The following is a 72,089-nucleotide window of genomic DNA, read 5'->3' on the forward strand; positions in this document are numbered from 1 at the left end:
TATGTTAGCATTTCCATCATAACGTTAAAATATTTCCTTAAAAGTATTAGCACACTAACCTGCATGTGTAATGAGTGTGATATCATAAAACCTCAGCTTTTATCTTTGGTTTTTGTATTACCAATAAAGGAGAACTCTGAGTATTTATTTTTAGACACATGAAGAAAAAAGAAGTTCTTAGAAAACATTACATTTGTTAAAAGGGATCACTTACATTTATTTTCACTGTAGATCTTAGATATCCTAATACATATGATATCTGACTTCAATTTGTTTTCTATCCAGGATATGAGGGTAGAGAAAATGAGTGATTTCTTTTCACTTATTGCTATACTGAGTTGTACCCTTCGGAAATATGGAAAGTGACTCTTGGACTTACTCTCTATGATTAGAGAAGGAAATGGTAAAGGAAGTAATATAAGAAGGATTACCTTCCTGGAAACCTTGGTCACCCCTATTGGAGAAGCTCTCATTTTAATCTTCACGTTATGTTCACTTTTCTTTCACTTTGTTGCTGATGGCTTATGAAAGATTTTAATTGGAAAATGCTAGGTTCTCATTTTCTATCTGGATTTTATACTTTGAAATAGGTGAAATTTCGTTGTCAGATGTGTACAGATTATTTAGAGGTGTCTAAGGCAAAATCAATGTAATGGTTTCCCTTAAGGTATTCACAAAGCAATTAGAAAAATATTAATACTTAACTCCTATTATTATGCTTACAGAATCACAAGTGAGCATGGAAACAGTTCTGAGTTAAGAATGCCTAGGTGATCAGCGATGAATGCAAATCTTCTCAAATGAATAACTGCTTACAAAGAATTTGGTTTTGACAAAAGTTTAAACAAAAATTGACAGCTGCATGGGGCTGTGTTTAGATTTCTCTACTGTAGTATAGCAGATGCTTGGATATGACAACAAAGACTGAAAAGGTTTACAGTGAAAACTGAGAGTAACACTTGTCTTCTGCAGTAATGAATACTTCAAGCTTCATACTGTGAATTGCAAATGGTTTCTTTCATGAAAACCATAAATATATATGGAGACAATGCCATGTATTACTAAGTCTGTCACTCTTCTTATTCATTAACTAACAAAATGTACATCGTTGTTTTTGCATATTTGATTATGGGTGGATAATACACAGGTGGCTTCTGTTTTACTAAGATCATTTTTATTTTTATTATTCTAGAATTTTCAATATAATCCAAAGAAAATTTTCAGAACTAGATTTCTGTTTTGATATCACTGTGGTGACAGACTGTTTAAAATGAACTTAAGAAAACTTTAACTTATGAAGTTTTTATTGCAAAAAAAACTTCAAAATTGTATTTGTAAAATTTTTGAATAGGATGGAAAGAAAAGATGATCAGATCTAGGTAACTAAAGAGCAAAACATTACCAAGAGGATAAATACACAATAAATTTAATACATGAAAATGTGATCCATTTAAAATATTTATTGACTTCTATAAATATGAAGTCATTTTATTATTGAAAAAACATTTATTTTAACAAAAGTAGCCAGTATAGCTATTGCAAGTACATTTAATAGCAAGTTATAGTCTTAACATATAATTCAGATAGGTAGATTGAAAAATATAAACTTACATGATCACATAAGATTTTATAATATAATTGGCAGGAATGTATTAGTTATCAAGCTATCTTGTTAACTGTACAAAATTATTCCAGAAATATAGCTTTATAAAGAGGTTTACAAATCTGCTTTCTTTATGACCTCTTTACCTAGTTTGTGAAAGTAGTCTTTGTGTTTAGCATGATCGACATATTGAAATGAAAATAATGGTGACTTCCTTTCCCTATCTGAATTCCCATTGTTAATTTTCAGTGATTAATGTAAAACATGTAAGTATCAAAAATGTTTATCAATTTGGTATTTACCGACTGCTTCCTATATTCCAGGCACTGTGCTAGGCTCTGGAGATACAGAGATGAGTAAGATGAATTATCTGTCCTAAAGGACTTCACTGTCAAGTCAGCATAAATGGATAAATTTCCACACAAGGAATTAGGAAAGATTTAGTTGGTTTCAGTAACTCTTTGGGGTAACTGGGAAAGGTTTCACCTAAAAAGATGAAATTCAAGCCAATTATTAAAGGATGTGGAATGAGGACATGGTGGGGGAAATCATTCCAGACAGAGAAAATAACACCTGCAAAAGTACCCCACAATTATGGTGGGAATTTCAATATGGTGAGGCTTTGAGTATATGTACATGTGAAGGAAGAGAGGTAAATGACAAATCAGAAAGACGTGATGGGGTCAGATGGCAATGTGCCTTGAATGCAAAGGAAAGGAATCTGAATTTTTAATCTTGTAGAAAAGAGCCACCAAGGTATATGATTGCATTTTTGTTTCTTGAAAAGTCTTGTGATTTGAAATCCTTTGTTGCTATTATTATTTTTTTTAAGATGGCTAGCTCTGCCAACCATGGGAAAATATACATACTGGCTCTAAGAAGAAACAAGAAGGGAAAGATAAGGAAGATTTTGTAATTTTCTAGCCTCCCAAATAATAAGGAGCTGATTTTAGGCTTAACGAGGAGAATGAAGAAAAGAACCCGGATTCAATAAACATTTCTGAGATAGTGTGATAAATGTTAGTGACCAATTGAATAGGATAGGACAGAAAGAGGGAGGAGTCAAGGATGGCATTGAATGTTCTGGTTTAGAAGACTGTAATGGTTGATAATGCCATTATGATTACTTCTGGAAGTAGGATAACTTCCTGGGGATGAGGAGAGGGATAGATATTAAGTTTGAAACATGTGGGAGGAATGTTAGTACAGATCTCCAGAGATTAGTAATGTGGGCATGGAACTCAAAAGAATTGTGACTGTTTCATTCTTATTTGTACCTTTTGAGACAGGTGAGTGTTGAATAGAGGAGATAGTATTTATGTAGCTGTAGAGCACATTTCCCCTCAACCCCAAGTCTAGGAGAATGAATTAAAGCAGGGGAGAGTACCACAGATAGAAACCTGGCAAACTAGCACACAGTTCAAGGATGAGTAGAATTGCAGAGTCTGTCAGTGGGGACAGAATGAAGCAAGAGAAGCTTAAAGAAGAGCGACACACAGAAATCAAGGCAAATTGGATTTTGAGCAGAAGGAAGTCCTATTGGTGCCAAATTTCACTAAACTGCCAAAAAGCATAGAGACAAAGCATCAGCATTTGGTTGGAAATAAGGAAGTTATGGTTATCTCAGAAAGAGTGAATTAGTGGGAATATAAAACGTATTATAATAGATGGAATAATGAATATGACTTGAGGAAGTTAAGAGTCTGCAATAGCAGGCAGCCTACATATTCTACACATTTGATGTTGAAGGAATGGAGGATAGAATGGTGGCTACAAGCAGTGGTAGGATCAAGGGAAGGATGTTGAGAAAATGAGAGAGATGAGTTTGTAATAAAAGAGAGAAACACATTACCTCCTGGGGGAGGTGGAAGAGGGTACAATCCACCTGGAAGAGAAAGAAAAATGTACAATCCACCTTGGAAAGAAAAATGTATTCCTCTCTGCTCCAAGAGAGGAGGAAAGAAGCTAAAGACAATTGTCAATTGGCAAAATGAAGATTCTACCTCTTGGGCTCTTTATTCTTTAGGAAGTAGGAAGCAAGGTAGTCAGCTCTGAGTTGACAAGAGAATAGTAGTAAAGACTTGTAACAGCTGCCTTGAGGACTAGGACAGGGAGCTGAGTAGGTTGAAGTGCAGGAGTTTCAGAAGTCATCCCTTTGTAATGGCATCAATTTGTGCAGTGCTGTAAGTTTCTTTTTAGCATCATTGAATAGCTTTGGAGCAGGAATAGAGATCTATTAATTAAATTATCTAGAGTTAGAAATTGATCCAGGGGTATGACAGAAGGACAGTTGAGCAAAATATAAAAGTCTGACAGCAGTAATGTGGTGATGTAGGGTGGCAGAGACTAAGCAATCAAGACATGACATTGCTTTTATTTTTTCTACAGTCTTGGAGGTTGTAGCAGAAGGACAATTTATTCTAAGCCAGCTTTCAAAGAAGACAAATATTTAGACAGGAATCAGCTTCTCTTCTTTACTAGACTCATCATTGTGTAAGGCAGCGTAAGTGGAGGAAACCTAGACTCATTGTTTTAATTTTCTTGAGTTTTTGTAATAAAATGAGTTTTCAGAAAGTTTATCATTTGAATAGGGTTTTAACCAGGAGACTATCATTACTTTGTTTCAACAGCTGTCTTTGTAAATGCTTGAATTCTCACTTGCATTCTAGACACTAAGGGATATTAAAGATAGACCTTAGAGAGGGGATGATTATAAATTTATTTATAAAGATTCCACTGTAGCTGTATGCCTGATACTAGAGTTCCTTTATTCTGTTGGCATCTTAAGCCAAACCTTTAATTTACTGTCACAGAAATTGGTTGAAATCTGCCTTCAAATATAGAAAGCTTTTTCATTAATACGTTCTCTGGAGTGTGACATTGTGGACTATATACTGAACTTAGAGACCTGTTCTGCTCTCAACCACTTAAATCCAAATATGTCAGTTTAGATCTTAGGGCTTCAAGGTAATCAGCATAAAAATAACTGTGCTTTCCTTCAAGATTCAGGCTGAGAGCCTGCCATGTAAGAGAAATCACCTTATAATAAAATCCTCTTAGATGGACAATTAAAATTGTTCTACCTTTTCTCATTTCCCTTCCCTTCCCACCCTCAACCCCAAGGAGGTCAGAATATTCTGGAAATAAATATAGGTAAAGTCAAACATCTCCTCCTATCCTTGACTCCAGTCCCTAGCACAATTGCCCTAGTTTGATGTAGGTGCTTCTCCTCTTTTCTCCTAGTGCAGCTGTGATTCATTCACTTGTTCATCCAGTCAGCAAATATCTATTGAGTGCCTGCTGCGTGAAAGTCATCTTTCTAGGTCCCCATGACATCTTTGAGCTTAATTCTCTGTGATACTATTTTTATCCCACTGTGATGAAATTTAAGTGAATATTCATGTCTTACCCAATAGACTGTACCTATCTGAAGAAAGATTGTGCCTTATTTCTTCAGATCTCCTTGATTTAGCACAGTGTTTGACACATAGTGGGTAGTCAATGAGTAAGTTAATTGGTGAATAGATAATTAACATAAGCACATGTACACTCAGACTTATAATGGAGGAAACATGTTTACAGAAGACTTAGTATAACTCTCTCTTAAGATGTAGTCATCTGCTATGTTGATTACAAAGAAATACATTTAATTAACTTGATTTGTTTGGTGACCTCAGAAATGAAGCAATCTTGTAATATTGGTGAAAGTTACAGTTAAGCTTCTATGAAAAACATTTTCTGAGAGTGACAACAATAGATAGAGACATTAAAAAATCCTATTCATGAAAACCATAGAGGAGCAAGTTAAGCTCACAGAGAAAATAAGATCTTTAGTTTTTATTGTTGCCATCTAATAAGAGATTCCGATGAGTCACTTATTTACTTTGTAATTAAGTAAGTCATCAAATGAATTGAGCATCCACAGATTTGCTGCAAATGAAGATGAACCATCATGTATTTTTATTTAATAAGAAATTGAATTTTCAAGATAGTTAAAAAGGTTCGTACATTGTGTGGTCATAATGCCATTATTCAAACAAGTGATTATCCAGTTTGTCTCAGTAGAATATTAACTTATTTGAGAAAAATATTGTCACTAAATTGGCAGTTGCTTGAATTCATTGGTAATAAAAATTGCTTTGATCTTTTATCACATAGGGAGTTATTCTGGAAACCTGGTAGGTGATGCAAATATTTTTCACGCATATTCACTCTATGTGACCCCCACCCAAATTGTCAAAATTTTTTAAATTTCAATTTATCACTAGTCTATCTTGGCTTGTTCCCACCAAACAAGTAGGTGTGCAGATTTTTTTTTCTATGCACACTTTTTTTAAAGTTGAATTTCAGAGTTGGTTTGTCATTGCGCAAACACAGTATTCACATGGAGCCCACAATGGAGATCTCATTTCTGTTCTTTAGATCTTCTTTTGTTTTCTACCTGTGCCAGCTTCTTCAGTCATAAGGATGAAGATTCAAAATTTGACATAAATTTCACAGTTGAAATTTCTTTTAGTATTTTGATCTCTAATTGTTTGAGACTATAGAGCAGAGAAGAGAAGTATCTTAAGAAAATGGTTTGCTAGTGGGAACTTATAATAAACTCTTTGGGAAATCAGACTTCTCTTTATCAGGGAGATACAATTTATTCCAAAGTGTCTCTCTTAGAAATTCTTTGCCATTATTTTCACTTTCAAATTACCTTTCGCCTAAATTGGAGATCCTGGAATAGTGAAAAGCGTACGGTAGTCCCCCCTTATCCACAGGATATACATTCTAAGACCCCCAGTGAAAGCGTGAAACCTCGGATAGTACCAAATCCTTTATATACTATGTTTTTTCCTAAATAAGGGGCTAATGTGCAGGTAGTTATACAGCATAGATAAACAGGACAAAGGGATGATCATGTCCTGGGCGGGATGGGACAGAACCGTGCGAGATTTCATCACACTATTCAGAATGGCATACAATTTAAGACTTGTGAATTGTTTATTTCTGGAATTTTCCATTCAATATTTCCAGACCGAGGTTGACCTTGGGTAATTGAAAATGTGCAAAGCGAAACCGCAGACAAAGGGGACTACTATATGCGATTTGGTCCTGAGGTATCTGAATTTGAATCCTGACCCTGGAATTTACTTATGGCGTGACCTAGGGCAAGTTATTAATCTTACTGTGCCTCAGTAGTCTCACTTAGAAAACGATGTGTCACTCTGAAGAGCAAATGAAATAACTAGTTACAGCAGGATTAAAAGTGGAATGAATTAACCTATGGAGAGATGTTTACTTTGTAGTCGAAAACTATGGGATATGAGAATGACAAAATGAGTGTGAATCCGTTAAGTCTCATAGGCTAACCAGAGCCATGGCTTTACAGTCCTTTTGTCCACGTACAGTCATGCATCACTTAATGATGGCAATACGTTCTGAGAAATGCGTCGTTAGGCATTTTCGTGCTTGTGCGAACATCACAGAGTGTACTTACACAAACCTAGATGATATCGCCTACTACATACCTAGGCTGTTTGGTACTAATCTTATGGGACCGCTGTTGTGTATGTGGTCTGCCATTGACCAAAACATCCTTATGCGGTACATGACCTATATGCATTTCGATATAGTTTTAGCTATTGCAAACACTTAATATAAACCAAGACAATATTCAGCAGATACAAAGCCCTATATTTAGATTTTTAAAGATCAGTTATATAAGTACAGAATGGAAGGAACCTGGCTTGTTAGCAGTGTAAAAAAGCTAAGATCTAGCAGCTTTTAATAACTTCTTTATTCCTACTTTCATTCACCAAATATTTATTTTCTGTATGCTGTGTGTTCAGTGCTGAGGATACAGGAGTAAACGGAATAGACATGAATTCCTGCCTTCACAGAGCTTCCATTCTAATTGATCATAAACTCAACCCCAAACAAATCCAGTAAATCTGCTGCAAGAGAGAAAGAAAGAAGGAATTCGCTTTTTTTATTGCAGTTTCTAACTACAGTAAGTCAGGGCTCTAACGGATTTTATGCTTATTGAACATACTTGTTTTCTTATGGTTGTTTTTGATGATGCAAATTAAAATGATATTGATAAGTTGGAGTATCTTGGGAAGACAAAACCACAAATTTTCTGAAACCAGGTGTGTGGTAAATGGAGTGCTAGGAGAAATGGGTGAGCGAACAAGATCACTTATGTCCAGAAAAGAAAAGGGCTGCAGGAAGTGATAGCTGACCTCAAGCACTGAAGGGGCTGATTCAAAGGAAAACCAACAGACTGACTTTACGTCATTCCAAATATAGGACTAGAACCAAAGTGTGGCAGTTTTTTAAAAAGTAGATTTCAGCTCAAGACGGAGAATTTTCTACATAGAAGAGCTATTCTGCAGACAAGAGGTTGTCAAGGGGCAAGAGGTCTCCAGCTTCCTGATTGCTGAAGGTAACTCAGCAGGAGCTGGAAGAACAGGGCAGAGGTCCTCTCTGACAGGCAGACCAGCATGTGCACTGGGTTCTCCAACTCTCTAACACCATTTTCGCTCTGTAGTTAACCACTGCAATAATTTATAGCTCAAAAAAGCTCTCAGCCAACATATTTCCAATGACAATATCCCTACCTGTTTCTGACCTTTAAGATTTCTTACAATTTTGCAATTCTAAAAGTCTCTCTCTATCTGGTAAATTTTATAGGAAAAGAGAATGAAGCCTTTCCTATTTATCAGCCATGTTCAAGAAATGTTTTCTTGGTATATGGATTTCACTTTTGTGTTTTAAAATGGTGACCCCTTGGAGATTTGCCTGTCTAAATCCATTTTCTTGTCAGGATTGGAGATGACAGGTTATTCTAATGCCCAAATATTAATTTCCATGGCATATCTATATATTTCATCGGCCAACCTTCTGTGAATTTTCTAGATTTTGATTAGCTTGTCCTAAACTCCTGGCAAACTAAATTTCTCTAACAGTCTTCAATTCGTTGCATTAAATGCCTGTTCAGCCTTGGAAGATATATTGATTTTTTTTCTCAGCAAAGTGACAAATACCATTTTCGTGACTATAATAGAGATTGATTACATTTTGTGGAACACAGAGAGAGAGCAGATCTTAGTGAGACAAGCTTGGAGCTTACAAAAGTGAAAAAATCGTTTGAATTAATAATGAAGTTAATGAATTCATCTGTTTCTGATCAAGTAGAAATATTTTGAGAAAAAATGGAAAGTTCTGCAGCTGCACAAACACTGAAGAATTAAGACCAATTTCAATACTTTCGAGGTGCTGGTTTTGTGAAACCTTTTAAAAAGTTAATAGTAATTATGTTTAAATCTAAAGCTATGACATTAACCCCCAGCATACCTGGATATGCAGTGTGATAGTAATTGTATGGAAAGACATTTTTCAGTTAAGTCAGGACAAAAGTAAATCATGATCCATGTCAACTAAATTTGAAATATTAAGAAGTCTATGGGGAGCAGTCTTTTTTCCTGATATGATTAATGTAGCCTAAATTTAAAATTGAACTGAATTTCTTTTCCTTCTAAGCTTCTTACAATTAGGCCGAAATTGGAACAAATATTAATATGTTTTTATTATTCTGCCTTGCTGTCCAGTAGCTTTTACCTTATTTAAAAGGTATTTAAAAACATACAAACAAAAACCCATGCACACATGTCATAAGCTTAATGTATGTAAAGAGTACCTACTATATTATTTGAAAGCAAATAGAAATAAGAAACAAAGAGTATTTTCTGGTGTTGAAATAAACTATGGTGGTGTGGGGGAGGAAGACCTGGAAAACATTGCTAAGGGAGATTATAGAATTACTTTCTTTGAGAAACCTTTAAAACAAAGACACCAGTTCATGTCTGTTTAAGGACCTTATCGTCATCTTCTATCCCCATCACCTAGCATTGTACCCAACAAAGTATCTAGCGTGTAGGAGGAGCTGAATAGTATTTGTTGAATGCATAAACAAGTTTTCCTAAGAGCGGAAAGAAATAAAAAGCATCATGACAAACAATGTTTGTTGAGCCACTAATATGTGCCATGGAACTTTACTGTTTTTACCTCTAATGTTTGCAATTCTTACATGGCAAAATGAAATATGTATTTACATGTTTGTTATAGTTACAAGGAAAAATAATTATAGCTGAGGATTTGGGAAACACCAGAGAAATTATTCTGCATATTTTGTTGCCCACCCTTTGTTCTGAGATTGTACCGCACATAGTAACACTCTATTATTGAAAAATTATTTTCTAATTGTTTCACTGGTATATGCTTGATCTCTTCTATAAGCTCCTTGTTGGTAAATGATTTTTGGTTCTTCCTAGATGTTCTCTGTATTAACCTGACTGTAGCTTTGAATTCGAAGAGTTTCTAAAAGTCCTAAGTTATTGATCCATACAGTCGAGGGGTGAAATCTCCAATTTTGACTTATTTATGCCTAAGTGATGCAGAAACTATTCCAACAATAGTTGACTATTTCCTTTGATCATATATCTAGAGAAAGTCTTTTATATTATTTTTTATTTTATTGAACTTTCCCATTTTACGTCTGGAAAGAGTAGTTTTGCTCAAGAACTTAGTGTTTGCTTAAGTATTCTCGCAGTTTGTAAAACATGATTTTAAAAGTAATTTAAATAAAATAACAGCTGTAGGACTTGCTAGCTGCTAATTGCTCTATGAAACTCTGCAGTAAATAGTTTTCTCCTTGTTATTTCCTATCCGAATGGGCTTGGTAAAGCTGTTCCTTTCACTGTGACATATACAGCTAGCAAAGGATACGTGTGTTCTATTGGTGCTATTTAAATATGTGAAAATGGGACTTAATTTACACCCAGACTACTTTGTATTTTACTTTTCCTCTCACATTTCTTTCAATTGAAGTGAAGTAAGAATGCAGATTAAAACCAAATGCTGAAAAATTGAAAAGTGAAACATGGGAAATACATCAATCTACCTAATTATGGAGAATTTCATGATGAAGTTATATTTTTTCATACTGTTTTGAGTTAAAAGAAACTTCTGAACTTTAAAAAAATGCATGTTACTTTTATGTTAATTTTTTAAAACTGCTGTATTGGTATAGAAAAAAATCTCATCTTTTACATAGAATAAAGTTAGTGATTTAAATGGCATCTGTTAGATGTCATTTTGAGAACAAATTGCTATTAAACTTAACTGTAAAATATGTGTTCATATTCAGCATTCCCATATATGATAAGTTACAATATTTTATGAGAACCAATTACCAAAGGTATTAAATTCGAGAATAAGTGAAGGTGGTCTTATGGAAGTTATCTAATGAATAATCAAGCGCAAAATTACATAATTTAGCCTATAAACTCTAATATTACATGTATGTATTTATTTCAGGCTCTTTAAAAATCTAATTATAAACTTTCCTCCATCAGGTGGAAAGATTGATAGGTTAATTAAAATGGAAAGGTTTTAGTGAAGTGGAAGTCAGCGTGTACATCGGTAAATTTTCTGAATGAGTTTTAAAGCCTGCAATTCCATTAAATTTTGAGAATTAATTAATCAAAATGAAAGGAAGCCAGTTTCCCCTCCACACTATCTTCAAAAGTGGCACTATTTTCTGAAGTTATTTCAAGTCTTTAGTAAGCTTTTAAAAGATTTTGCAAACACTATGTAAGTTGTTTTAGCTACTTCAAAGTTAAAATTTTGTTTATTTTTTTTGCTCATTGATACAGACGTGTGTAAATTAAAAAGTGAAAGTGCTGCCCTTTACTTCTTGTCCCATGCTTCAGTCCTGTCGCTGTCAACTGAGCTTTTTCTATAAGCAAAGAAACATATACATAAATACACACACAAATACACATTGCTTTTTTCATTAGAAACTGGATTATTTTATGACTATTTTTCTACAATTTGTTTGTAAATTATTTATCTTGAACATTATTGCACAAGAACATGTAGATTTTCAGAATCTATAATTGCATAGTTTCCTGTAGTATGTATGTACCTTGATGTAACTGTTCCTTTCATGTGCTTATAAATTGTCCCCACTTTTTTCTGTAAATTAATAATTATATGGGCATCTGTGTGTGTGTGCATGTGTGTACATATGCATGAGCTTCATCTGTCGTGCACATGTGTGGTGACTTTCCTAAGCTAGACTACTAGAAACATTTTTCTTTCATTAAAGAATATGGGCATTTAAAATTTTGTCAGGTATTACCAATTGCCCCTTCGATCAATTTAAATTCTTACAAATAGATATTAATAGTCCTCTTTTCCCAGTACCTTTGCCAGCACTGAATACTATTTATTCTCTTAATTTTTGACCAGTATGATAGTATTTATGGATGATTTTCTAATTTCTCTAAGGATTAAACAAGCTAATGTTTATTTATTTGAAGGGTTAGAATTGAATGAGACCTTCTAAAAATGGACAGAGTTATCAGAAGTAGAGAACTTTAAAAAGTTGTTTTTAAGGTAATAGTAATGTCTTACTGAAATAAGTTGAACTTCGAAGTCATTCTTAAAAACATTGGAATATTGATATGTAGGAATTTCTGATGAGATCTTGGATTGAGGGCTTCTGCTTTTGAGAGAAATGAAAATATTAATGTTTATTTGGAGCAAAGCATAGTTTCTGCTTGTCTCCCAATCGTCCTCCTTCCCAAAGTCCTTCTGTTCACTTTTCCTTAAATACTTTAAAGGTTCTCTGTTGCCTAAGAGATTAAAAATAATACTATAACGTGAGTTGGTTCAGAAATCCAGTTTCTCAGTTCTCATCCCCCAAGATTCTGATTCACAATGTCTGGAGTGGGTTGGATCATCTGAGTTTTCAATAGGAATGCCAGGTGATTCTCCAGACTACATCTTGAGAAAGACTGGGGGAAAGCAGTTTATGTAGTAGTAAAGACTCCTAATAATTACCTTTCTTACCTTTTTAACCTCACGCATAAGTCTGTTCTCTAGCCAAATGGAATGACATGCTCTCTCTCAAATTGGATTCCAGCTTCTTCTATCTCTGTATTTTTCCCTGGAAAACCAATTCACTCCTCTCAACCTCTGTCTTCACCTTATGCCTTGTGTCTTAAATCAAATCCCGTATCTTAAATGAAGACTTCTATTTCTTCATCCCACGATGATCCACTTCTACAGCATTTATCTACATCATACATTTGGCACTTATGGTTTAGTCCTGTTGCTTGTGGTTCATGTGTAATTCTTCTCTGTATGCCTCACAGTGCCTTACACATAATCAACACTGTAAAAATGTATTGGTTGGTTAAGTGAGTGAGTGATACCGTAATTAGACTGCTAGGAGGGAGCAAGTCAAAAACTGCACGTCAACCCCATGAAGCCACTTGTTGAAATTGTGTAAGTTGTTCTACTCCTGAGAGACTCCGTTGCTCTCACTTCAAATTGGATTGCTTATTTTGATGAATAAAACAAAAGCTAATGCTTACCATTTATTTGGGTCTATTAATTGCATTTCAAATCACCCTACGTGCAGTGCTTGAGAAAGTTAATTCATACCAAAGATAGAGTTTTAAAATTTTATTTGAAATCTAATGTTATAACTCCATACAATTTTTTCCCAGGAGGTCTATGTTGCTAAAGGCCCAGCTTGCTTAGCTTTCTAAAAGTAGTTTAGCTTTCCTTAAAGAAAATTGTTTTTGTGTTCAGAATAATTTATCAGTAGCTACAACATAACATTCTGATGAGGTCTTTAGAATAAATGTAACATTTGTCACAGGCTCAGCACCTTAAATGCATTTAATTCCTCTGCTGTATTCTTGCTGTTTAGAACCAAATTATGTAATTTAGCATAGCTATGAGTATAACCTGGCACTGTTCGTAAAAATTGGGATATACTTCTTGCTACTAAAAATGATAATTTCTTGAGCATGGAACTAACATATATTTACCAATGTTATTCAAGATTGTCTCAAGAAAAGCACTGTTCATTTGAGAAAAATATTTGATCATGAGGGAGGTATCTTCCTAATGCTGTTTCATGACATAGGAAAATTTGCACTATCTATTTTTTCGCAATTTTGAAAAACAAGCACTTGCTAAGTCACCTTGGAAAAATGGAGATGATTTATTAATTTGTCATTTTCCTGAACTGGAAAACGTCTTAATGAATAAAAATGAATATATGTCCATCAGACATGTATCCCTTTCTCTTAACACTGGCAATTTAATGCCTTAGTGGAACGTCTTTGGCCAGGCTGGTCTCCTGTAGCTTTGACTGCGGAGGAGCAGGTGTGTGCTTCCAAAGTGTCTTTACAAGTGTCGCAGTGGGGCTTCCCTCCCACGCCTCCGCAGGAGACAGCTCATCTGTTTAATCCTTATGTTTTAGTCAACCTTTCTTATTATGCAGACAGGGCTCGGAGGCTCAGCTGGATTTTGACTCTCCGAATGAATTGATGGGGTTCTTTGATCTTAACACTGTATTGCGTCTGTTTCATCTCTCCCCTCCATGCACAGTGTTCCAAACTCCAGTTCTAACTGGTGATCTTAAAATAAATGGGTAATTATACAAACAAATAAACAAGTAAGAATTGCCATTTAAAACCCAGCTACAAATTTCACTTTTCATTTTGGACTTTTCAATTTTTTTGGCATAGGAAACTTTCTTGAAACAGATCCCCAAAACAATTTAATTATGTTGCTCTGTAAGGGACTTGATTTGAGATGCGTGTATGAGTGTGTATGGATGTTGTAGGATCAGATTTGCATAGGAAATAAGAACGATGGATTTTTGCAATTTAGTACATTGTATGATAGCATAATATCTTTTAACAGACCATGTTACAGCAGAAGGTGTACAACCTACTTAGAAAGATCCACTGTAGAACTATAAAGATTCTGCTGGGCAATATTCCTCTTTTTGATGGTCGTGAGAGGGACTGAATTGCAAAGAAAATCAGGTAGAATCAGAACTAAGCCATATGGAGAAATCAGTCTGGGTCATAGGATGCTAAAATATCATCATTTCCCTTAAACAAATCGTTAAAATGAAATGTGCATGTTCTTGTGTGAGATGGGAGTGGAGGGATGTTGAGGGAACAGCATGCATTGTTTTTAGCCACATTAAAGCAAATAAAGATATGATTAATTGAACCAGAAAATATCAAGTTTTTATCAGAGTAACCTTTCATATTCTAATCTGGTATTTTGCAGACTTTTATTAATTCTTTTTATTTTTAATTCCCCATAAATCCTCATTTATCTTTAAATATACCACGATCCTGTGATGATAATGTAATGTCAAAGCTGTCAGAATAATTTCAGCTGAGCAAAAAAACTGATGTTTCTGAAGAGCCAGTGGCCCTTGAGAGAGTTACAAAAAGGTCTTTCTTTAGCAAGAATATTGTGATATGACCTTCTGGTCTATTAAACATATCCTTCTCCCAACACGTATACACTAAATATACTAATAACTATTAGTGAATTGTCAGAATAAACATTTTCCATAAAATATCTGGAAATAAAATATATAAAGGATTTGATGCCTAATCATAACTTTAAAATATTGCTGTTTTAAAAATATTCAGCTAACTTTCCTCCACTCAAAAGTATCTCTCAAGCCCCCGCATGGTACCCAACTCTGAACCAGGGAGATTTTCTTCACTATTTTTGTACTTTCCATATGGGATCTGAGAATAACTGTGCAGGAAGGAAATATAAAAGGTTATCCAACCCTTCTTCAGGCAGAACTACTCTGAGACCCACTAAAATGGGTGTTACTCCCCTCTAACCTATTTTTCTACCTTGCTACCAACTGAGATTTGCTTTCTCTTTGATTGTTTGTTTATTTGTTAATGTTTTATTGGAAAGGAAAGATCTAGCCACCAGCTGGGCAAAGATAGGTGGTTTCTATGTACTTCATTTAGTTTTCCTGACTTTGTTTGCTTTAGTTTCTTCACTCACATACCTGATTGCTGTGTTCCTTCTGTAAAATTGAAACAAAAATGTCTACACTCTTAGTCTATGATGATTCTGTGCTGCGTGAACTTCTGAAAGGTATGGTTTGGCCTGTCCCACATGAAATGGATCAACATAAGTCAAAATTTCATTTTATTTCTATGCTTTGAGGATTTACAAATCCTCAAAAGTTCCAGTTTACATTCAAATAATGTCCATTTGGTTCACTGATGTAACTCCCAGGTCAAGGCAGCTTACCACATTAGAATTTGTTTAAAAGATGCTAAATTGCTACCTGCATGTTTCTTTGTGTTTATATATTCAGACACATACTTATTCTTAACCTGCCTGATTATAATTTCCTAGCATTAATTGGATAACTCACTTGCACTCCATTATTCTACCTAAGTGTGAAAGGTGATTTTCTTACATTATCCTCCAAAGAAGGAAGGAGAGAAAACATTTATATTGGGTATGTTGGTGGAGATGTGGTTTCTAACTATTAACTGCCACTGAAATGCCCTTGTACTGTCTGTTGGACTATGCCTGTTGGTCTGTGACAGTCATGATGTGGCCTCAATTCTTGTACATCTCTTGTATCCATAAACTTCCAGACAACCAGCCTCCCAGAAGTTGCCCTAGGCTGCATTATTTTCCAACTCGGAAGTTTGAATGACCCGTTAGTGGGTCATGAAGTCAACTTAGTAGATCATAACCAGCATTAAAAAAAAAACCTTTGTAGTTCATGAGCGTGGTGATTGGGTATTCACGCTGTTATGTAAGATGTGCCTTCCCACAATCCTTGTTATGACATCGGCACATTACCCATCTGACATAAGAAGAAAAAGTAAGAGAAAAAAGAATTATCAGAGTGCATTGCACATAGTAAGTATTGTTTCATAAATGCATTTTTTCCAAAATATTTTGAGTGTGTTTGTCATACTTGGTTGCGTTGCAAATATTTTCTTACCATGGATGGCAGTTAAAAAAAAAAAGGCCTGGAAACAAAAACAAAAACAAAACTGAATTGGACCATATAATCTCTAGTAAGCTTTTGCCTAGATGCTAGGTTTTAGAATTTAGAGTATTATTTTACCACGTTAAAATTCTATTATTTTTTCCTCCAGTTCTCCTCAAGCAAATCAAGGGAATTAGCTTACAGCAAGAGAAATGATAATGGAAGCTTAGCAAATATTTCCAGAATTGTTAAGTGTTAGAGCATATCAGCTTACCGAGGGTACAACATTCTTACCGATTAAACCGTTTAGCTTTAAGTAGTTGTATTAGAAACAGATATAAATATTTAGTTACACAAGAGAAGCATACAGATCACAGAAAAAGGATTTTGTTAATACCTTATTTTGTTGTCAGTCCAAACAGAGTGAATATAAATTATGACTGTATACCCGTGTTGTGACAAGAAAGGAAATAAGTTATCACTCTGAAAAATATCTCAAGGTTAAAATCTTTGCCTTTTCACCGAAAAAAAAAACTTTGTAAATGTGACCCTTCCATTATGAATAATATAATTGGAATCTTTTTCCTTGCCTTTGTATCCACCAGGAGTTAACGTAGAGAGGAAACTCTAGTTATATTTTTGCTGCGCACTTGCGTTTTATTTCAAGACTGAGAAATTTAAGTGCCGTTCAGCAAGGTAAGCATGAGAAAGAAGAAAAAATTATAATTTGGTCGTGCATATAAGTATATGGTTTAATATTCGTTGCGTTCATTACTAAGCATGTCGTCCTCACCCTTTGTAAAGTGCTCAGGGGTGTGTAAACTTGGTACTCCGCAACCAGCAGCAGCATCACTTCAGAGCCTGTCGGCAATGGCAGGCTCCACCCCACGCCTACTGAGTCAAAATCTGCATTTTGACAAGATCCCCAAGTGACTTACATGATCGTGAAAGTTTGAGAAGTGCTGGTGTATAGGAGAAGTATTACCAATTGTTCTATGGACTTGTATTCATTTTATGGACAACATTTGCTCTGGAAAAGAAAAATTAGCAAGTGGTAAAAACCAGCAGTTTTTCAAACTCTAGAGCTGCGGTTGACCATCTAATGGTGTTTAAAATCAATGATGATGACAACGACGCTGCTGCTGATGAGAGCTCTTGTTATCAAGTGCACCCAAGTGTTGGCTATTGTGTCTAGCACATCAACTAAGCTGTTTAGCCATCATCTTTCCACTATGGGGTCAATGCTGTTTCACAGACAGGCCTCACATCGCCCTGTTGTAAAGCCAAGCATTCTGATGCGTAACGTCTGTGATTGGTAGTTGGACCTTTTAAAAGTAGGAAAGACTATTTGTTCCAAACAGGGAGAAAATGTGATGCATAAACGATTCCTACAAAGGTATCAATTGACATTTGTTTAGATAATATTTGTAATTAGTGATGAGTTCTCAAATTTGCATATTTGAAAAGACAAGAAAAGTCTTGTTTTAATCCTACATCAAAGTTTCAGGTTGTCAGTTCACAATTTCTTATATACTAGGAGTATGTGCTCATTGATGTGTCTTGTGCCCCATTAGAAGCCCTTGGCTCTGGAGATTCTGCTGGCATCTAGGGAAGTTAGCCCTGAGAGTGAATTGCCTGTCTGAGGACAAATGTGTACATTTGTAACATGAGAGAACTCCTCACTTGAAATCACTCTAGAATTGCCCAGAATGTAGGAATGCAGTTTGTCTCTCATAGGCTGAGTTAAATCCTTTATGAGGAAACATCCTTTGAGAAAGGAGATGCTGCATAAATATCAACATTTTGACATTTATTGGGTGAGAAAAATCAACTCATGCAACAAACGCTATTGAAATTAGCATTGAAATGAGAGTTGGAAGCAAAAGGGAGCAGGGTCATGTTATGGTGCAAAGAAACAGCGCTTTGTGACCTGTGGTTCCAGTGGGCAGACACAGTGGCTGAGTCATGTCCACTAGTATGGGAAGTGGAGAGTATCTAGGCTTTTTATAAAGAAACTGAAATAGACTGCACATTCAAGTAGGGACAAAGACATTTCGTTAAAAAAAGTTGTTTAATTTGTTAATGTTTTAAAAAGAGAGCTGCATATCTATAACACAAATTCATACAATAGCAAAGAACATACTGTGAAGAGTAATTCTTCTATTTCTGGCCCCCAAGCCCCAAGCTTCCCTACGAAGCAACCCTTGTTAGCAGTTTCTTGGGTATTTTTCAGAGATATTCCCTGTATACACAACCACTGTCTACAAAATCCTCAGTAAACAAAATGATAACATACAATACACATGGTTCTGCACCATTCTCCTGTCTCTTAAAAACGCATCATGGAAATAATTTCACATCAGTACTTCGTCATGGCTGCATGGCATTCCACAGTGTGGCTATAACATACCTTATTTAACCAGTTACTTTTGGTGACTTTTTAGATTATTCTTGACTCAGTTACAAATCGTACTGCAACAAGGATCCTTGTGCATCTATTGTCAAGCATATGTGACAGGTATTCTCAGGTCTTCACAAAGTCCCCATTTATTTTCGCTACGTAATAGTTAAGCAATGGGAAGAAATAACCAATTAGCATAGCAGGCAGAGTAATACTATTAATTGCAAGCATTATTTACTGTGTGGTAAGTACTTTACAGTAATCATTTAATTCTTATAACTCTATGAGGAAGTTATTATTACTATTGTTGTTTTGTTGTTGTTAATTATTTAAATGAGAAAGCCAGATCTGAATTCACCCGCAAAGTGTGATTCTGGATCCCTTGCTCCTATTTCCTGGGTTGTGTTGCTTCCCGGTGATTCCATTGCTGCTTCAGCAATGAGAGAGCATTAATTGGACACCCACTATGTGCTTGGCAGCTGATGTATTATTTAATCTTTACAATAGCATTACAGCGTGTTGTTATTTTAAAACGGAGTCTTAACAAGGTTTAATAATTTGCCCAATGTCCCAGAGCTGGTAAGTGAGGAGCCAGGAATGGAACGGAAGGAGGATGTCTGACTCCTGAGACGACAGCACAACAGAGGTGGAAATTTAAGCATTTGATTCTACATCCAGCATGCCGGAAGGCAGAAATGAAATGAATATAGATATGAGATTTAATTAAACATATTCAAATGATCAGAGGAATTAGCACGTTCTGATGCAAGGGCCAATGGAAGACGATTTGTGGCACATCAATAAAAGCATCTGTAGCAGAGTAGGGCTTTGTGGTCTGTGTGGATCCACAGCAGATACCTCTCCGTGGTTCTCCATGGACAGTGTTTCCAAGTCTAGATTGCTTTGTTCTCACTGACTGCTTCCATCTTTAGAAAATTCCACAGCTATACATTGTGTTTATATAATAAACAACCCATTGTGATGCATGGCACTGCCATGCCCTAGAGAAAGAGCAGTCTTAGATGATTATGCTGTGAGTCAGAATTTGTGCCCACAGAGATCAGAAATCAGCAAGTGCTCACAATGGAAAATAAAAAGAAGAGTACTGAGATTCCTCCAGGTGTTGTAAATTCCTCCAGGTCAATTTCTCCTATTTCAACTTCAGTTTATATAGCAGTCCTGCTTCTTTATGGGCATGTCATAAGCTGCCACAGAGGAATCAAAAGTATAGGTCTTATAAAATAATAAAGGTCTTACAGGTCTTATGCAAAGTATAATTTGTAGCTGAAGTCACATGTATCTATTGATTATTATTGTTGTCATCACTATTTTATAAATCAGTTGTACCATCTAGGCTATATTTCTGTGCCTGGTTGCTTGTGTTTAAAATCCTGCGTTTTTCTTGTTTCAGATTTCCTCATTTAATTCAATCACATTTTGATAATTTCCAGAAAAAATAAAAGATATAGTGTAAACAGACGTCAGGATTCTTTACATGGTGGTTATAGTAAAGATAATAACTTAGATATGGAATGAGCGTTTACTGCAGGTCAGGAAATATGTAAAAGGTTTTACGTACATTATCTAACACCAAAACACTATCAGGAGGATATTATTATTATTATTCTCATTTTACAGATGGGGTCTTTTATTCCCACTTTTTGAGATTAACAATTATAATACTGTGAAAGCAATCTTTTGTAAGAGAAGAAATACTTTCTAATCCTACAGAACATATTTCCTATTTTGACATTTCTCCTTCCAATCTTTGTCCAAATGTACACAATAATCAACAATATGCACAATTCAGTATTCTACTTTTTTCATTCGGTATAGCCGTAAGAAGTTGGTTTCCTCAATCATCCTCATTATCACATAATGGCTGCATATGAGTAAATGTTATAATTTATTTAATAATTTCTCTCTTTGGGGACATTAGGACGCTGGGTTTTTCTTATAGACACTACTGCAATGTAAAACTCTGTGTATGTAGTGTAGATTATTCCCTTAGAATTTCCTAGGAAAACGTCCTGTTTTCATTCAGAGTAAAGAGGTTTTTGACTCATTCTAACTGTCTTAATTAGAATAATTTTCGTATGAGCAAAGAATGAGCATTATTGAAACACTTATTTTGGAATCTTAAGAGAAATGTCTGTTTCGAAGTCTTTTTAGGTATGAACTCTTTCAGTGTTTTAAAGATATAATGTTGAGTGAATATATGAGTAATTAATATGTAGCAATCAACATCAGGCTTAAGGAGTGATTCTTTTTGCATTATCTAATTTTAAAAGTGGTTAAATTGCGCTTTGAGGAGGATGATGTGTGCAACAAAAGTATCCATTCTTCATCAACATGTATTTCTTGAGAAACTACTGTGCGCCAGCCCCCATGGTGATTGTCGAGGCTACGATGGTGAATGTGACCGGCATGGCTCATTTCCTAGCAGTAACATCTAAGATTCTTTGTCCCTCACATTGTGCCACAACACACTCTCATCCTCTAACATTTCCGACTTTATTCTTTGCTTTTATGGGCTGTGACTCATTTCCTAATATCAACCCAAGCCATGAAAATAAAGAATATCTTACTCTCCGCAGGAGATATATATAGTCTAAGAATTCCTGAAACCATATTCTCCCCTTCTCATCTCTATTCTGGTGATATTTAAGAAACAGTTTTGTCTCCCTAGGATAAATGTATCTTTCTCTGTAGTTTTAGGGATCCCTAAATCATCTTATCCTCCTTGCATGTATCTTAGATTACATGTAAATACATTTATCTTTTCAGCACTTTTGGCTAAATAAACCATGTGCAGGGACTTTGGACCCTCTGTTACAGGAAAATTATGAATTCATAATTCATGTGAAAATAAAATGTAAATTTAGGGTACATACCATGATTTATTAATATAGTGTACTATACCTGCAATTTTCTTTGACCCTTTTAGGGAGCCGAATATAAAGAATTCTCATATAAAATGCACTTCAAACTTGCATTTTAACTTTTCACCAAGTTCTTCCATCCCAGAAAGAACTACTAATATCTTGATGAATATAACTTTATTATCATATTGTATATTACTCTTTTTTAAACTCCGCAGAGAAAACTTTTTACTTTACTGATGCCTAAACATTTCAATGGGGAAAGATAATCCTTTAGTAGGTATCACGTTGGTTTAATGGCTTACCATGCAGGATCAGGCTCTTTACTGATCAATTGACTGTTTCATTTTCAAAGATCTTTGTTGTATCATTTTATAGGAATGTTATGTGTATTACCTAGTATACATTTAAATTTCAGCAAATTCATTATATGTATGTTTGTGTCTATTTACCTATTGATCAATTGATTAATAGATAGATACTTCCATATGATTTCAGTAGACTAATTTTTTGAAAGGAAAATTTGTATTAGGATGTAAAGATGTCTGTCTCACAATCTGAAGTTGTATAAGCTATTTTTAGTTGAGATACCCAAATTAGTGTCTCATATTATTCCGTTTAAATATGATTTGAACCTTTATGGGAGGATGTGTTCCAGATATTAGAATTTATAGGGTACTCTTCTTGATGAAAAAGGGACAGGTGGAGACAACTTCATGTCGGAATACTGTGTCCATGGGTTAACTTAAGGCTACTTCGCCGTGAAGCTGGCTCCTCCCAGTAACAATCTGCCCATAGACATTCCAACATATCACAAAGGTGGAAAAGAAAATGCAAAGGCATCTGAAAAAGGAACTCTGGTAGATTTTTGAAAATACTCCTTATTCTAATATCCCATATCCTTAACGTTGGGATTGAAGCCCTCCTTATTGCAACTTTGCACATACCCTACTGTTTGAACTCAAAACCCTAGGAACTACATGCCTGAGATCTGAATGTATTCTTGGGCCCAAATCAATCTTGTCACTTCTCGGGAAGCAATGCAAGATAATAAGTAGTATTCACCTGATTGCTTTCCTGCTCTGAGACAGCTGGTGACGCGTGTCTTCCTGATAACCAGGAGTTTCAGATCTAAGGGAGGGATAAAGGGAAGCTGGGAGCTCGCAGAATCTAAATTTGACAGTCGATGGCTGAGGAGAGGGTCAGAAGGGATAGAATCTGTGACACGTATGCGAAAGGAACAAAATTTATCTGCTCTGGTTGCAATGATTAGATGTCTCTTTGTCTGGCTTTCTTACAGCGGTTGACTGATTGTACCCGCCAGCTGGCTAATATCATAATTAACAAAGTTGCTACTACGTCTGCAAAGTTTAATCGAAAAATTTGCCAGTGATATGATGGCATTGTCACAAAGATCACAAGGGACACCGAGTCGACTTTTGCTCAAGGTGGAACGGCAAAGCTATGTAGGCAAGACGAGAAATTGCGAACTTGTTCAGCCAAAGGTATGTTTCTTTCATAATGCCATAACCCGGGCTTTCTTATTTAGATTTTTGTTTGATGGTTGGTGGGTTCTTTTTTGTTTTGTGATCAAAATGATTCATAAAAGGATCCATATACTTCTTGACCATTTACAGCATGTTCTCTGAAGGCTTTGAGATTTTTCCAAATCTAGAAATTCGGAAATACAATGAAATAGCTTTTGGTACTGAGAATGAAATATAAAGCAATGTTTTCTTGTTGTTATGTCTAGCTAATCTTTATCAGTTTTCAGAGTAACTATTTGGTAACAAATATCAATAGAACATTTATATTTTGTAGAATTGGATTTATTTTGCTCAACAATGAAAGCTTGTGCTCTGCTTTGTTCTATTGTACCAATCTAATTGGAAGAGTGAAAAAAGCAAGCCTCGTTATAGAATATGTAGAGGTTCTATTTCAGTTTCAAGAAATGCTCAAATTGGGGGGAAGGAGGGCTGAGGTCTTGACTTAATTGGGGCTTTTTTCACAACATTTAGAAAGACCGATATTTCTTGAAATTGTGTGCTATTCCCCAATGCCAGTCTGGCCATTGACTGTTATACCTGTATTTTCTTTTTACTATGATTTGCTTTGCTTGATTGAATGTTCAAACTCTGGGGAGTTTCCCAAATTATAGCCTTCACATATTGCTAATTAATGAATGTGAATATTGATGAGGAGGGACTTGCGCCTCTGTGTATATGCTGGTGTGCTTCCTCTGAGTACAAAGAGAGAGGAAAGCATCTCAAAAAAAATATGCAGAAGGCAAAGTTTGGGTTATTTATGCTGTGTCACACCACCGCTATAATACTAAGGCAATCAATTTGCAATATAATTGGGACTTACATTAAAATTCTTTTACTTTCCCTCCGTGGTCATCCAGGCCACTATATCATGGCAACAAAAAGCACTGATTTGTTTTTGCCGGTTGCTATTTGTCTTTTGTGTTAATAGCAGTTTTTAAACATCATGAAATAGCATTTTGGAAACAGATTAGTGCAGAGAATGTATATTTTTTTTAAAACCCCATTTACACTTGCTCATAGTTTTATTCCTAACCATGGGAGACTCGATATTCTGAATATACTCATTTTAAAATTTGAAAATCAAAGTTCATATTCTCAAATTTAAAAAATTAACCATTTTATGGGATTATGAATTTTAAAACCTTTAAGTGTCCAGATAATTAAAAAAACTGTTTATTGAAATTTTGGTTAAAATTTGACTTAACGCATTTCCAATCTTCAGTAAAATTTAAGGATGTTTATAAGAAAAGCTGAAAGTGGAGGTTTAAGTCATTATTGTATTCTGGACATCATTTCCAGAAGAGAACATTATTCTCATGTTAGAGACTCTCTCTTTTTTTTGACTTTGCATCTCTCCCCTCCTTGTATCTGGCACAAAATAGGCACTCAATATATATTTATTGAGTGGATGAATTAATGAATTTAAGTCTTCCTACTGCTATTCAAACATGATTAACATTTGCTTCCTCCAAATCAATAACTTCTGTATGCGGTAAACATCATGGATGGAAACAGGTAGATGAATGGCATAATCACAGACAATGGGAGGATTAAGTTCCTAAAATAATATAATGTTGTTTTAACCTAAACCTCCATAGTATTTTGTGTAATTGAGATTTGCTATTGTAAGAACTCAGTTGGAGTAGCGAAGGTCTATGGGGATTAGAAAGGGCCAGGAAAGTGGCTCATAGCCCTTGCACCCGTTCTTTCAAACAGGATTATCTTGTGAGATGTGTAGAAATGAACTCTTGTCAGGGTTTCAAAGGAATTAATATTTTTGGTAAAATGTGCTAATGTAAAGAGTTAGAAGATTAGTAATGCATAATGAAAGCCATGCATTCTTTCACGTGGAAAAAGAAATATAATAAATGTCCTGCAGGTGATTGGGGCTGTAGCAATTTGATTGAAGATTAAAGTTTGACTGACCTTTGTTAAGGTGATTAACGCTTTTGAAATTAAAAGCTGGAGCTGAATTATTCTGCCCAATTTAAATACAAACAAGGAGCAGGTCGTATGTCATTCAAATAATAATAAAAAAAAACCCTCCTATTTTAATTTTCATTTTTATTTTATTGTTATTTGAATCGGATGCTGCTTTGGGAGGATCATAGCTCTGGGAACAGCATCCTGGTGGCAGAGAATATGGAATAATGTATAGATAATTGGGAGCACGTGGGAGGAGTCCCCGGCATCACTCCCTCCATTCAAGACATCAAAACCCCAACAAAAGCAGGGAGCCTGAGGCAATCTCCCCACACTGAACATTCAGGCTCTCAATAGAAAGACAATCCAGGAATATCTTGAAAAGGTTAGGAATAAATAACAGTGACATCTCCATTCTAATCCATCATCAACTACCTAAATTGCGTATTATATACACGTTAAATCTACCTGATGTCTCCTGCAAATGAGGGCTTTTTGCTACGGTTGTTTATGAAGCTGTTGGTAAAAGTTGATTATTTCCAGCATCTGGAATTTCATTCCTCATGATCTCTGACAGTCTATGGATATATTTATTATTTTCATTAAGTTCAAAAATATTATAAGAGGAGCACACTCTAGTTATTGACAAAGCCATACAATGGTTTGATTTTATTTTCCTTCGTTAAATATTCTTGAAGCCTTTGTGGAAAGTTGCATATTCACATCGCTTCAAAAAACTGTTTCCATTTTTCATATCATATTAAAATGTTTTATTACTAAGTCAGTGAATATTTTTAGTTTTGGGTCCCACCACATAGTGAACGTGTCTTCCTTTTATGTGTCTGTGGACTATTAAAATGATAATAAAGGTTCTCTTCGTTCCATATGTAATTTATTTCTCTCTCTTTTCATCAAAGAATTCACTCTGAATGTGTCAAGGTAGAAAAATCCAAGGTATTATAGTGTAAAAATTAAGAAGCCTGAGGTGCTATAGTTTATTTTTGCACAAGCTTTTCATGTACTCTTTTAACATCCTTCTGAAAAGATAGGCTTCTACTCCAGGCCTATGAAGAAAGTGAGAGATGAAAAACTTGTGATAGAGTGACTGAGATTATTCAGCTAGCAAAGTGACTCTGGCATCCTCCAGAGAGCGGGATAATACCTTGCAGCATAGATTAATACTATGTTTAACTAAGATCTGTTTGCTATACGGATAATTTCCTAATTCTTAATCCTGGGGCCAGTATTCAACCATAAATTGTAAACAAATACATTGTTCTGTACTTTGCCTGATAAAGTGTAGATTATCAGCTTTAGCTTTGGTACTTTGAATTGTCAAACTTTAAAAAAAATCCAGTTGTTCCATGATAACACTTGTTTTCTTATTAAAAATAATTGTCGCTAAAAAATAAACACTACCGCTAAATTAAACCCCTAAAATAAGCACTATTTATTCTTCAGATATAATTCAATAGTCTTCTCTAATTTGATTATTCTTGTTTTACCTCTCACCAAAACGAAATGAAAATAATTTTTGGCATTAAAATTTATCATAAATATAACATTCTCTAAGCATAAAAGGCTAATGTGCCAAACTATTGATAACATCCTTCTCTGTATTGCCATTAATTATCAGCAATCTTTTCCTCAAAAGAAAATCATGGCCGGAGAAGGGGAAACTCATATTGTCCTGGATAGAAAAAGGAATTGGTGAAAGAGCAAAGGCAAATAAGATTATATTTTGTTAAATCCCAAATCCAATCATTTGTTTTGCTTCAGTGTGCTTAGAAGACATTTTTCTTTCTTTGTTGCCTTTGTTTCTGGCAATCTGCTCCTCTCTAATCCATCCAGTTCCGGACCTGACATTTCCTCTCGTAGTTGTGAAATGACATTCTTTGCCATTAACAAGCCAAAATTAATCCGTTTGATATTTTCAGGGACCACATATTCTAGTTGGAGTCCTTCTGTTTTCAAAACAGACTGTTTAAAAAGTGACCAGTGGTGTCATTTTATTCAGTATGTATTGTTTGTGAGTCAATAGTTTAATTTAATTCCACAAAAATTTAGTGTAGGCCTATCACGAGCCATTTTATTTTTCTGGGCTATCCAGAGATAATGAGTGGCAAACTCAAGGGTTTTTAAAATCATTAATAGTCAAAAAGTAGTCACATATGAATTTTACAAAATGTTATTCTCTTCACTAGACAATGATTCTAGAATAAAATTTTTGGTTAATATTGGTCAAATGAATTATTTCTATTAATTTATATTTTTTATTATTTCTTGCAATTCGACAAAATAATAAAAATACTTCAGAGATAATAAAAGCTCCAATGTTAACCTTCCAGCTAATTGTGAAGGTCAGTTCCCTAGCATTAGTTTTCAAGTGAAGTGGAAGGCTACCTAATGTACTGGAGTGCCGTGTGGCCTATTGGTGCATTCCATGCTATTCGTATTAAACTTATCACACTACCTCTACTTGTTACTTTGGAATCTGGAGAACTACTTAATAAGATAAATTTGATTAAAATGCCTTTAGCATCACTACTTCTGGAGCCATCACTGACTGACCTTTGTTCAGTTTCAACAAGTATTTATTGAACACCTCCTGTATTCCAGGCGCCCTCTCCACACCGGTGAGGTGAGTCTGTGAGCCACATTTTATGGACTGGAAACTGAGGCTCAGGGTGGAGAGTGATTTGCTGGAAGTCAGATAGCCAGTCGGTGGGTTGGAAGCTGATGCTATCTTTCAAGACCTTCTTCACCAGAGCTGTTGTTGTGCTGTCCATAGTATTCCGCTTTGCTAAAACTTGGTGATGGCAAGCATAGGATCTTTAGATGAATTTAAACATTTTTCCCAGACAAAAGAAATTACTAAAATGTAGGAACTACAATGAAAGAATTAATTCTCTCCTGATTCACTTCTGAGGAAGTAAGAGAAGAAGTGGTGGAGAATGCCAGATTATTCACTGGTGCATCCATGCAATGAACTTCAGTTAGTTGGTTCACTTCATGGAGTCCAGAAATTGTCCTCCCCTAATATTAATGATTTAGCTCACTGAAAACCCGCCATTAGGATCTTTTAAAAATTGTCTTTAAAATATTTGTGCTTACCTATCTTTCATTTAAAATTCACGAATAATTCTGTTTAACAGAGTCTGTCAGAGGTACCATCATCCCACCTCATACACCTTCATTGGTTGAGTAGTTTGACAACCCATTGATAAATCTGTCTCCATATTTTATAATTCCTGCTCTTGAAACGATATGAGCGCAGTCTGTTAGATTTCCATTCCATAGGGAATTGTCCAATTGTTTACGCCAAACATGTTTAAAGGAATATGTGGAAAAAAAGGTTTTTGACAAGTATAAAAGATAATCATATGAATAGTTGGGATTACTGCACATGAGAAAAGAGCATCATGCTACCTGGAAAAATAATTTTGGTTCTTATTTCCTGATTTATTACAAGAACAAAAGAATTAGCCTGGGTTAGACAAAAAGTAAACCTCTGCAAAATTAACCTAGGAGGTTCCAAATGTTTGGAATTGACACATAAATTTCACTTGGAGCCTTGGTCTACTTTTTGAAAGTTGATTCTTTTGGTCTGTAAAATCTCTGGGCTTGGCTCAGACGAGTGTGATAGGTCTAAACCCACCTCTGTGTTTACCCAGAGGTCCTAGAAGAGTGTCAGATAACATGGCAGGTACCGAGGAAATGTTTGTTAAACTGGGTTGAAAGTGACTGTTACGCTTAAAATAAAGATAAAAACACTGAACTCAATACTTTATTATAAAGGCCTGGTAAGAAATAATCCTAAGCTTCAATGTTTGAAAAGCGAAAAAAGTTGAGATCACTAGCTAGCTGGCTAGCTAGAAAGGTATAGATATATTCTCATGTCTTCAGAATGCTTTTTGGAGATGGCCCAATTTATTCCTTTACTTTAGCTTTGACTTTAGACCTATCAATCCCCTCCCACCCCAAATTGTTAGTCCTACTTAGTCACTTATAATTTACCAAGTTAAACTAGTTTTTCTGAACTGGTCAGAATACTTAACCAAAATTATCAGATTGGTTTATGTTTGTAGGAAAACTGGAAAATTAATTCACAGTATTCACCTTGAAAATGAATGAAAAAGCAACTAAAGGATATTGTGTAGAATCAGGGAAGCTGAAGAGTATTTGCAGGAAAATAAGAAATTACTATTGTGAGTCTCAATGCAAATGAAAGTACTTTGCAGCAGAGAAAAGGAAAGTGTGCAGTAATAGAACGAGACGTAGAGAGCATCTTCGCTGAGACATGCTGGGCATGATGGAAGAGCAAGTATGACCAACATCTCTCCTAAGTACATAAATACTTGAGAATTCATTAACCATTTGAGTCCTGCTCGATGATGATTAAACCCTTAGGCGGATGCGAATCAACTTTACTATGTGGAAACATTGAGGAAAACGGTTATGAAAAATAGGATCCAATTGCTGAAAATACAGGTCAATTAAAGTTTGAGATTTAATTTAGGAATTTTTACTCTGTCTGCATGATGTATATATTCATGATGATTCCTTCCCCTCATTCTTCATCTTCATAAGCAAAAGGAGATTTTCACTTATTGACATATTACTGAAGAATCTAGCTTTTCTCCAAAATTACACATTTTTTTGCATAAATGTGCCTAATTACCTGAATTCAGTTTTGATTAGCAGTGTTAATTGATGCAGCTGTGGATGGTATCTGTTTACCTAAATTACCATGTGCAAACAGCAATATGTCTGGAAGTGAATATGCTAAACTGAAAATACTAATTAGCTAAGACAGATTGTTATTCAAGTCACATCGTGGAGCTTTCTAATGAAAGCCTAGATGTGTCAGGGTTTTATGATATTCAGACAGAAATGTCTATATTACATATGATTTCTAAATTTAATTCGTAAGAACAGATGGGATGTCAGCTAGGGTTCTTCTGCCTTATTCCAGTATTAATGTGAATATTTTACTCAACTGGAGATATATTTCATATGTTTTTTTATAAGAAACTCATCATGTGCTTTGACAACATGCCAGCCCTGCACATCCAGACTCATCTATTTCTTGACCAACATCTTTCCAGATTATATCCGCCCACTCTCCCAAAGATGAAGATAAATAAACCACCTGGCAAGTTTAATCACATCAGCTGGTTAATTTAATGAAACCAAATAGCAGAAAGTTTAGTTAAACAGACAGCTTACACTGAGCTGTATTTTACGGGTGTTTACTTTTTGCATCCCAAATAATAATAAAAAAATAATAATAATAGAAGTTTGACCATAGGATTCTTAAGAATCAATGAGCAATTCACAGGGCTGAAAGGTGAGTTCTCGTTGCCTTCAGATTGTCTTGCATTTCTAATCTTTTAAAAATAGATAACAAAGCAGTGCTTATTTTCAGTGCCTAGTTTTGAAGTGTTAAAGCCTTTTCTGTGTCTTTGGTTCCCATTACCTCTCTCCTAAAGCATGACCTGCTTTGCTTAAGGTTTCTCTCCAAAGACAGCATTAATCTTTTACTGTCTGCTGTGGCACTCAGCCCTCATTAATGGCAATGTAACTTAGAAGTACCCAAAGATTATAGTACAAATCCTGCACATCATATACTGAAGAAATAATGGACCCATCTTCCCTCTCCCAAGAGGCTGTATAACTGTGCTTAATGCATAATAAATCTCTTCTTCCCAAAGGCTGTGAAAATAAGGCCTCTTGACTCAAACTTAAGAGTTTGAGATCCCTTATTAGATATTTTAAGATGCCATGAGCAAAATGGGGATAATTTTCATGATGCAAATTTGAACGTAATTATAGTTTGGCATATTTAATTTAGGTTTAAGTGAGAATTATAATTACCAAAAATTGAATTATTTCAATTATGCTAATTTCTATCCCCAAAGTTTTGTATAATTTGGGTTCTCTTTAGATCCAGCAAAATTACAATGGAATCCAATACTAAAAATAAGGAATTTGTGAAAATGGCTGTGCTCTAGTTACATCTTAGCTGCAAAAATGTTAAAGTACTGTTAACTGGCCCAGGAAAACGTGAAGTACTTGAAAAAACTTAAATCGAAGTGGAAAAAAGAGACATTAAGTACTGCTTGGACCATTTGTGCTCCATGTTCTGTATCAATACCAATTGTAGCATGTTATTGCTATTTGCTGTCTAGTCAATGAAGCTAATCCTAGTATTTTAAAAATAAAATTCATGTGTATTATAGTGATGATTATTATTGCTTTGAAAAGTCGCCTTCAGAATTGTCTTGCCTTTGATTGTTATTTTAGCACCAGTCCTTTCAAAGATGCTTAGTGTAAAATTCCTTTATTCTTGGAATTTCTTTATTCATGAAAACTTGGAAGGTTTCATTTCCCTGTGGCTAAAGGTAGTTTGCTGAATGTTCTGTGGACAGTCTGACAGTCTAAGATTAGAGTTCATTGTTATAGAACCAAAGTGTATGTGTGTGTGTGTGTGTGTGTGTGTGTGTGTGTATACATTCATGAAATCACATAAGCGAAGGTTGAATTGAGACCCTAGAGTCAGCCAACCGGTTTGACTGTTGGGTGTGTTTACTTTCTGTGCTGCTGGGTTCCCTAAAGTAATTGCTAAAGAAATGTAAGTTTGCTTTCAGAGCATGGCTAAAAGAAGAAAACTCCCTGTAAAGTTACGCTCTCTATTCCATTCAATGCCATGTTCGGGGCACTCTTTGCTCTTCACGGGATTCCCTAAATATTTCAGTGAATGTTTTTCTTTGACTCCATGTGTAGATGTGAACTTGCTTTGTGTCAGAATCTCTTCTATAATACTGTTGACGTATGTGAGCATTTCTACACAGTAACCATAAAACGGGAAAAGAGGTCAGTGATGTGAAATGTGAAATGGAGTTATGGAGTTTTATCAGACATTCCAAAAATTGTCTTTAGGCAAATCACTTAACCTCAGTGTGCAAATTAGTTAATTTTAAGAATAACTATAGCTATCTTTCTGACTTATTAAGGATTTATCACTTGTGCCCAAGGTTCAATGGATCTGTAAATGAAGTGTATGAATCTTTTCTTTGAACTCTAATTGGCATGTGGGGGAAGCAAGTCAGACTGAGTTAAAGGCTGAGGGACTTAATCCTTTGAAGAAATTTTGATTTAGTTTTATTACTTCTAAGTACTCTAATGTATTCTAAGATTAATTTGACTCTTTGACCGCTTCGCTTATGCTGGATTCTTTTCGAAAGGACAGATGGTAGGCTCCCTGAGGGATAGCCTTTACTTCTGTATAAACCTTCCCCTCTGCCTGCACACAGCTTTATCACTTAAGTGTGGTATGCACACAGTAGGAGCACTCAGGGTGCCCTTGAGTGAACTGGTGACCAATGAGTAAAAGTCATGGCCGTTAACCCCATTTATAACTCTCAGTAAGCTATATTACAAGATACTGTATATGATCTGACCCAGGAGCTATAAATCCTCAGAAGACAGTTAAAAATTTTTAAAGCTGGTTATGTTGAAAAAGTTGCGTATTGTTGATCAGTTTATGGTCTTGTCAAAGGAAATCTAACATTTCACAAAGGATAGAATTCATTTGAACTCGCTCTCTGAAAAGTATAATGTCTGCTACACTTGAGTTAATGCAAATTTCAAATGAATGCAATTTGAATTGGTAAGCAAAACTTTGTAGACAGGCAGACCTAAATGTAGATTTTGTCTCTGTCATATGCCAGTAGTGTGATGTTGGGGCATTTTCTTAATTCTTTGGGGCCTTAGTTTACCTATCTACAACAGAGAGATAATAATACCTATTTATAGTGGTATTTTGATGAATAAACCACATAGTGCATACAAACACCTCAACCAAATGTGGTCAAGTTCACACTCAATAAATGAGCATCAAGCTGACACTCAATAAATAATAAGTATAATTACTGTATAAAATACACTAGCTCTTCATCAAAAACCAATAGAGGCAATTAGAGATTTTTTTTAATGTGGCATTCATTGACTCTTGAAGTTTTATGCAGTAAAGTGATTCAAATTTCCCACCAGTAGATATATAAGTCCATTTTATCCCAGGTGTCTATGTGCACATGTGTGTCTACACACATACACATCTCATTTACACAGGAATGAAATTAAACAGCTGGCTTCTCAAGGTATGTGGTACATGAACTTCTGGCTTCCTATTTTTCTAATAATTTCTTACAGCTATCTAACACTTCATAGCTCAAAAATAATTCTGTTCACATTATCATATGTAATCTTCACAGTAACAAATAGGGCAACTTATAATGAGTTATAAATGAGATATGCACAGATGTTAATTGACTTACCTAATATCTCTTACTACAGTGAGGGACAGGGAAGAAATGAAGGTAGGAGAATACACTCAGAGTGTTTTCCAGACTGTTTGGAAAAAAAATAGCTAATAATGCTGTTTCTCCATGCAATATTGGCAAACAGAGTGATGTCTTAAGTGGATACTGCTACATTTAAGAATGGGGCCCAGGAATTAGTATATTATGAAATCCAGGATATTATCTAGGTTTTGACAAGTAGAGTGGAATTTGTTTCTCTTCCAAATATTTATCAAGATATTCTCACTCATTGCATTGTTCATATAGTTAGACATGATCTTTCCCACCATAATTACTAGGGCTTATGTGGAAATGAGGTGGACCACTGGAAAAGCTGGGCTAGCAACTTAGTTCTCCCTCACACCTGGACAAAGGTCCAGAGTTCTAAACATGGGTGCATGTCTAGGGATTGCTTAAGAAGTTAACACCTGGAGCCAGATTTGAGAAAAGTCTATTCTTCCTGTATATGAGGAGCTAGTCACAGGAGAAGGAAAATGACCCAGGGAAGCCATTTCATAGTTTGTTATGTTGGGCTAAAATATTTCACTGATTCAACAAATATCTTACAAGTACCTTGTACTTGTGAAGTATTGCAAAAGGCACTGTGCGGATATAAAAAGTACAAGACAAAATGCCTTCGAGGATTTTAAATCTCTTTTCTATTATTGTTTACCTCCTACTACGACAGTGATATAGTTTAAGTGGAAAATTCTTCCTCCTTTAATTCTAAAGGATATTAATTCATTCACGCATTTATTCAACAAGCATTTATTCCTCCCTGCACTGGCAAGTGGAATATGCATGTGGTCTTTGAAATCAGATGGCCTGGGATAGATTATTGGTTCTCCACTAATTAGAGATGGAGCAAATTATTTGAATCTTCAGCTTGCTTATCTGTAAAATTGGCTTGATCCTAATAAGATTGATATGGGGATTAAGAATATTTATAAGGCACTTCTCGCTGTGCAGGGCTCACACAAGTGGTATTATTTCATGAAAGTGAATGCTCCTCCATTCAAACAATGTAAAAGTAGTTGGAATGGAAATACACATACCTAGAGCAATGAGAGAATTCTAACATGGCACATAAGCCAGTACAATCTAATGTGATCCAGACTCATAGGTACTGACAAAATTTAGAAATAGGAAAGGTCTTTTAGAGAAATGGAAAACAGTTACAAAAATCCTTTCTGAACAATATGGTGTCTAGATTCCAGCCATGCCTGTGTTCAGTATGTGCAGCCTGATGATCATCTCCCTGGAGACCACTGTTAATTTAGGAACCTACAACATCTGTGCAAATTAAATAGGACCAGAGCCCAAACCCAAAAACACATAGGACGTGGTTTCCTACTCAGTGTGGTTGAATAGAGCAACATCTATCCCTGGGCTTTGAATCATGAACTACATGGACCTAATTAACACTGGGTTGTTGCCTTTTCAGATAGCATGCATGGTAGAGTTTTGGTGTATTTGAACTTGTTCAGGGTTCTTATGTCCAAAAATCCTAAATTAGATTTTTGTCATTAGCTTGTCAAGCTTGTCTTAAGCCCACTTAATGAGGTCTGCCAGTGGAATGTCTTTTATGTTCTGTGGCCTTTATTCTTAGTCTCAGCTACTCTCAACTGTGGCTGAGAAGTTAATGAAGTTACCACAGTGCTCGCTTGTCTGCTGCTTTTGAAAACACACCTCGTATGTGTTTGGGTATTTAAATTCTGTTTTCTAGCTTTTAGGGTTTATATCCTCGTGGTGCATTCAAGTGCTATGGAAATAAGACCAGATGGATGTGACAACCAGCCATTCGGGAAACTACATACACATTACATTTTAGAAAACCAGTGTACATATGTCTATCTGGATGCGTTCATATGCTGGATTATTTTAGTTGCATCCAAATGGTTGGGATTTCTAAGCAGTTACCTAGAATGTCAGCTTGAGAATTCCTTTCACAGGAAAAGCATGGCCTGTAGCATTTTGTCAACAGCTGAATGTGGGGACAGGATAAAGCTGAATGCGTTTCTCTACCTTCCTTTAGTTTTCCCCATAGTACTCGTTATCACAGATATTTTATTATAAACTCATTTATCTTCTATCATCCCCCTAGAATATAAACTCTATAAGGACAGGAAATTTTCCTGCCTTGCTTAATACTGTAGTGCTTGGCACATAGTAAGCACGCTATATATGATAATGAACAAATTGGCTATCACTGAGATAATGAAATGGTATTTAATTCCCCCTGGTGCTAACGCCAGCATAACATGGAGGTTTTCTTTCGTCTTTTGAGTGATAAACATATAATTGTGAATAATGGTGATGGTGATGATCGTGCCTAACACGCTATAAAGTTTACTGTGTGCCAGGCACTGTTCTCAGCACTCACAGAAACCTTTGGTGTGGGGCTATTATTCTCCCTGTTGTATAGATGGGGACTCTGAAGCACAAATACTTTAACATGACAGAGCCAAGATTCAAATCCACCGGCCTGCTCTTCTACACCTCATGTGTTATTAAGATGTGGCTTCCAAGGTTTGAAAATGTCATCTCAGGAATTTAGCCACGCTTTCAATTAACAAAAATCATCACATCACTGTGACCTATTAGTTCTGTGCTATTATAAAATGTGCTATAAGCTCAACCCAGTGGTGCAAGGAGAATAACTCCCATTTTACTCCAACAAGCAGGAATCGAAGAGACAGTCCCTTTCCTTATTTTGTATTACTCTCTTCATTGATTTGCCTACCTACCTCCTCTTCTCTGGAAAAGGAAAAAGAAGACAAGACTAATGATAAATGCCGTAAATAAATACTTTGGGTTTCTGTGCTAGTTAAAATATTGTGTTATCAAGCCCAGAGCACGTTCTCAAGCTAAATGGAAAAACTGGTATCGGAGATTCGACCTTGGCTTCCTCATGGTTACTCAAGTTTCACTCTTACTGACACAAATGGTGATAGAATATTCCAATTTTGATTTGAAATCAAAACATATTATAGAACTGTTAGCAACAGATGTGTTTGCCCTATTGGATTGGTTAGGCTGACATTAAAGATCAGTTTCTATACCTCAGCACAGTCTGCCCATAGTGGTGTAGAGTTTGTCCCAGGTAAGTGTGGGAAGAAGCCAAAATAGCATTGTAAATTCCCTACTAATTGGTGAAAAGCACCTCCAAACACATAGGTAATCAGGGAATGGACAGTATGTAGAATGTAATGGCTAACAAATCTTCAGAAGAATGGCACGGTTTTCAGGGATGTGTCTGTATACTAGGAGAACGGTGTTCCATAGCTGGAGGGACCATATCTTCCCTAGAGTTGGGAATTATGTTCATTACCTGTACATTTCCCTGAAATCTTGCCTATTGTCCATCCACACAACAGTATTATTTTACCAATTTATTTCCCTGATGCTTCCTTCGATCTGTCCAGATGCCCAAATCAATTTTCTGGCATCCTTTCATCTCCTGAATTTATCAGTTCCATGAAACCCCATTCAAAAATGAAATAGCTTTATTTTGGGCTTATATAATCTTATTGATTCCTTTTATATAAGCATTTATATGTTATGCAATCTTGATATTACCTAATATGGTAGGATATCAATTCCTGCCCTTACTAATTGAATGAGATAATTCATGCAAAATGCTAAGCCATACTAAGTACATGGTAACAAACCCCAATAAACAGCATCTATTATCTGTAAACATATTCAAATACATTGGAAGGAAGTTGGATAAATCCATTTTGTTTGAGACCTTTTGGATGCGTCCATGATTTTTCCCATTCAGGATCAGATAAATAAAATCATATGTTTATATTAAATTACACTCTTGGACTTTATCATTATATTCTGTCTAGTCCACTTCCTCATACCTTCCCTTTCACATATAATGAAATCAACTAGTTCTTATCTAATCATCATCATCATGATCATCGCTACAACTGTATCTCCAGAAAACAATAACAATATTTACAGAGTACTTTACATTTATAAGGCACTTCCCCATATGTTTTCTTCTTTCTGCAACCCTACATAGTTGACATTATCCATATAGAGGACACAAGTCATGCTACTAGTATGGGACAGATCTAAGATTCAGAGTCAGATCCTCAGATTTATCATCACAATGATAAATGAGAGATTTGTGCAATTATTAGTACTGCATAGAATTTTTAATAACACTCGCAGATATGTCCCACCTTCAGAGAACAAATTTTGGAAGACTTTTCTTGAACTAATCACTTATTGAATCTGACCTTAAGGAGTGTAGACATTCTCCCCTGTATCTCTTCCCCTACTACTTCCAGTTGGTGATTTTGGAAAGATTCTCAGAGATTGCCTTCCAGATGTCCCCAAGCTCTTCTAGCAGGCAGAAAGGCAGGCAAGTAATCAGGGTATAGAGCTAGGAATAGTTGATTTTTCATTATAATATGGCAAAGCCGTGGAATTTTTTTTTTAAGAGTAATTTTAGGTTTACAACAAAATTGAGAGGAAGGTACAGAGATTTCCCATATACCCTTGCCCTCACATGTGCATAGCCTTTCTCATTATCAACATCACTCACCAGAATGATACATTTTTTTACTAAGGATGAACCTGCATTGACACATCATAGTCACCCAGAGTCCATAGTTTATCTTAGGGTTCACTCTTGGTGTTGTACATTCTATGGGTTTGGTCAAATGTATAATGACATACATCCGTCATTATAATATCATACAGAATATTTTTACTATCCTAAAATACCTCTGTGCTCTGCCTATTCATCTCTCCCTTGCACCTCACCCCTGACAACCACTGATCTTTTTTCTGTGTCCATAGTTTTCCCTTTTCCAGGATGTCATATAGTTGGAATCAAGCTGTGTGTAACCTTTTCAGATTGGCTTTTTTCACTTAGTCACATGCATTTGAGGTTCCTCCATGACTTTTCATGGCTTTATAGCTCATTTCTTTTTGGCACTGAACAATATCCCATTGTCTGGATGTACCACAGTTTATTTATTCATTTACCTACTGAAGGACACCTTGGTTGCTCAGGTCATGGAATTTGATGAGGAAAATAATCCTAGAGATGAACAAATTCTACTCATTAATGTTTCTAATACTTCAACGTTACTATGACTCCACATAAATACGTGTAACAGCTTGAGAACTGAAGAAGAGATGGATAAGGCATGGTTTTTACAAACTGTTTGTGTCACTGGGTGGGATGAGAAATGAGAATACACCAGTTTCCTGTTTAGATGAGAGTTCACCAGGTGACAAAACATTCCAGATAGCAGGAAGGACTTATCTGTGGGTGAAATACTGAGTGCTTAGTCATTGCAGGCATGTAGGGAAATGAAAAAGGATAATTTAAGTAGAACTGAAAGAGATGTGCCTCAATCGTTATTATCATCAACTATTGTTAATTTTCCATCTTATATCTCAAATTAGGATGTCATTTTTATCCTTGCAGGGCTTATAATTGAGGTATATGACATTGCTATATTTGTTGACTTGTTCTCCCAATCATTGAGAATATTTGAAAAACATAAATTTTTTTTTGAGGGGGAGAATTAATCTTTCACATCTATGTTTTTAATCAAAGTAATGTTAGTATCAAAGTAAATTCTTGTGACTTTGTTTCATGGTGGTGGGAATAAAAAAAATATTTTGACCATATATAAAACAAATGAAGAAAAGTCTACCAGCTGAATTTAAAAAATAACCAATGAAAGTTGACTTGAAAGGTTTATTTTCATTTTGCCAAGCTGTAATAACAGAGTCTAAGTTCTGAAAGTAGAAACTTTGGGAAGAATGATTTGGGAGCATCAAGAAAACAGAAAAGAGATTTGAGAATTTGCAGGCAGACACACCTGCCGGTTCCCAGCAACTCACCTCGAATGGTTTTAAAACTCTGAAGACAATGATAGAACAACCACATCTTCACATCGTTAGCATTAAAACGAGGCCCTGTGAGAAGTCGATATACCCTTGTGGGAACAAATTGGTAGAGCCTCAAATCCTTTCTGGATTGCAGAGAGAATATGTTTTACCTTACTGTATGACTGGTAGAGTGTTGAGACTACCTCTTGTACACATATGTATTTATTTGATTTGTGAAACAGGTCCTTTGCCTCCATAGCCAGAGGAGCCGTTCTCAGAAGGCATGCAGGCAATCAACCTATTTTCAAATCCCAAAAGCCCAAGAAATACTATCTTTTGGTTTATTTACTGGGGTGTGTCTTTCTAAACATTTTCTTTTTTAAACTGACCCTAAAGGACAATAAAGTAGGCCTCTATTAGGTCTGAGTGGATTAAAAAAATGAAGATTAAAGGGCATTCAGCAGGAATGTCCTGCAAATGATGTCTGTTTCAAGATGTATGGTCAATGAGGTAAGTTTAAACAGGAAAAGTAAACAGAGGACATCCATGTTCATGCAAAGCAGCCAGAACTTTCTCAGCAATATGCTTATCACAAACTCAACTATTTGTCAAGAAAGCGTACATATGAGGGTTTTTTTTTCCTCAGTTTTTCCACCTGTCCCAGTCTTGTTACCATGTGTCAGCAGTGTGCTATGTATTGGTGAGGCAATATAAGCATTCAAGAAATTGTTGGGTATTTTTTGCTGGAAATGTAACTGTTGACATATAAGTAGGTATTTGACAATAATGAATACAGTTAAGCTCCACAGAAAGAGAATGAAGTGACATCAACCAAGTTGGAGTTTCAAATCTCTACAGAATTCAGTATTTTATAATGAATGTTTCCTTTCCCATTTTGTATGCCAAGAGACCAAGATACACAATGTTTATTAAGTAATTAGCATCAATCAAAAGTTCGAAGTTGAAAACAAATTGAGAAAATCAAATGGTATTATTGGCAAAAGACCCTTTCTTAGTGTTCTAAATGGTGTATTGATAGCCATTAAAAATAATGAAATATTAAAAGGACTGAACTAATGTACATGGTGTCCAGATAGGGGGACATTGACTGTGTTTTGACAGTCCAACATGGGACTTGTTCAGGGAATTCACTCTTATCAGATAATTTAAGGTGTGACTGGCAAATCCTAACTTCCTTTGAATGACATCAAATATTCGTGAGTTTCTGTCAGTTGCAGCCAAGTTAAATTGAGGACCTTGCTCTTGGTTTCATGAAATGAAATATTTCTGTAAGATCTTTATTCTCAATTTTATTATTCCGAGTGCAATTTTTACTACCACCTTCGTAATCCCATGCCACCATAAATCCAGAACAGAACATCATATTTTGTGGCATCTCTTCTTAACAAATGTCTTTGGGCCATACATTCATCCACATACATGGAAAGTGGGGATGGGAAAGTGGGTTTACCAACTCCCAGAATCCAAACATTATGGAGTTTTCACTAAAGGCATTGAGCAAGGTGAATTGGGTTACCTTTATTGAGACCTACCATATTTCACGTAGTTTAGATATATAACCTCTAATTGTCACAACAACCCAGCAAAGTAGACAACACTGTCACTATTTTGTAGAAGGGAAAACTGAAACTAATTATGTTTAATGAACTTTTCCAAGGTTACCCACATCAGATTTTGAAATGAGACTTGGCTCTTAAGACCATACTCTTCCTATCACAACACGATGTGCTGTCTTCCTACCTTGAGAGGCTGTACCAATTTAAAAAATAGAAAGAATCAATGATGTTCATGGCCCATTGTTAACAAACACTAAGCCATGTCCCACTTTTCAACTGAGGCTCCTTGGTCCTCTTGACTGGCATTTCTTATGCCTTCTAAGGAAAGATAGAAAGGTAGCTAAGATCAGAAAAAAAATTAAGAAAAAGAGAATATTAGATCTGTCTACTTGTTGGTGGCTCTTAGAGGAAGCAAAAGGAAGATACTAATTTTCCTGCTAATTTTTTTCTGTTTAGAAGAGAACAGGGGTCACATGGGGAAAAGGGTAAGTAGAGAATATTGATGTAGTGATAATGAGCAAAACAGCAAAGAGAGTTGGTTTGGGTTTTTTTCGCCATCTCCCTGGTCATAACACCCTTCACCAAGTGAGAATATTCTGTTTGGCTTTCAGGCTGGGGTTGTCATGCGAGAAGTCTACGTTAATTTCATATTTTCTCCTAACTTTCTTTTGGGGATAAGCATTTTGGGTTTCCGCTGTTTATTATTTCAAAGGCATCTATATGCTAATATGTTTTATGCTAATTATTTTCATGTTTTCCCCCTAGGTCATGCTTCATATCACCCACCAGGGAGGATCACCTCTCATGAAAACTTTCAAATTTGATTTTGAAAATTATTCAGAAAAATTTAAGCCATGCTATCTCCCAGTGTAGGAAAGAGTATGCTCTGGAGAGTCCTATAATTCTAAGAAAATGGTCTGGGATAACATTTGAGTCCTCATGCTCCCAAAATCCTCTTGGCCAGGTATACAAAGCATTTAACATTGTGACATTAAAATGTTGGAAGAATAATTAAAATAAAAATCTAATAATACGTTTTTAGAAATCGCTAAATTACTATGTTTGATCCAGAGAGGAGAAAGAAAAGGCTGTTTTCATTCTCCACAGCATCTGAGGTGTGTTAACTGCTTCTGTTGCTATAAATACCATTTTAATTGTATGTCATTGTTCCTTAGAGTCATTTCTAGAAAGTTAATTCTGATGACGTTAATGCCTAACGCTGAGTTTCTGCTTACAGAAGGACCAGGTAAAAGAGGAATTTCATATAATAAGCTAGCTTCATTTCTTCCAGCTTCTTTATTATAGAGATTTTTTTTAATGAAATTTGTTTTGAGTGTAGGTTGCAATTTTTTTAAGAACATAGAAGTTAGCCAATTACCCTGTCTTAAAAATATTTTTTCAGGCACCTTCTTTTGAAGATAAGCAAGGCTTAAAAACTGATTCCTCCACATGAGATATTCAAACCGAGGTCATTTTGGAGGGTATTTTACGTCTCTCCTTTGGTTAGGAATTGAACTCCTTTTGTTCCCAAACACTTTAGAGGGGCAGAGAAAGGGCCCCCCTTTCACACCCCTTTGTATTGTTCTCCACCTTGCTCTGTGCTTAAGAAAATCATGGACTCAGAGCACCGAGGATTCACACACCAGACTTAAATTCTTTTTGTGTACAGGCCTCATCTTTACGTGTTCCTCCTCTCTCCACTTTTGAATAGCTGCACCTAACTCCATCTCAGTTTTTTAAATGCTTTCCTTTTAGACCTCAACAGTGACCTCATTCTGCAAGAAGTGCAGCCCAGACTCTGCTGTTTCTCCTTTGGGCTCATTTTAATGTCTCTTGAGCTCTAAGATACCTTTGTTAGTAAGAGAGTTCTCGTTCAGGGTTGGAAGAAAGGTCTCCTCTGAAAGGGGCCTAATGAGTAAAGCAGGCTCTCCTGCAGACAGAAGGGGCTCAGAGTGCGTCTACAAAAGACGGGTGAAGACAGATACCTGGACCACGTGTGCTGGGACTGCCAACCAGCATTTCCATACTTACAGTCACCCCCTCCTGACAGATGGGAAGGATCATTGCTGGGGATACAGTTGGTAAACTGGCTAGAACAAATGATAGTCAATTAAAGGTAAAATAACATTTTGTTGAAACCTGGCCATATTTGGTACATTCAGTTGAAATAAACGACCTGCAGTAGTTTATGTGCTGAACCTTTGTGGCCCATCACTGATTTCTTTTCATTCTACGAATTTGCCTCTGACAATAATAAAATAGCTACACATTTTCTCTTTTAAAGTTGGGTTTGAAGAAGGATTCACTGAACTAACACATTTGACCCTAATGCAGCCCCACTTCAGAAGAAAGTTTCTCCTCTTGCTCTTCTGTGAACATAATTCAAAGATAATCCCAATAGAAAAGCAATTTGCGTCCATTTAGGCTTCAAAATGCATGAGGCGGAGGTGAACCGTACAATCCAATGAAGGAGGCTGCTGTGAGTGTCTTCCTTCCTGAACTAAATTCCGTGAGGACAGGAAAAATATCTGTCAACAACTCGTAGTCTGTAGATCTAGAAGGTGGCTGCTATGTATGGATTTTCAGCAAATTTTTGGTGGTGTGACTTGATCTATGTGAGCAGTGAAATTTGCTTCACTCACACGAGTCCAGAAATGCTGTGTGATTTGAGAACGACAGCGCTCCTGGGTCCTGTAACGCTCATGGAGTGAGGTTCAGAGCACATGGCTCTGAAACAATAGGGACTAGGATCAGCTAAGCCTAGATTTGAGTCCCACACCAATACCTCCTCGTTTTCCAATGTAGGCAAGTTTTTTGGCTTCCCTGAGCCTCATTCTCATTATGAGTAATAAAGGAGGGGGAAAATACCACATTTACTTTATTTAAGTTGGCTTGTGAAGATTAAATCAGATGATATATTTTCATGGTGCCAAAACATAGTAAATGGTCAACTAATGGTCACTACTTCTGTTATCATTATTATTTTTACCAGTAATAATACTTTTAAGATTATTATCATCATCATTATTAATGATATTAACGATTATGTGAAAGGTTCAAAATTTTTCCTTCTGAAGAACTTAGGTGGTGGAAAACTAAAAGATGCACACGTTAGATGCTTTTCTCTGCTAGTGCCACAGGTCCTGTCACATGAAGATGTGGAAAAGCTTAAGTTTTAAATGGGATCCCCTGGAGGCCTCTGTACTATCACAAAGTTTCAGTAAATACTTATTTTCTGTGAAATCTAAGATGCTGCACAAGGTGAAAATTTTTTAAAATCCACCAAATTTCTTTGCTTGTATCTAATTAATGCCAAATATTTAGAGAAGATAAAAAAAGTGTCACTTACAAGCTAGATATTTTTACCCTCACTGCCAAGAACTGAGATGTCTAGTTAATGAGCTGGCTTTTTCATTTGACTTTTGGATATGTGATATTATGAAAAACCATTTTGGGATTGGCTTCTTGTGTTACCAGTAGTGGTGGCCTTGTTGATTACAGGGTGCAATGTGAAAATCCTGAATCTCACGATGTGTGGAATTGCTCAGAATGAAGGCTTTCTATAGGAAAAGCCGTCTTGCTGGCTGAAAAGCCCTAGTGAGCTGCCAGCCATCTTCCTGGACCCAGAACATCACAGGAAAGCATACTATCGGGTCTCCAGGCCATTAAAAAGTTTCATTCTTGCTGCTAAACAAGAGAAGAGTAAATAGGCTTGTTTTTGCCTCCAAAACACATGGCTCCTCACAGACAGAAAAGTCAGATGTTAATTAAACCTTTGTGGGGTTAGAAAGGATCATGCCATCCGGTATTAAAAAGTCAGCTTTGACTTCTAATTGCATGCCAAAAAGAAGAGCTGCAAATGTATTTGCTAACAAAGGTTCTTATTGCATACAAGTCTCGTTTAAAGTAAAAAGAGAAATCTTTTTTCTTCATATTTGGAATCGCTCTAATCACAATGGAGCCTTCATTAAAATAATATCTTGAGTATATATTTTTATATTTTATTTAATTTTCACCTATTTTGTGGATTTCCCTCTTTCATGAAGCCATCCCTCAAAGGAAATGCTGACAATTAACATCCATGCCCTGGTGTGTTTTCTGACGTTTCATTTTAAATATTCACACATGGATTAAGTGCAGCATTGTTTACCTTTCACAATGCTTGGCATACAGTAGAGGCTAAATAAAGTACAATTAAAAGAAAATAGCCTTCCTAGAATTATAGCGATGTTTTCCTCATTTTTATTTCCATTTTGTCATTTTGCAGTGAAGCTGGTGCAATTTCTCCTCAAGTGGGCGAGGTTTAGGATTGTTCACAGTCGCAAGTGAGAGGACAAAATAAGAGAGATTTTCATTTATAAGACTGCCTTTCTCTTATCTATTGGTCTTGCCTCCCAGACTGTCTGTCTGTCTCTGGAAAGCAAAGTCAATAAAAATGATTAGAGCTGGCATCTCACAAATGTACACCCTTAAACCATGAAGCAGTAATGCTGTGCAGGAAATATTTTTCTGACCTTTTCAAATTGCATCCAACTGTCTCGGGAATTTCTCAGTGACTAGAGGTAATAAGGTTCAATCCGTTTTACTGGCTGGCTTCAAATTTAGTTCCTCCGAATCTCTTACTTATCTATTCTTTGCATCTTGGTTCTGGCATCCATTCAGCACAGAAATCCATGCATCTAATCTTTTTTCCCCTTCTTAGGTTTTGCTAAAGGATCACACTGTGGAATCTATGACCATGACAACTTTGCTCTATTGCCCCTTCAAAAACAAAATACTAGCATGGGAAGGTTAGTGGGCCTGTTGTCTTTTGAGAAGCCCTTGTTGAATTTAATTAGCTTGTAGATTTCATTTCCGTCTTACATCTCAGTTTTTACTTATGTGATTTATGCCTCAGTAATCTTCATTATATAAAACTTTTTCAAATTAACTATACCATGAACGGTCTCTAGAATATTAAAGAGGCAAAAATATGTGAATTTCTTTTGTGTTAAATTGATTTTGTTTTTTTTTTCCGTGAGTCCAAGTGCAATGGACACACTCTCTGGGTAAAGACGGGAGTCACCCAAGTGTGACGAGCTAAAAGGCAGCTGGGTGACCCCATTCAGCACCGTGTTCCCTGAAGGAGAACAGAAAACAGAAGCTGGGGATACAATTCTTGACCTCACAAAAGTGTTGCATGTCAGGAAGCCTTGACAAGGAGTTAAAAGCTTGTCTTACTTTTCAAATTTAGAGCATCTCCATGCTGAATGTGATTCAGGGGGAGATATCAATGTTTTCTCATTTGTAGGACACACCAAATTCAACACAGACTCTGTTTTGTTGCTCCCATCCATCGCCTTTGTACTGCCTTCTGCAGCGGTGATTAGAATCTTGGCTGGAAGTTCCTGTGGTCAGTGAAGCTTGGAGGCTCTTTCTGGAACCTCTCTGTTCATGGGCAAACAGCCACCAGGAGGAGGAAATCTTTTTGAAGTTGTCCTTCTAAGAGTCTGTGTTTGCTGGTACAATAATTGTCAAGTTTGATCATCATAAGATACTTGGCTTTATAAAAATGAGATCAGTTCAAACAATCCTATTCAAAAAATAGATTTAGAGGGAAGAGGATGAAGAGTAGACGTTTTTTTATTCACAGCAATGGATTTTTTTCCTTAAAAGAAACTGAGTATACTTATGCCAAAGTTCATCTTCATAGTATAGCTTATCGTTCCCATTTTAAAAAACAAAAATAATGGTGTTGATGAATGTTAAAAGGAAACGTACGAAGTATGTGCAAGAATATGAATTTTTCTGAAGTTGTTATTTTGTCATTTGAAATTCAGTTCATCTTGACGGTAGAGTCACAGTCCTGATGTTGTCCCTTACAACCTGGGTATAATTAGCTGGTATTTCTTTTTAGTAGAGAAGAGGCATTTTGGCAGTTTTGCACAATCAAATTTACTCAATATTTGCAATGCAGCACAGTGTCTTTATCACTAGCTGGGGAAGAGTGAAAACTTTCCTGGAATATTCCTTGAACACAGCTGCGGTTCACCAGATAGGCTGTTAATGCAAATTGGTGTATGTCTGCACACACGTGTGCAACCATGTGTGAGGTGTACACGCTAACTTGAGTTGTGATTGGAAGGCAACAACTCCAAAACCAAATGGATTGTAGTTTCTCCTTGGGGATGTCATCTCTCAGTAAATTGGAAACTTGACTACACCTGTGCACCCTTTCAGACCAGGGAGTGGCTTAGCCAGCTGGCTCTGCTTATTACACACTTAGTGCCTCCTCTTTCCCATTTCTAAGATACGGCATCTTTTCTACCCTTCGAGACCTAGAGATAAAACAAAATCAATGTTCAGCCCTTCCATTGCAAGTATAAAGTGATTTGAATCTGGTGGAAGAAAGGAATGAGGCAGTGCGTTTGCAATGGTTTATTTTGTCTTGCTGGATGTTCTTAGAGATTGAGGGATGGTTGGGGAACTAATCAGGACCTTCCAGGTAGAGAGGCACAAGAGGAATGAGAAGGCCAATTAGCCATGCTACCAATACTAACAGTTGCTCCTTCTTGGATAACTAGTATTTACCAGGGGTATCATAGATAACTCATGCAACCTGACAATCTTCTTAGGCACTTGATAAGACAAGTACAAATCCCACTGTCTTCTTCAACGGGACAGGCAATCTTCTCTCCATCATCAGAGAGCTGCTTTCCCTAGAGCCACTTATTTAATTATTTTGAAAGTTTAATAAGGGCCAAGAGTTCTGGCTAGTGGCTTATATTATCATCACACAAGGTAATTTTTATTACCTTCAAATAATAATACAGGCAGCCAAGGGTGGTGATTATACGCCGTCCTCAGAACTCCCAGTCACACCTGTCCAGTTGGTCTCTGTTAATGGGTTCCAGGGTGAAAGAATGGATTGAGGATGGCAGATGTCAAAGGTATTTTTGTGGGTAACCCAGTAAAACCTATTTCTATAAATATAATGTTTCTAAATCAGGATAGCTAGGAAATTAAATTCCTTCAAATAGATAACTAAGATCTTTTTTCTCCTTCTATTTGCCTCACATGTCAATGTTACAAAAATAAACATTCTCGATTGCCAAAGCAGGCTTGTTATTGTGGCCTTGGCTCAATGGAGATATCGATGCATAAAGATTCAATTTCTCTCTGGTGGTGATGCTTAATATACTTCAATTTGTTTCTCAGTGAAGGGGCTTGGTTATTTATTCTGGGTAAACTGGCCTTCTTGTGTTGCCACAGTGTCCCTTAGTCTCTGATGTCAAGGCCAGCAAGTTGGCGGGGCCTCATTTGTTCCCAGGCAAATCAGAAGACAGAAAATTGATTCAGATCTAAGCAGAGTGGTAGAATCTCAAAAGCTCTGTCACCAGCGTTCACCGCAAATATATCTCTTCCTAGAGTGGGTGTTCTGAAACTTTGGTCTGCATCTCACTTGTAATAAATATCCTCCTTTTAAAAATTTCAAACAGAACTACCCAGGAAAAGTAGCATGACTTTAGATAGAAATATGATTTCAAGGTCCCTCTGTCTCTCTGAGATCTCTTGAATATGCATGTGATCCCAGAACAGAGTTCTTCCACAAAAGCCTTTATGTTTTTACACAAAGCTCCTTCGATTCCCACTATCACCTTTATTGGAAATAAACTCAAAATAGTATAAATGAGAATAAATTGTTTGAAACTCTCTGTGCCACACAGTTCATCTCTAGCACTTTGCTTTCCCTTACTGCTGAAGGAAAGGAAGTGACAGCATCAGCTTTAAATCTGTAGATTGAGTGGTGGGCACCTGCCTGTGCTTCTGTGATCTACTGGCAATCTCCACTTATTGTCGGGTTGCAGCAGTATTTATTTTCCCTTAATTGGAAGCCCACTGATACCCTGTGGAATTTCCTCCCCTTGGCAGGGCAGTATATCCATGTCGACAGAGAGCATAGCCACCATGGTCTATTGTAATATTATAGTTGGAAATATCAACCCTGGGATCAAAATTAAACCAACACCTAGGCTAATGGAGTTTCTAGACTGTCTTTTGATATTATTAGGAACTCACCATTTTTCTCAGTGTTTATCTTTGGAGTTACAGCAATGTCAGCAGAAATTCAAATTGAATACGCTTTATCAGAGCGTTTCCCCTACTGTTTCAATTCTTCACTGCTTTGCTTTGAGAAGTGAGGGGTGACTGATAAAGTTACTGACTATTACACATAATGAACACAAGAGATTGGGCACTCTGTATAGAAAGGTTACTGTTTTATTATATCTTTTTCCTTTTTAGGTAAATAAATATAGTAAGATCAACTGTGTGAACACGCCTGGAAAGACAATTTTATTAGAATTCAGTTAATTAAAATGAAATTAACAAGTGAATCCCCTTTCTCTTAACTTTCAGTGTCAAAACAGGATTCGTTACCTTGGACATCAGAGGGCCTCTTCATGGTCTTTATTTATGGCTACAGCATTTGCATGTGCTTCTCCTTTGTGCTATTTTTATTTTTGTCATTGGAGTTCATGAAGATTTAATCATCAGCCTTCTAATTTTCCAGAAAAAAAAAATGTTGATTTATTGAACTGGCTGCAGAAGAAGAAGCAGCAGAGGAAGAAGAATAAGAAGAAGAAGATCAATCTGACGTTGTAGGTTAAGAGTAGCGAACAAAACACATTCATAATTAGAAGAGAAAAGGACTTTCCTTGTTCATTCCAGTTTATAATAAAAAGCCCCTCGCCAAAGTGTCTTAGAAAATAATGCATTCAGACTGAGTCGAATTACCGCCTAGCAGATTCTATTTATCTGTAGCTTAAAAAGCAGCTGCGTTTTTGTAAAAAGCAATGAATGTGGCAGTCCTACTTAAAGGTAGAAGAAAAAGAACACCCCTTGTTTTGTAATAAGGGGATTTTCAATTTAAAAGAGAGAGCGAGCCTGTTGTGTGAAGTGCGGTTATTACATTCACTGTATTCTATCTCACCCACCAGGAGGCTAATAATGAAGGGGCCGGGGAAGGAGGCCAGTGCGACGAGGGTTATCTCACAGCCTCAGATGCTGGATAAGTCGAAGGAGGCAGACTCGCTTTTGGAGGACATTCAGAAAGGCCAGAGTGATTATTTGGAAGAGAAAAGCCTGCCTATTCTTTTCCAAGGTAAACAGTTCATTTCATCTGTCACCTGCATGCTTCAGCATAAAAATATGTTTATATAAAGATATCTATAAAGTTTGCCTTTTAAAAATCCATTTTAGGTGCGTGAATATTCCCCTGGCCTGCCCGTCCACTGATGAATTATTAGCGACCTGCCTTAGACAAAGGATGCACTGGGAGCCCCACCACACCTCAAGCCATGCTTTGAAGGATCTGCCAAGCTCACTTTTAATCATGAGAAAGAAATTACCCACATGGAGTCAGCAGAAAATGAGAAAGTAGAGCTCACGCTGCGAATAATTCCAGCAAGTGCCAAGGGGCTAGTTGAGGAATGGCTTCATGAGGTGAATATCTTTAGCTTGTACTTAGGGTTCGGTTAGCGTATAATCATTTTCTCTTTTAGGAGCGATGACTGTCATAAGTGTCTTTCCTAACTGAAGAATGCTCAGGGCATTTGTCAGGATGTTGACAGATTTAATATCAGTGTCATCCTTGTTGTTATTTACTATGACTAATTTTACATTTGCAAATATGCAAAAATCAATTTAGGCGGAAAAGCTCTCTGAGCCAATGCCTGCTGTTAACGGCTGTATGTATTTGTGTGTATCGATGTGAGTGCATGTCCGGTAATTTCTGTCTCTGTGTACGTACGTACCCTTGTTCTCGTCTTCTTTCTGTTGTGCACGTAGGTCGGGAGGATTGGCCAGCCAATGGGTTCTCAGATGTGGTTTGAGGCTTTCATTTGATTTTTGGACCAGGAAAAAAAGAATGTGTCACATCATGATTAATGGTCAATCTGAATTTTCAATTCGTATGAAAGGAGAAGGGGGAGGAGGATATGAGCTCAGTGATGAGACTAACCTTTTCCCTCTGGGAAGAGCATCATTCAAATTAAACATCACTTTCAGTGTGAAATTAGTTTGAAGGCCTCTTTTTTTCCCCCCTCTGGTGCCTGGTTTAACTCCTTGCTGGCCACTCTTTCAAAAGGGATCCCTTCCGTCCTGCCTCTGTGCCTGAGTCTATTCCCCGTGGCTTAGTTCCTCTTCCTTTGTTTTATTGTTCTAAAGATCGCATCTAAGGAACCAACAAAAGAATATTTTATTATGTTACAAGCTTCATTATTCACAAGATAAGATCCTCCCTAAAACAAGTTATTTCCTTGTGTCCCAAACTAATGTCTCCAATAAGTAAATATAAATAAAGAAGCTTCTTTTAAGGGTAATTTTGCCCAGGAGAAGGGAGAGGGAAGGCAAGGGATCCTTCCGAAAGAAGTTTTGAGTGTCCTCTGCTGTATGCCAGTTTCTGCTGGCCGAGTGAGCCAAGTGAGCTGCAGAGGAAGAACAGCAACCCCAAAACCCAAAGTTTTCTCTTAGTTCTCTAGTTTCCCACATAGCTGAGTCACAGGATCGCCATGCCAACCTGCAGCAACTTTGGCTTCAAGCAAGCATGTGTCACGACACTTTGAAACTACCCTTCAGTACTTACTGGTCAAAAGACTCAGGCCCAAACTTGCAGAAAGATCCTGCTGTCCCTGGAAACGCTAGGCTGCTTGCCCTGGATGCCGCAGTTAGGCATCATCAGGATTTGATATTCGGTTGATTCTCTTTCTGGAGTTCAGTGGCTTGTGGGGAAAGGGGGAGTATTGGAAAGGCTAAGAAACAGAGTTATTCTTCCAATGTATGTTCAAAAGGAAAGTGTTAGGGCTTTTAAATTCCTTTCCTAAGGAAGGAGAGGTGTGGTGGAGGACGGGAGTGACTGGGGGTGGGCTGTGGTGGAGGAGGTGAGCCAACATGGGTGCGGGAGGGTGGTAGAAGAGGTGAGGCAGCTGGGGTGGGCTGTGGTGAGGAGATGAGCCAGCTGGGGTGGGGTGTGGTGGAGGAGTTGAGGCAGCTGGAAGTGGAGTGAGTCGGGGAGGTGAGCCAGCTGGGGGTTGGAGGTAGAGGTGAATTGGGGGAGGTGGAAGGTGGAGACAGACAAGCAGCTGTGTTTATTTTAATACATATCATTTAACCCTCACCTAAAAACAAATTGGAGAGGTTTGGGAGTGCATTAATCTGGACCCAATTAGCATGACTTTCTCCTTCAAAAGTGCAACCTGAGATTAATGAATATAAACTAGAGTTTCAGATGCAGTGCTTAAGTCATTTGCATGTTTCATGCATAATAATTGAATTTATGTATGCACTTCCTTTCATTTAACTATTTCCAGTCTCCTCCCTGTGACTCACGTTAAACCAAGATTTCATTCTAGGAACCTTTAGGTGAAAATAGCTTGCCTAGATCTTACTCCTAATGAGAAAGTCAAGTTCTTGTTTCTTTTATTTGAATTTGAATAATACAATATTTTATTTAAAAAGCAAGGGGCAGTGCTTAATAGTCTGGGATGCTGTGTCAGGAGCTGGTAAATAGGCACTCTGAGTTTATTTTTGAAAGGCCAGAAAATCCATGGGAACTTATGGCAGTGAGTTTTCAGTGGTCCCAGAGAATTGGGTTTCAGTATGGCCACTTTTAAGTGTACTAATAACTCCAAGAGCAATGTCACCTTAATGCAGCAGAAAGAATGTTCTTGGGCTCTGGACCTGAATCATTTACATCACGAGGGATTTTTAGTGCACAGTACTGTTTCTGGCAGACTTAGATTTTTGCTTCCATAGAGGGGTGGGAGATGGTGTCAGCTTCTACAAAGGTTTAGGGATGAGCTGTTAGCACTTGTGGTCCCTTAACATGCTGTAGGTTTTTTCTTTCTTTTTTTCTTTCCTGTTTGTGATTTAGTTGCAGACGGCTGAATGCTGACTCAGTGCAAGTGCGTGCAAAGGTCCCCCCTCCCCACCTGCTCCAAAATAAAAAGTCTAAAAGCTGGCAGCGGGCGTGTGAGAAAGCTTCCTGGGGACGAGGTTGAAGCTAGGGGCTTGCAGTAATTCCCTTGGTTTCAGTTTGTATCAGTGATTTGTCTGTCTTTTGTCTTTCCTCATGTGTTTCCAAGTCCAATGTCAAAGTGATGAGCTTTTCTCTAGGAATTCTCCCCAGTGTCCTTGTTTTTGGTGAATTCAATGGTTGCATGTTGCTGAGTGTCTCCTGGTCTTGTTTCCTGGTCCTTGTAGCTAAGAATGTCGTTGAAGGATAAAATCTTGTTAATTTGTGATGTCACAATTTAAGTGTGCTTCCTGTCACGTATGTGTAGTTTAAAATGTTCCTTAATGTAGCATGAAATGATTGGTTAGCTTTGAAATGGTTGTGAAGTCATGTGAAGAAAATAAGTTTTTCATCCGACCAAGATAAATTCACTCTAGTGCTTTATGGCTTTTTATTCCTATGTGATAGTAATAAAGTCTCATGTAGGGATGGAAGCCATGAAATACATTGTGAAAAATCATCAACTAAGAAGGGGCCATCAGTATAGAAAACATTAGCCTGTGGAGCTGTGAACCTGATGGAGAAATGATTTAGGGTATGGCTTTGCTACATGCTTGGTGTTTCCTTGAGTTTCTTTATCCTTAGATTTTGACAGCTAAGGAATCTAGGTTATAAGAGTTGATTCATCTTTGTAATCATTAATTTACATGCACATTCAGGTTTGCACATTTCTGCTTATCGTACATTCTTCTCCGTTTTCTATTAATGAACGTGCTCTAGGGGAATTATTAGTAGCCCACCCGTCTGGCAGGCAGCATTCAATCCTCCTATGCCTTCTTTCTCCTCTTGTGGTCTTTCTTCTGAAACAAGGAAGAAACAGTCAAATTAGATTTGCCCTCTTGGAAATGTGGTCCAGATTGCTCTACTCCCAAGCTCCAGAAAAGGTATATGTTGGGTGGGCTAGATCAATACCTCCCCAGATCCATAAATCCACTCAGAGTTGTTTTCCACTTCCAAGTGCAGGGTGGGAGAGGAAGGCTTGGTGTGAGAGGAGAGAAGAAGGGCTTTGGAATGAAGTTGGGTTCTAATCTCTCTGCCACTTCAACTACATGACGTGGGGCAAGTTGTTTAAACTCTGAGTCTCTTTATCTTTAAAATGGGGAGAAGCGCTCCCTTTGCAGGGATGCTGTAAGGATTACAAGAAGTAATGCCAACAGTGCCTGACAAAGTATTTAGCATGTGTTAACAAAAGCTCATGAAATATTAGTTTTTCCTTCTCTCTCTCTCCCTTCCCTCTCCCGTTCCCTTCTCTCCCTCTTTCTTGTTCTCCCCTCCCCTCAGTTGTTAGTCTAAAAACAGCACTTTGAGAGAGAAAAGACTTCCTTAAGAATGTCTAGTTGCCTCCTTTCCATATGTGGCTTAAATGCCTAGGTTGGATGGATAGTTTCACTTTTTTTACTTGAACGATTTTAATGTTGACGATTGACCTATATTCACTTTTACTGTTTTCTGTATATTTACTTTTGCTTGAACTCTTTTAATATTGACTGTTGACCTATACTCATTTTTACTCGTTTTCTGTATTTTTTTCAATGAGAATTCTAATAAAAATTACTTTTGTTATCTTTTGCCTCTCCATTTCCTCCACACAATGGGATTTTAGCCTGTGCTCTGAAAATGTCTGGGCTGCCCCAGGAAGATAAACGATGCCTTTTCCTTAGAAATTGCCCACCAATAGTGCCAAGAGAACTATAACCTCCCTGCGTTTGCATATCAATGTGCTTGGGGAAATCTGTCAATTTAGTTGTAACTCTGATGCTAGTTTAACTTTTAAACATATAGAAATTATAATTTGACTTTATCACTAAAGCTTATAGAATAATTGCGGCTAAGGAAAAGGACTTTGCAAGTACACAAATGCTGAAATGTAAAAAAATTACAGAATGATGTAAGTGTATTGCTATAAAAAATAGAATATAGTGAAAATCAGTGGTACCATATTTGTATCCAGAGCTATTTTATTATAATTGAATTTGTTCTTTAAACCCCACACTTACCCCGTATGTCCAGATCCTAGTAACGTCCCTGATACTTAGTAAGTTCAAATATTTATGGATAAATGAATGGGAAGGGAAGGAAGGAGGAACATGGGGGAGGACAATAAAGAAGTAAAAGGCTATATCACCATAAAGAATATATTGTATGGTTAGGGGAGCGGGGCAAGCACACATACACAGTTAAAGGTCTACTGCTAGAATGAGGAGAGTTTAATTCTGTAGAAGAGCAGATATTATGAGGCCATTCAAGATAAAACGTGATGAGTGGCATATACAAAATTACTATAGGGGCACCCAGAGCAAAGACAGGGGAAGATCCATGTCAGGATTTAGAACATCAGCCAAATTTCCAAGGCAAGAGTTGAGGATTTAAAAATAAATTTATCAAGGAATTTATGAAAAGCTCAAGTGAGTGGTTCTTGGAAATTTTTCCAGCATACAAAGTATTCTACCCTGGAAAACATATTTACTTCTAAATATCTTCACGAGTGCCATTAAAAGCAGATAGTAGATTTTAATGGACACACTTCCTTAGAGTAATTAATCACTGCTGAGTCTCAGTGGGCTGCAATTAGCTATTACCCATGTGGGATAGGATGAGTCTAAGCTGCCAGCATGCCCATGATTTCAAGGATGGCCATGGATTTGTCCAGTTTCTCCTCTCCTTGATTCTTGTGTGGTTATATATAAACTCCAACACTTGCTGTAACTATGAGGCAACACGTGCAAAAGTGGTTGCCTTCATGAAGGGCTTAGCATCTCCCAATAGCTCTGGATATTGATTCTGCCAATAGACACTGGCTTTTTCAGGGTTATTGATTAGCAATAAGCCTCACAACATATTCCTATGTAACCCATATAAATGTGTTGGCCAGTGGAATAGAAGCCTGCAATAAAAAAGTGGTCTCACTCAGCGAGTGAATGAGCAAATCTCTGTCTCATCAGTAGTCATGGCACAAGCAGGAAACACAAGCATCAAAACAGAGTGAGGATGTGAATATGGGGCAGAACAATCCTTCTTATTTTGTTTTCCTCCCATATCTTCCTCAGAAGTTTCACTTCATCAGAGTTTTCACCAATAAAATTATCTTAATCAATGGAGGATGCTATCCATGGGATCTGGGTTTGGGCAGCTTAAGAAAAGCTACACATTCAAAGAAAAGCTACACATTGTCCTACACATTCGAATCTCAAAATGGCACTATGGAATTGTGAGGCCTCCTAAGAAGATGAAATAAAGAGTTCAGAATTCTTCTCTCCCTCTTTGGGTGGTCCCAGGGACTCTGAATCCATGGTTCAAAGAGCACAGCCTAACCATTTTGGTCACAATTTGGACCTCACTAAGTGGGCTTGTACTCTGAGTTGTCTTTGTCTGAATGGGAATGGGCTTATGCTGGTCCACATTCACACATGTCTCCTTTATCACTAAAGCTGCTCGTATCTGTAGGTAAGGCATGAGTAAGGGGGAGTTTCAACCAGCAGCTCTGGATCAGAGTGGGGTCTACACAGGAGAGTAGAGCCCAGACTCTCAGTGATCACCAAATAACATGACCCTTTTAGTCCTAAGCTTCGGATTTTCCATCTCTAAACCAGTTCTCAGAATCAGATCTCCCAGGGGTACCTACTCCAGAAACGGCTGCCCCAGACCTTGTTCTTACAGATTAGACTATCCTTGGATTTGAAATACTGATGGTCAAAGGGTAGAGTGGGATGGGGTTTGAGAAAATCTCTCATAATTCTACTAGATGCCTCTACTCTTCATGACCTTCCATAAAAGAGGCCCCAAGACACATGACAATCCACTGATCCCAGGCCTCTTTAGGTTTCTGTTCACCATTAGTCCTTATCAAGATAAATATAAAATAAATTGGTTGGTTTCAGGGAATAATATTAGCCCTCATGGTTCATTCTTTTACTCCATTAGGTCTTTTCTCTTTCATGTGTTTAACTGGGCATTAAGAAAAAAAACTTTCTAGCCAAAAGATATAAAAATATTCTGGAAGCATGTTTTAGCTGTGAAAATATAAGCAACTTATTGGTTGCCTATAATCAGGTTAAACAATGAGGGCTTAATAAATATTGGTGACTTAATTTCTTGCTTGATTAAGTTCAAAGTCTTTATAGTGACCCACAAGGCCCAATAAGGCCTGCATTTGTCCCCTCTCTCTGAACTCATCTGCCCCTAGTTCAACCAGTTCAGCCTCACTGACTTTGTGGAATTCTGTAAATATAGCAAATGTGCCTCTATTTCAGAGACTTTGAAATTGCTATTCCCTCTACCTAGAATACTCTTCCTGGATAGCTACATGTCTTACCCCCTCATTGACTCAGGCTTCTGCTCAAAAGTCCCCTTATCATTGAGACATACCAAAACTATCCTCTATAAAATAATAAGTCCACTTCTCCAGACTCCCATCACGTTACCCTGATTCATTTTTCTGTATAGATGACACTTTTCATATTTTCCTGCTTTTAAAACTGATTGGTTGATTGTCTTTCCTCATTAGAACATAAGCTGCAGGAAGCCAAGGAATGGATCTGTCTCTTTAATTTACTGCTTTATCACTAGAGCCTAGAATTGTGTCTGCACATAGTAGACACTCAAATATATATTGAATGAAGTAATACTTATCTGGCATCTATGTGTCGGGATATTAGCATTATATATCATGACCACAAAGAATCACTTGTATTTCTCACCATTTGAATTAACCATGCTTTAAGCATTATCTTCTTGTAAGGCATATAGCTTTGCTTTTCCACTTTCCCCTCTTATAAATAATAGTGTGATGTGCATCTTTGCCCATCAACTTTCATCCCAATTCTTCCTTGGGATAAATTCTGAGTTGCGGTATTATGGAGTCAGAATTTAATGGGCATCTTTATGGCTCCTCCTTTACATTCCCAAATTGCTTTCCAGCAGGTTGTACCAAACCGCACTCCTAGCAGAGGGTAAATGTCAGAAAACTTTTGTTTGACTTTTTTTAATCAGTATTATACTGATTTCTTCCCAGTGAACCAGATTCCCGTGCTCTCTCAGTTCTTTCACCTTATTCTTCCTGAGAATATCAAATTGTGCTATTTTTATTTACTTTTTCAACTTTGATTCTAGATCTAGGCTTAAAGAAATTATTTTAGGAATCAGAGAAAGTCAGAAATTATATGTTTGAATTCCTCTACTCTGCATAGGAGGAAATGAAATTCCAAGATGATACTACCAGCTGCAAGCAAGGCTAGGAGTGAGCGCCTCAGGACTGCTAACTCTCAACTCAGCACCTGGAAACATTGGAAAACCATGAGTCAGATAACAAGAATCAGAGTACACCATGCTAATCCTAACCATCAGTGTCTGCCCGTTCCTTAGTAAAATTGATGTCAAAATGTCCTCAAGAGTGTCTCTTGATGTTGAGAGATTAGATATATTTAGGTGTGTAAGATATAACTTTCAAGTTGAACTACCTGTTCCACTTGCTGTGTTAACTTGTTCTAGGATCCTTTGTTAACCTTAGTCTCTCTTGCGCAATCTGGCTCGTTCACATCTATCTTCTCTCTGAATTTCATAAAATTACAAGGCAACCAAGAAACGAGTAGCATTTCTTGCATTTCTTTGAATATAAGTAAAACAATTAGATAGCTGGTCTTTTTACCAAAGAAGAAGGTCTTATGTTTCTCTGGAGCTAATGCAAATTGTCATTTGGCGACTTTATGGGAATGACTATTCAAACCAGTGTATACGTTTATAAAAGCTATACCCCTCTGAAGACATCTGTCTTCATTGATAAACGCACATAATCTCCCATTTCTCTGAAGAGAAATGTATACTAGTGAAAAGCTTGGAATTATATTTTACCTTTTCTTAGAAATTCTCAAAACTGATTCTATATTTTTTTCTCACTTGTACATGCCTTCATAAGATTTCTTTTCAGATAAAGTGTCCTTACCTTATTCATGAATTGAATTATTTTGAGAATGCCATGGCTAAAGATCAAACAGTGGTTAACATTCATGGTAAACAAGAATAATTAACAGAACTCAGTTTTTTCCAGACAGATCTTGAGGGATGAATCAATTGATAGCTTAAATAGGGCACCACGTCCTGAAAAAAAGCATTAGTATATGAATATATACCTTAACCTGGGTGCCTACTCTAAGCACAAGAAGCCTGAAATTCCAAACCATGGAGAATACACTATTATTTACTGATAGGCATTAATGTTTCTAAAGAAAAGGCAAGAGCTATGAAAATAAACAAATAACTCAAATTGACAGAGACCTCCAAAGGGAACTAGAATGAATGAATTTAGTAGTTCTTTACCACAGTCACATGAGGTAGATGTGTACATGTGGGTGTACCCATTTGTTTCAAGAGCACAAGTTTATTTTAAATTCAAGGGCAGAAAGTTGTGAGGCTCATCTGAAGGAAAGCAGCCTTTGCACAAATAATACACATGATTTTGCAAATTTTATCTTTACTTTAAATATGTATTTCTTGGTTATGGCTCTTTCTTATCTAGATTATGGAAAATGATTTCGGTAAACATCCCTTAGGTCGATCAAAGTCAAATCTTTAAAGCTGGCTGGAGCCTCAACGTCTGTCAGCAGCTCTACCCCTCTCAAGTCTAGAAAATAACCTTCTCTTAGGATATTTATGCCGTCATGCCCTCTCACTGCATTGCCATACTATCTTCCCCTCCACGGTGCAGGGGAACTAAGAAAATAGTAATCCACCAGTAGCCTATTTCGGGCCATGTCTTTTACACATATCATCTCAATGAATCCTGCCAACAACCTCACCAGGAAGTTATTGCCCTCATTTTTTTTTTTCATATTTGGAAACTGGGGGTGTGAGAGGTTGTGATCGAACAGGCTGCTTTTCACAGTATTCTTATTATATCCTGATGTCAGTCCTCAGACCCAGGGCGTGACTCTTTCTAGGCATGCCTGTTAATAAGATATTGTCTCTCAGCTCCAAACCCACCTTTGATGTTTTGTATATGGTGATACAATAGGGTCCTTCCACTCCTACTTCTCCTCGTAGTTTTGAAAAACGCCTCTACACACACCCCTTCCCGTTTCCTCTGGTGGTTGCACCTGCCCAGGAAAGGGAGGACTTGTGATCCCCAATCACTGCCCTCCCCGCCAGCTACTTCTTTCTGTCCATTGTGGTCTTTTCCCATAGTTCTCGCTAAAGGTCAGAAAGATGCTAGAAAAAGCAGGGATGCTCTATTAGGGCAAAATGTCCTCTGAGTACCTGAGCAGTAAGTTTCCTGCCTCCCATGAAGGAAGTAAAGAATTAGGGGTCACTGGGCCTATGTGGGGAGGCTTTCTAGATCTCCCCCACTTCCTTGTGTAGACAGGGCAGTTGAGGAAGGTCTGTATCCTACGTCTACTAGGGCAGGTGACATCAAGAGTAAAGGAGAATAAAGGAGTAGATATTTCAAAGTAACTCAGCCATCCTTTTGCAATCCACAGAAGTTTTTGATAACAGAATACAGAGCACATTGTCCAATGGTGGCTGGTGAACATGACAGAATTATAGTCAGAGAGCCCAACTCTGCTCCCGGCAACATGTGTAAACAGGAGAAGGTCGGTTACCCTCTTGAAGCCCAAGTTCCTCATCTGTAACCTGAGGATAAATTCCATCCTTCTCGTTTCAGGCTGTTTCAAGGCTCAGCTCAAGTGATACATAAGCAGAAATGCTCGCGTGAACTACAACACTTTCGAGATGTAGCATCTAGAGGATTATTAGGTTGGAAATTGACACAAAATGGCAAAAATATAATTCCACCTGACGTTTAATGTGGAGATTTTAAGTTCATTCACTGGTTCCTGTGCCAAGCCCTGTTCCAGGGGTTAGGGATGTTGCCAGGAACAAGGCAGGCACAGTTTTCAGTGGGGACTGATGGTGTGGGAGGAAGACACATACTGAACAAGTAGTCCAAGTGGGATGAGTGTTATGAAAAGCGATGCCCAGGCTTCCACGAATATATGAGAGGCTCCTTTGGCGGATCAGAGAAGTCCTCCCTAGAGACGTCACATTTAATCCTGGTTTCAGAGGGAGGAGGCCACAACTTCCAGAGTATCACAAAACTAGAGTACACAGAGCTGATATTCTCATTCTCTGATTTCCATACCTTACATAAAGATTCAAAGTTGCTGTTTCTACTGTCACTCAGATGTAAAAATAAAATTAAAAGGAATTCTTAGGCTAAGGATGATAACTTTTTACGCAAAGTATTTTCCATTCCAATCCTCCTTGTCTAGCCGAGCAAGGCTCAGTATCTCCTGAACTATGACTGCGAGATGCCACTCCATTTCTCCTGATAGGTATAAAACAAACGCCATATCTCCATTTCTTTGAGGGGATAAAAATGCATTTTCCTATCACTGCATAAGCAAACCAAGGGCTTCCCTCTAAGAGTTAAGGACAAGTCAACTCCTTCAGCTACTTTTCTAAATAAATCTCTCCTCTCCTTCATGTACCAAAGTTTTTCAGAGAATTGTCATTGTGACCTTGGATAAGTTATGTAACCTCTCCATGGAGGAAGAGTAGAACCACAGGATGTTTCTTATAGGGTTGCTGTAAAGGGTAAATGAGTTAGGACTTAAAATAGTGCCTGGGACATGGGAAATGTTATACAAGTGTAAGCTAATATTATTATGATTGTAACCACCATCTCCTTTTTCTTTCCTCCTCCTTACTCTCAGTTCGCTCCAATTTGCTTATAACCCATGACTCATATCCATAAACAGCTCTTCTTAAGGTCACCAATAACTTCCATGTAGCTGAATCTAAGCATCTATTTCAGTTCTTATTATTGACTTCTCCATAGCAATCTACCCTGTTGATCAGTGCCTTTTAAAAATATATATTCTCTCCTGTTGACATCTATGACACTACAATTTCCTATTTTTCTTTTTATCTCTCTAGCTACAGCTCCATTTCTTTTGCTGGCTTTTCCATCTCTGCCCAAATATTTAATAGGAAGTTATTCAAGATTTGGGCCTGGGTCTCTTCCTCTTCTCTCCCTAGGTCAGCCGTTTCAGGCCTGTGACTTCAATAATTTCTTCCATGATCTCTTTTCTGAGTTCCAAATCCATATATGTAACTACCTTCTAGACATCCCCACTAGTATGTTTCAAAGGTATAGCACTTGCAACACATTCAAAATAAATTAGTTACCTTCTGCCCTACACTTGGGCGTCTTCCATGATTTCTCATCTCAGCAAATTATATCCATTGTGTAAAGCAGAAACCCAGGAATAATTCTTCACACAGTTCTTACCCCATTTCTATTCTAATTTCAAGTTATATCTCTTATGTATCTATTGAATCCACCCACTTGTCTCTGTTCCCACTGCCGCTACGCAGGGTCAATATGCCGGAGTGACTGTATCAGCCTACAGCTTGGCATTTCCAATCTGTTCTGCACCCTCTCTGGGCCTCCAGTCTTACTGTTCAGCCAGACATATCTCTTCAAATTCAAGTCTGACATGTCACCTTCCTCTCCTTCTTAAAACCTTTAAAGGGTTGGGGCCAGCCGCCAACAAATAAATATGTGGCCAAGTGCTCAAGCTCCTGCCCTCCTCTTCTGTGGCCCAGGTCTTCACCAGTTCAGATCCTGGGCATGGACCTACGCACCACTCATCAAGCCATGCTGAGTCAGTATCCCACATAGCACAACCAGAAGGACTTACAACTATGTACTGGGGAGTTTTGGGGAGAAGAAGAAGAAAATTAAAAAAAAGGAAGATTAACAACAGATGTTAGCTCACGTGCCAATCTTTAAAAAAAAAACAAAACATAACCTTTTAAGGGTTTTCCAGTGCTGTTAGGGTAAAGGCCAAAGTCATCATCATGGCCTCCAAGGTACTATAGGATCTAGACCCTGCCTACCTCTCCCGCCTCTCTGTCCCCTTTGTTCTGTTCACTCTGTTCCCTTTAACATCTCTCAGTCCTTCAAACATATTTCTTCCTATCCACCTCTTTATGTTCATGACTGCCTCCATCTGGAAGGCTCCTCAAGCTTACTACTCTACCTCCCTCTTTCTAGGGAAGGACATCTATTCAACCTTTAGACTCTCCTCCTTCCATATGCCACCTCCTCATCTTGCCAGTCTAGATCAGATTCATCTGTTACATATTCCCGCAAAGTATGTTCCTTTTTTTCAGGAGATTTGACTCAGTTTGTAATTAACTGAATAACGAATAATGTAATTATTCATTGTGTGATTAATTAATATTTTTTATCCCCAAATATAGCTTAGTCTCCATGAAAGAAAGGACTGTTTCTGGTCTTGCCCTTATTTTTCTCCATCACTTGCCAGAGGGCCTATTACATAGAAGGAATTCAACATTTGTTGAACAATTGAATGAATGATTTCCCCGTCCTGGGTTGTTATTAGAATATTTCATATTTCTTTTCAAAATCCTCAAGTCCCGTCCAAAGTTCGATCTTACCATATTCCAAGAAAGCTTTGAAAATTATAATAGAATTTTTGGCTAAAACATAGCAAGAGTTCCTTTTTAATAGATGTGGTTTTTCTATAAAAGTGAGATTCATTAAAGCAGAAGTTGAAAGATTTTGTGTAAACATCCTCAAATCAAGTATACAAGATTCAAATAGGAGCGCACCTGCAATCAATTTAAAACCTAAATTGTATTTCTACATCAACAAAGTTATAGAAAAATGAGTCATTAAGTAATTGCTATTGTGACATAGATTCATGCTATAGTTGAAGTATTTTGCACAGCTGTAATCTCAAACTACCTTGAAGTTTCCCACATTTTTTAATTTTCTGATTGATTAAATGAATTATTTGACATTTTGGCAGATCATAGAAATTGCTTAATAAAGACTCCTTTCGTTCCTCATTATTTGCTCTCTCTGAGCTGAACGCAAATTCTTTAGAAACAAAGGAGTGATATTTCCTTTTCTATAATTTTATTTCAGTCTTGTATTTTTACTGATAATAGTTGCAGTTCCCGCACACAAATTTCACATTATTAACTTAGATAGCATTCTCTCTAATTAAAATATAATGCATAATAAGAATATGAACTTCATATCGCATTCAGACTTTTATATTCTTGTCATTTGTGCAGAGGATTAAGTAGCTTCACTTTCTTGTCATTGGAACAAAGGATTTTTTAAAAAAACCCTCACCAATGATGGAAAATTTCTTCAGTTTTGGCTGCCAACGCATCCTTTGGGAGACTAGGTATTTTCAGGTGGCCAATTAAAAGATGGTTTCAACAGTGTTTATACCGACTAGACTGGCTGGAGGAGGGCTTTTTGGTTCCAAGCTCATTTTCTCTAGTCTATCCGGTTAGTATTGATTATATAAATATTATATTGTTGTCCCTTATCCACTGGGACACCCACTGACTTCCCTTTACAACCTTCATCCAGCTTCTGGCTTGTGTGAAGTTCCTTAGCGTAGCCTCTCTAATCAGATTCTCATGCCTACTCAAGAAGAGAGGGTATTTGTTATGGGGCTGATGCCGAGAAAGGCTACCCCTGCCAATAGTCCTACTAAGTGATAGGAGCTGCAATGGCATTAGAAATAGACGCTGAAAAGACGCTGACTTCTCTTTAGCACAAGATACTCAGACTCAAGTCGGAGAAACAAGGTAATAGTATAATAACTGCTATATTGGATGATTTCACCATCCCTTACCCAGACTTGGCAAGCAGGGAAAGCTTGTCGAGGAAGTAATATCTCAGCTGAGATTTGAAGGACAAGTAGGAGGAAAACCAATGAAAAGGGATGGAGGAGGAATGTACAGCATTCAGAATGAAGCAGCAGCGTATGTGAAGCTTGGAAACATCATCCACCCTGACAAGATTCAAGATATGCAATCAGTTCAGTATGACCCAAGCACAGCTTATAAAAGGGGTAGCTAAAAAAAAAGCGATTCAAGTTGATACCTGAAGGCTGTGTCAAATAAGGAGCTCCTATTTTATCTTTCCATGCAATAGAGAGCCACTTAAGATTCAGAGACAGGGAAGACTATGATCAGCTTTGCCTCTCAAGAAATTCTAGTTGCAAGGGTAGAAGGAATAAGATAAGATGGAGGCAGGGAGACCCACTAGGAGGTTGAGGCAGTAATCCTGGAGAGAATTTATCAGGACCCGAACTACTGTGATAGCAGTGGAGATGAAGACAACAGGGGACATATTAGAAAGCTATTTAGGAGGTATATCAAGGCAGGAATTTGCAACCATTGAACACAGGCGGGGAAGAAGTGGTGTGGAGGGTAATGCTTAGGCTTCCTTGGGCTCCTGTGTGGATGGTATCACAGTCGGCGAGATAACATATGCTCCCTATTGGCAGCGCTAATTAAAAATAGCTGGACACACTCCTGGATCCTGGAAACTTTAAGCAGAGGGATCCATTGCGTTCCTTAGCCAGAAGCTGTCTTCTCTTGAAGAGATTTGAGAATGAGGCCTTTTTCTTCCATAGGGGGTCTTCAGTTAGGGGGTCTTATATGTTCTCATGCCCCCCTCCTCCTTTTATAACACATATCAGACTGTGCTGCAATTGTCCCTTTGCTTAACTGTTTTCCTCCCCAGTCTGTGAACCCCTTTTGATCAGAAATCGTGTCTTATGAATCATTACTCAGACATGCATGAACTCAACAATGTAGGCAACATTCTTAGCGTCTACCACGTGTCGGGCACTAATTCACTGTATGCTCAGGACCTTGCATAGTGCCAGGCACCCAACAGACCCTCAATCAATGTTCAATGAGTTGAATTCAGCCTGGCATATGAGTTAGCTGGCTGTGGGTCAAAGATTTTCACTCCAATGTACGGAAATCTCAGAGTGCAAGTTCTTTGCAGACAGGTTATCTAGACTAGCCTTTATACTCATGTGGTGCGAGGACCAATAACCTGGCGTCACCTGGGAGTGTGTTAGAAAAACAGAATCTCAGGCCCCATTCAGACCTAGTGAATCAGGATCTGCATTGTAATAAGAGGAGATCTGTGTGCATGGTAGGGTTTGGGAAGCCTGGCTCTGGAGAGTCAGTCTGAATTGCTTTAGCTCACAGATGATTAGTGTGCAAAAAGGTGACTCCCCAGTATTCCCTGATTATGCCTGAGTGTGCTCCAGTCCAAGTGAAACTTCCTTCTTCACGTACTGCCACCACTGAACTCCAGTCACAAAGGGGCAGGTTTTCCTCCTGTCTTGTTCTATCAGTCTCTGACCCTTCTGGTTAGGCTGCATTGTGGTAATACCCAACTTAGAGAGCAATAATGTCTGCTATTTTTCCAGAATAGTAGTGATTAACTATTGGTGCTTTGCAATCAGTTCAATCTGTGTTCAAATCCTGACTCTGTCACTGATTATTGGGATAACGTAGTTGCTTTATTTCATTTTCTAAGCACCCATTTCCCCATCAGTAAAATGGGGATAACAATAGCACCCACGTCATAGGATCATGGTGAGCAATAAATGAGGTATTAAGTGCCTAATTCAGTAGTGACACACGAAACTCACTAAATTTATCTACAAAAATTCCATTTATGGAAATCCTTTTCAGTACCTATTTAATAACATTTATTGAAGATCTATGATGTATACAGCCTCGTAGCACAGAGGATGCAAAGATACATACCTTAAGCCTAATAAAAGAGATCAAATAACAAAGAGACAAATTATTGTCCTAAAAAGGAGCATCTACTAAGTGCCGTGGGTATGGTCTGTTGTTATAGGTCAGTGGTTCTCAACATGGCTTTTATAAAATATTGACGCTGGACCCCACCCCCAGAAATTTTAATTCAAATGGCCTGGGCATCTGGTATTTTTTAAGTTCATTCTGGATGGTTCTATGTGTAGCAGGTTTCAGACCACAGACATAAGAAATCCAATGAGGACGAAATTATTTAAGAATGAGATTCCTGAAGAAGGCTTCTTGCAGAAAGGGTTATCTTTAGGGAGGAATATGATAATTTTTAAACTTATTAAGCACCATAGTTTTTATCATAAAAATTAAAATGATAAAGACTATTTTGAAAAAAATAAGCAAACTTGCCCCGAATTTCATCATTCTTTTATTTCTATGTAGTTTTCTCTCTTCTTTTGTCTTTATGCATGCATATGTGTCATGCTAAAGCAGAACTAGTCAATGGAAATATAATGTGAGCCACAAATTCAAGCCACATGTATAATTTTAAATTTCCCAAGATTTACATTATAAAAATTAAAAAGATACAGCAATTTTAATAATATGTTTCATTTAACCTAATATATACAAATATTATCATTCCAATGTGTAATCAATATAAAATTGATGAAATATAATACATTCTTTTTGCATGCTAAATTTTCAAAATCCAGTGTGTATTTTATACTTAATGCAAATCTTAATTCAGACTAGCCTCATTTCAAGTGCTCGATAGCCATATGTGGCTCGTGGCTACCAGGTTGGACAGCATAGTTCTAGAAGGTATGGTCTATTCAAGACATAGAAGGGATTCAGAAGTCATGAATATATTTTAACTATTATTGTTCTTTTTGTTGTCGTTCTTGCTATTGAGATCTGGTACAAGACAAATCTCATAGAGTCAGACCACAGCGTAGATTACCTCGAATACTGGGTTAAGGAATCTGAATTTTATTTAATGGCCATGAGAAAACACTGGCGATTTTGAATAAGAATATTAATTTAGCTGGGATGTGTTAGATAAATTGGAAGAAAGGGCAGTTGGAGGTGAGAAGACCAATTAGAAGTCCAAGGGAGAGTAATTATGATGTGGATTCCAGCCAAGGCAGGGAAATGAGAAGAAAAGAACAAATGGGATAATGTTCACAAAGACATGGTGATTGATTTAATTTGGGATGGAAGTAGAGAAACAACGGAGTCAAAGATGACTCCTTGGCAGATGGGAAAGTCAGGCACAAGCATTTGTCTAGCACGTACAGGAGTGATTCTGTCCAGTTTTAGTCGCGCTGAATTTGAAATCCAAGCAAGATGACTTCCCGATGCAAATGTCTAGCCAGTGATGACTGGAATGTAGGCTTGGAGTTTACCTCGAGTGACAGTCTCTTCTACAAAGGAGAGAGTAGAAAATGTAACAGAGGAGATGTGTAGGGGAACATAAAAGCTGTCTTTGATTACCTAAAGAACCGGTATTTGGGAAAATGGACCTAGTTTACCAGTGTGGCTCTGCAAAGCATAAGTGGTGTTAGTCGGGAAAGTAATAGAGAGGCAGAGCTGAGTTTCATGTGTAAATAAATTATCTAACACTTAGATAATTGTCCATACATAGAATAGGTGGCCTCAAAGGTAGTAAATTCCTTGGACCTTTTTTAGAGCAAACATTTAGAAATAAAAGCACATGTAAATACAAATCAGATGCCTTTCTTCCTTTCTAAGTAGACTTTGCATCAGTTCTATAAAAGCTTATTTAAACTCCAGTCTTAAACAGGTACCCTGAGCAGACTGTTAACATCTATTAAACTCTTTTTTGATAAGTTGCTGGGCTTATGCCATACCCATTTGTAGTTTAACCATTGGCAGACAGGTTTCATTAGCCTTCCTGGATTCATCCTTCCTCTCTGCTCTCTGAGCCTTTCTGACAGAGAGTATCCTTTCAGCACGTGGTTCCTCTGTTCTCCAGCCAGGGATCGATCTTCTTTTGGCTTTCTTTTCTCTAGCCTACCAATGGGAACTATTAAGAAGGTATGTGTGTTTTGGTTTCTAGGGAGGGTTCATTATTCCCTTTACTCCTTCTTCTTCTCCTTAGATTGAAGCAGAATCAATAAAAGGAACACTTAGACAATTATAGGGTTAAGTTGTGGTATGATTTTGGTATGATGTGAAAAGAAGTAAAATCGGAAACTGCCTGGTCTTTCTCTCTCTCCCTCTTTTCCATTGTATCACTTCCTTCTTCCATCCCTCCTTCCTTTCCCTCCTCCTCCTCCTTTTCTCTTAGATCTTTTTCTTATTTTGGCTTGACATTGGAAACACTAGTGATTAGAAAGGGACCTAGGGATAAGAATTCTTTCCCTTCCACCTTCATCTTTTTGGAAAACAAGCAGGAGTCTGGGAGGATTGGGGTCATTCCTAATGACACCATTGTGTTTTCTCTTTTTGTTTTTGCCCAAATTCTGAAAGAAAAGAAGTTTTGTGGATGCACGTGGCCCAGGCTATTAACTAAAATCCTCCATTAGAGACAGTACAATGTAGTAAGTAAGAGCGTAGACTCTGGAGTCAGGCTGTCAAGTTCAGTCCTAGCTCGACCACTCATGAGCTATGTGGACCCGGTCAGTTTGCTTAACCTCTGTGTTTCTCCCATTCCTGACGTGTAAAACAGGGATGCATCATTTCTACCACCATGTGACTGGTACTGAGAATAAGGCAGGAACAATACAGATAACATCCCTGTTCTGATAGAACATACATTGTAGCAAAGAAGACAGAAAACAAACAAATAAACATATGATTTGATGAGTGATGATAAGAGCAAAGAAGAAAATCAATACAAGGTAAAAAGAGAGTGATGGAAGGGGTACTCATTTTTGTGGAACAATCAGGTAAAGGTTTTGCGAGGAGTAATGTTTCAGCAAAGACCCTGTATATATCTGGGTGAAACACAGCCAAACTCAGGGAGCAGCAGGTATAAGGCCCTGATGAAGGAAGCTTCTCTGAGTATTTAAGGAACAGCCAGGAGACCAGCATAATTCAAGTAGAGTGAGAGAGCAGAGGCTAGCAGGAGATGAAGCAAGAAAGTAGAGAGAGGACCAAGCACTTATGGCCTGTAGGCCATGGAACAGAGATTGGATGATATTCTGAGTGACATAGAAAGCCACTACAGAGGAGTCAGAGATGACTGTGAAGTATTTGCCAGTGCAATTAGGATTCTGTGTAAAGTTGTCATTTACTGAGGTGAGAGAAGATTGAGGGAGAAGCAGAATGGCAAGATCAAGAGTTAACTAGGCACATTAAATTTGAGATGCCTATTAAATTTTTAATTGGAAAGTCAAGAAAGAAGTTTAAAACATACATTTAGAGTTCAAATGCTGCTGTGAGTCTATATAAGGGGACAACTGAGGATTGACCATTGAATTTGATTCAGAGAGGTCATCAGTGACCTGGACAGGAATATTTCAATATTTTAATATTTCAGTATTTCAATAGGAGGATGAAAGCCTGACAGCAGGGAGTTAGAGAGGATGGGAAGATTCTGCTTCAGGCTATGATGGTTGAGCTTGTATCAAACCAAACTCCTGCTAAAATACCTAGAAAAGCTAGATTAAAAAAAAATCTATTTGAAGATATCTGATCTATGCTAACCCTGAGAGTACTTGAGAAGTCAAGATGCAGAAAGAAAGAAAGTACACTGAGAGAAGTTCAATATTTGATGGTAGGGTTTTTTTTTTTTTTTTCCACATAAGGCATTTGCCTATTCTTAAGGTGTACCAGGAATAGAGGCTGGGAGACCAAGCAGAAAGTGATAGCCAAGGAAATGAGAAGTTGACCAGACCTGTGAACAGTCTAACAGAGGAGTAGAACAAAAAATTAGAGGTGGGAGGATTGGCAAACAACTCAGGAGTCCATTTGGGAACACTGAAGGGCTTCACCCTAAGAGTAAGAGCACCCAGAAATAGATCAACCTTCCCAAAGACCAAAGCCCAGCTTTTACTCACCTCAACCAAAGACTGGGGTAACTGTCTTTCTAGAAGCAAAAATGAATCCTCTGAAGCAGAGCCATCCAAGAGAACTTTGTGTGATGACGGAAATGTTCTGTATCTGTTCTTTCTAATGAGGTAGCTACTAGCCACATGTGGCTATTGAGCACTTGAAATGTGACTAGTATGACTGAGGAAAAAATTTTTAATTTTATTATTAATTTAAGTTTAAATAATCACATGTGTCTAATTGCTATCATAGTGGACAGTGTAGCTCTGGAGGAAGATAACATCATGCAGAGCCTCAAATTATTCTATAACTTTTTGTACATGTCCACTTTCAATCAAAAATTACTAGGAATGTTAGAATATAAGAGGAAATGACCGAAAAAACAAGACAAACATACTAATAAAACCACAGATGATCCAAATGTATTAACTATGATTAATATATTAAAAAATCTTAATGAAAAGATGGAGAATTTCAGCAGAACACTGATACTAGAAAAATAGAAATAAATGGTAATTCTAGAACAGAAAACTTAAAAACTCAGTAGATAAATTTGATTGGAGATTAGAAATAACTGATGGGAATATTAGTGAACTGGAAGACAGGTCGATAGAAAATGTCTGGATTGAAGTACAGAGAAAGAAGAACAGAAAATACAGAAAAGCATCTATAAGGCATGTGAAATGTAGTGAAAAGGTCTAGATTACATATAATTGAAGTACCAGACGGAGAGGAGAGAGAATGGGGTATAAACAACTATTCAACAGATAAGAATTTTCCAAACTGATGAAAGGCTTACCACATTTAGGAGGGGTGAGTTATGAACATTCTTAAATTTCAGGGTCCTGGATTTGCACTAATTCTATAATTTCCTTTCCTATATCCCATATTAGTTCTCGGCCTAAATGAATCAAAGCACTGTATCTCTGACCATAGCAATAGAAGCTGGCATGAATTATGTACAATGTTGAATTGGTTATCAGGTTATTCCTATAAATCTGGGTAGTAGACCTTAATAGAGCAATCACAGTTAGAAAAATTAAACATAACAGAACAATTCATTGAAGAGAATATAAAAGAAAACAAGTAATTATTTTGTGTTGAATACCTGACTTCCCTCCTTACCACACTGGAAACTGCCAGCATTAAGGAGAATGTGCTGGGGCCAGCCTGGTGGCGCAGTGATTAAGTTCACACATTGTGCTTCAGCCGCCCAGGGTTCACCGGTTCGGATCCCAGGTGTGGATCTATGCACCACTTGGCAAGCCATGCTGTGGCAGGTGTCCCACATATAAAGTAGAGGAAGATGGGCATGGATGTTAGTTCAGGGCCAGTCTTCCTCAGCAAAAAGAGGAAGATTGGTGGCAGATGTT

At 37.2% G+C, this 72,089-nt stretch overlaps 1 long non-coding RNA gene and 1 other non-coding gene across 2 annotated transcripts; both read left to right on the top strand.

Annotated features, from left to right (window-relative positions):
* The first annotated feature begins 16,233 nt into the window (after positions 1-16,233).
* Positions 16,234-16,337, top strand: LOC123283659 (small nucleolar RNA U13). Its single transcript, XR_006524335.1, has one exon. It is a non-coding gene; the product is annotated as a small nucleolar RNA U13 (small nucleolar RNA).
* A 699-nt stretch (positions 16,338-17,036) lies between these two features.
* Positions 17,037-41,982, top strand: LOC106827281 (uncharacterized). The gene is made up of 3 exons (XR_001397088.3): positions 17,037-17,156; positions 23,044-23,248; positions 41,784-41,982. It is a non-coding gene; the product is annotated as an uncharacterized lncRNA (long non-coding RNA).
* The last annotated feature ends 30,107 nt before the right edge of the window (positions 41,983-72,089 follow it).

Source organism: Equus asinus, chromosome 4 (genome assembly GCF_041296235.1).
Source record: "Equus asinus isolate D_3611 breed Donkey chromosome 4, EquAss-T2T_v2, whole genome shotgun sequence".
NCBI classification, from domain to species: domain Eukaryota; kingdom Metazoa; phylum Chordata; class Mammalia; order Perissodactyla; family Equidae; genus Equus; species Equus asinus.